The following is a 72,089-nucleotide window of genomic DNA, read 5'->3' as shown; positions in this document are numbered from 1 at the left end:
TATCTTAGTTATCAGATTAGTATATATAGGAGGAGATCACCCTTGTTTAAGAACTTTTAACTTTTGATATTCTTCCTCCCCCATTCGAATACTTTACTACTTTTGTACAGTATGAGTCACTAACCTCCTAAGATTAAGGTTAGGAGCTCTGCTGAGTTTCATGGATTAAAAATATTACTGTTCTATTTTAATATGTGATTCTATTCTCTTATGCATTCTCGTTCTTCATCTTATGAATTGAGGGTGACCCGTGACAATCAACTTTGTTCTACATGGGTTCTGTGCGAGTCCTGACCTGGATAACATTGAACCAAAGCTAGAGATTGCATTGCAGATTCCAATAGAGTACCTGGGCAACTTTGGATATGTGACATGAAATCCCGTTGATCGTGGGCAAGTGAGGTCTCTGTGGTGCTAAGGCTAGAGTCTGAGAAGCAGTGTTCCCTGATCCAGAAGATCTGTATTATTTGTGGCACCTTGAGTAGGATTATAAAGGGGAGTGGATTGTTTAGAGCTTCATCTTCTGCTATAGTGAGAAACCTAGAGGTGGCTTGATGAGAGGACATAAGTCACTTACAACATAGTGGATTGCTACAAGTGGAGGAGGTTAACCTGATGAGAGAACACGAGTTAATCACTTAGGGCTGCCATGGAAGGAATCAGAAAGTTATTAATGTAGACAGTAAGAAAAGTTAATCCGGAAAGACAAAGCATCTCTGATGCCTCAATCGTTCTCCTACCATCGATTTCACACCTATCTAGTAACGTTTTATTTATTTATTCTGTTTTATGTGATTTCTTGTGACAACTATGTTTTCTATTTGCCTGAGCAAGATCTACAAGGTATCCATTTCTTGCTTAAACTGCAATCCTCGTGGGATCGACCTTCACTCATATGAGGTATTACTTGGACGACCCGTTATACTTGCTGGTCTATTTGTACGAAACGTGCGAAGTCAGTTTTGTGCACCAAGTTTTTGGTGCCGTTGCCTGGGATTGTTTAGATTTTACAAACTACCGGATTATCTTATTGCTTATATTAGGTACTAGAAACTAGTCCGAAGTGACTGTTGACAGAGCCATCATGATTCATTGCATCATGATTGGAACTGAGGTGGAAGTTCATGAGGTGATTCCTCAAGAACTTTACAAGGTAGTTGAGAAGCCTCACACCAATGCAAGGTTAGCATTCTCACACCTTATCTGTCACCTATGCAATTCAACTAGAATTGTGATAAATGGAGATGTCTCCATTGGAGAGGATAAGCCCATCACCAAGAAGAGGATGGAGCAAACCAGAGAGCATGCACAAGAACTTGTGCATCTTCCTCATCATGAGATCCCTGGATGCCTTAAGGGATGTATTTTTCTCCCTAAAGCTACTGGGATCAATGGCAAACTTCTCTTGGAGAATTGAGCACCAACATAGAGCAATTACGAATGGAGCATCAAGAGCATGCTACCACCCTCAACGAAATAAGAGAAGATCAAAGAGCCGTAAGGGAAGACCAAAGGGCTATGAGGGAAGAGCAACAAAGGCAAAGGGATGACATAGAAGAGATTAAGCAGCACATTGGATCCTCAATGAGGAGCACTAGATGCCACCATTAAAGGTGGACTCGTTCTCTTTTATTCCTTTCCTTTATTATTTTTTTGTTTTCTGTCTATTTATTTATTTGTTTTCTTGTTCTAAGACTGAGCAGTTAAAGTTGTGGTCCAAAGCAAAAAGACTGTGATTAAGAACTCTGGACACCTCTATCTACGGACACTAGCAAAGTTGAGTCACAATTTGAAAAGGTTCATGATGACAAGTCATCTTATGCTAGCTTTTCAAGCATTTTACACTTGTTTCATTAGGTTTTGTGCACTTTCTTGAGTCATAAATAAGCCATTTGGGTAGAAATTCATGCATACCTAGATTCATCCAATTATGATGAATATGATGCAATTTCATGAGAATTATGCTATAATTACTTGTGTATTAAGAATGATAAGAATTCTCATGACTTTAGCAAGGCTTTGATGCATGTATTGGTTGATGATAGGTGAAGAAAAGCATGGAGGAAGATTGACGACCGAGCATATAAAGATGGAGAAGAAGCAACGTTGGTGGCCAAGTTGGACCACCAATGTTGACTCAAACTTGGGAGAGAAACAGAGCACTCCTTTGTAAACAATGCTAATGCTCACGTTTGAGGTAGCGTTGGACATCCAACGTTATGCCCAACATGGTGATGAAAAGTTTCAATTCTGGAGCCAAATGATTTTTAAGCGACGCGTATGCGTCTACGACGCGTACGCGTGAAAAAAGAAAAATTTGTTATCCACGCGAAAGCGTGCGTCACGCGTGGAATGGCAAACATGACCATCCACGCGTACACGTGGATCACGCGTGCGCATCAAAAATAGAACGTTGGAGGTCTAACGTTAACTCAAACGTAGCCTCTAGTTTGCGATGCTCAGCCCAGAATTGAGATTTGAAAAATATGCATCGACGCGTACCGTCAGTGACGCGTACGCGTCGATGGGAAAAACATCAATGCATGCGAAAGTGTGAAGCACGCGTACGCATGAAAATGCCAACGTTGGAGGGAACGTTTGGGGTCCAACACTGAGGCCAACATCCCCTGAAGCTATAAAATGAAAATCTTGCATCCACGCGCACGCGTGACCCATGCATACGCGTGAATAAGCAATTTTGATCAGAATGCCCGGACGCGCAAAGCACGCGTATGCGTGGATTCGCTGACGTTGGCCCTCCAACGTTGAGTCAAACGCCAATGACAGCAAGCCTTTCTGGTTTTTGCTAATCTGATTCAAAGTGGCATTTGAGTCAACGTTGACCCTCAAATGTTGACACAAACTTGAAGCATCAGTATTCAAATTTTACACAGATCTCTTCTCAACAAAAGGACAACCAATTGGAACGATCCTCAACCCAATTCCATCAAAGCCAAAAGCCCAATTCAAGGCTTGAAGATCAAAAATAGGAAGTGTATAAATAGGAGTTAGTTTAATTTGTAGGGGGCTTCGGCGGATTGGGAGCCTAATTTTTCATTTTGAGTTTCATTAAGAGCTCTGTACCTGAGATTGGATCGGAGTCTGGCTCTCTATTTTTCATTTTACTTTCCTCTGCAACCTTTACTTTTCTGTGTTTAAATTTTGGATCGAGATTGAAGGAATTCTGTTTTAAATCTTGATCTGAAATCTTTTTGTTCTTCTTCTGCATAATTTTAGTGAATTGACAATTGAATAAAAAAAGGGCAACCAATTGGAACGATCCTCAACCCAATTCCATCAAGGCCAAAATCCCAATTCAAGGCTTGAAGATCAATAATAGAAAGTGTATAAATAGGAGTTAGTTTAATTTGTAGGGGGCTTCGGCGGATTGGGAGCCTAATTTTTCATTTTGAGTTTCATTGAGAGCTCTGTACCTATGATTAGATCGGAGTCTAGCTCTCTATTTTTCATTTTACTTTCCTCTGTAGCCTTTACTTTTCTGTGTTTAAATTTTGGATCGAGATTAAAGGAATTCTGTTTCAAATCTTGATATGAAATCTCTTTGTTCTTCTTCTGCATAATCTTAGTGAATTGACAATTGAATCTGAGTTTTCTTTATGGCTTTCATCTTCTTTTCTGCTGCAAATTGCTCTTTGTTGGATCAAGAAAGGAATTGAAATCTAGACCTGTTTTTTAGTCTCATTGATCCCCTGAGATCTTCACTTGTCTTTTTAGATTTTGCAATTAAGCTGACTTTCATTTCTGTTTTGCTTCTTCAAGAAATTTTTCTTTTCTGTTTAAGATCTGCTGCATCCCATTTCATAGTCTAATTCTCTGTTTGATTGCTCTTTAAATTTTCTTGCTTAATTTTGAACCCTAGCTCCCCAAACTCCCTTTAATCTTTCAGCAATTTAAGTTTCACAGCAATTTAGATTCTGTAGTTTACATTTCTTGCACTTTAAGTTTCAGCCATTTACATTTCTTGCAATCTAAGTTTCAGTCATTTATATTTCTTGCACTTTAAGATTCAGCTCTTTTATTTCGTCTGCTCTTTAATTTTTACTGTCAATTTCCCCTCTCCCCTTCATTTTCATGTTATTTAGCTTTTGTTAATCACAATTCACTCAAATCATCAACTATTTGCTTAACTAAATTTATCACCTAACTAAAATTGCTCAATCCATCAATCCCTGTGGGATCGACCTCACTCTTGTGAGTAATTACTACTTGATGCGACCCGGTACACTTGCCAGTGAGTTTTGTGTTGGAATCTAATTTCCAACCCATCAAGTTTTTGGCGCCGTTGCCGGGGATTGACTAGATTGACAATGATTAAGTAAGGTGGTGGTCTAGATTAAGCACTTTTTCTTTTTATTTTTACTAAACACATTAATTGTTTGACACATTATGTCACCTAACCCTTTAACCACATTCTAGCATCAAAATTTCCAGGGTTCATTTAGTTTGTTTGTGATTTTTGCAAGTCATGAAGGCTGAGGTGCGTGAAGAAGGAGTGAGCAACAATGCTCAAACTGCAAGAATGTTGTTAGCCTCTTACACTATCCCCAATGCAAGAAACTACGGCAGTAGTATACTCACTCCCAATGTTCATGCAAATAACTGAGTTGAAGCCTCAACTTATTACTCTGGTGCAGAACAATTGCTCCTATGGAGGAGGTCCACTTGAAGATCCAAACCAACACTTATCCATCTTCCTCAGGATTTGTGAAACTGTTAAAACAAGTGGTGTGCATCCAGACATCTACAAGCTACTACTATTTCCATTCTCTCTGAAGGCTAATGCCTCTAAATGGCTAGAGACATTTCCCAAAGAAAGCATTAATAATTGGGAAGACTTAGTGAGCAAATTCCTAGCCAAATTCTACCCACCCCAAAGGATTAGCAGACTGAAGACAGAGGTCCAAACATTTACTCAGATGGATGGAGAGTCATTGTATGATGCTTGGGAGAGATACAAAGCTCTAATAAAAAAGTGTCCACCGGAAATGTTCAGTGAATGGGATAGACTCCAAAACTTCTATGAAGGATTGACACTGAGAGCTCAAGAAGCACTTGAAAAAAGTTTTGGGACACTCAATTATGAGCAACAAAGCCCTGAGCATGTGTAACATATGAATAACACCTCAAGTTTGTTCCAACACAACTTCCATGTTGATACACACATTCCATCCTGGAGGAATCATTCTAACTTGAGGTGGGGTGAGCACTAGAATCAAGGACAAAGGGTCTTCAACTATAGCAGCCTTAGCAACACAAACAACCAAAGTCATTCATCCAATAATACTAACCAATTTAAAAACCCACAAAACACATACCACCAACCCCATAACAACTCACAAAACCACCAGAATAACTTTTTCACATCCACATTCTACCCACAAAATATCCCCGTGATAATTCAAACAACTTTCAGCAACAACCATCTCATCTCACACAACCACAACCAAATCCAAACTCTCAAAGAATCTCCAACATAGAAATATTAATGGAAAATCTCATCAAAACTCAAGAGATGGCCAGACAAGATTAAGAAGCAGCAAGAAAAGATCAAGCCATAACAAGCAAAAATCAAGAAGCTTCAATCAGAAATCTTGAGAGGCATATGGAGCAAATGGCTAAACAAATTTCAGAAATGGGTGAGAAGAGAGTAAATACCTACCTCAATGCCATTGAAGAACACCCAAGGGACAAAGGAAAAGCTACAAAATGGGAGGAGTGCAAGGCAATCACAGTGGGAAGTGAGAAAACTATGAAGAAGGAAGCCATCAATAAGGAAAAATACAACAGAGAAGTTCCACAAAAAGAGATAGAGGGGAGAAGCGAATAGGATTAGAAAACCAAGAAGGCACAAATCTCAAAGGGAGACAATAACATCCTTGAACCACAGCCACAAGAGAAGAAGGAAGGGGTGAGGCCATATGTCCCCAAACTTCCATACTCTCAGAAGTTCAAAAAAGAAAACGAGGATAAACAATACTCAAAATTCCTGGACATATTCAAGACACTCAGCATCAATATTCCTTTCTTAGAAGCACTTGAACAGATGCCATTGTATGCCAAATTTATGAAGGAAGTGCTAACAAAGAAAAAGTCCCTAAAAGAAGGACAATTGTCGAGATGACAATGGAATGTAGTGCTATTCTCCAAAGAGAGTTGCCAGAGAAAAAAGATGATCCTGGAAGTTTTTATATACCTTGCACCATAGGAAACATAACAATTGAAAAGTCATTCTGTGATCTTGGTGCAAGCATAAACTTGATGCCTCTGTCTCTAATGAGGAGACTCTAAATTTTTGAGCTGAAATCCACACGAATACTTCTTCAAATGGCTGACAAGTCCATTCAGCAAGTACTTGGAGTTGTAGAGAATGTGCTGGTAAAAGTGGAAAAATTCCTTCTCCTAGCTGATTTTGTCATCCTGGACATGGAGGAGGATCCCGACACTCCCATCATCCTGGGGAGGCCTTTCCTAGCTACGGGCAGAGCATTGATAGATGTTGAAAAAGGAGAATTGTTGCTAAGAGCACATGATGAGCACCTAGCATTCCATGTTTTTAAAACCTTGCATGAGCTTACTCAAGAAGAAGATTGTATGAAGGATAAGACCAGAGATCAAAGCTTGAAGGAGGTAGTCAATGAGTTAACTCCAAGACTTCCAAATCCATGCTTGAAAGAAGTAGAGATGGTGCAACAAACCAAAGAAATCAAAGAGGAACTAGACCTAAAACCCCCAGATGAGAAACTCAATACCCCAAATAAAGAACCACCAAGGTATGGATTATCTTCTGAAAAAGAAAAGAAGAAGAAGCCAAGAGGGTGGAGAAACAAGAAGATCCCTACTGAAGGCTTTTCACCCGGGGATAAAGTGGTGTTAAACACCCAACCAATGAAGGTGTCTCCATAATTATTTGAATACTACACTGTGAACTGGGTCCTTTCACTTGAACACATAGAGATCATCAAAGAGGAGACCAGAAGAAAGTTCACAGTAAGAGGAGAAAAGCTGAGGCACTATGATTTTCAGCCCCCATGATCAAAGGATGAGATGTCAAGCTAATGACAATAAAGGAGCGCTTGTTGGGAGGCAACCCAACCTGAGGTAATCTCTTTTCATAGCTATTTCAATAAAAAGGTTGAGTAGTCTTATCTGTATTACAAGGAGCTAAGTTTGGTGTTGCACACCAAAACAATTTAAGGGAGAATGAAGAATGCTAAGTTTGGTGTTTCACCAAAATTTCATTTAAAAACACATTTTCACCTTCTGCATAAAGAGTTGCTAGCTCCAAGCAATCAGAGAAACTACCTAACCATTGTCTGTTTTCTAGTTTTTAACTTTATGACGTTCAGCAAAGGCAAAAGGTTTCATATGTATACGTGTGGTTGACTTAATGCATAAGAAACATTGGCAAGGGACTAAGTTTGGTGTTCACACACCAAAGTAAGTTCAAAAGTCCACAAACAATTCATGCATGCTAACTGTTTGCCTAAGGGCTTGAGAAACAATCAACTTCTAAGGATTATGCAGGAAAATATTCAACCTGTGGAGGGGATCTGCATCATTGTCCAAGGGAAGTACAACAAAGAGAAATAATGATGACAGAAGAAAAAGCTGAGAGACAGTCCCAACAGGTTGTATTAACACTTAATCCTTGTTGCTGTGAAGTGTTTTAAATTGGGAATCCCTATATGTCTTGATGAAGTGTTCAATTAGGTGTAAGTGGAGATGTTTGCCAAAAATGCTAGCCTACATTATGTTTGTCATTCCTCATTAGCTTGAATTTTGTTTGGTTTCCCCTGCTGCATGAATAAAAGAAAATGTTTGAAATAGAAAGTGAATGTTCAATGTTGTAGAAGTTAGAATGAAATTCAGTGGTGGTATTTGTTTGATTCAATGGTTAGCTCAAATAATAAAAGCTGCATAATAACATGTTCTTTGAAGTGTGAATTAGTTTGCTGCTATAAAGTCTATTATTAATGAAAATCCCTTAAGAATGAAGCAAAACAAAAAGAAAAAGAAAGAAAAGCCAAGAATGGGCAAAGAAACAAACAATAAGGCTGGACACCAATAGCTTGGACCCTTGAACATATGCCTGTGGTGTTTTTGTACTAGGATATGCTTGGACAAGTAGGTTCTGAGGAGTATTTTGAAACTTGGCCACTTAGATCAACTGATCTAGGATTTCTAACCAAAAGTCCACTATCAAGAGCAACCTAACTACAAAGCATTTAGTGATCCAAAGAGATGCTGGGCATCAATGTTCCTAGGAAGAAATTGTGAACCATGTGTCTGTGGTGAGAAAGTGTTGAGCAAAAATTAAGCCAAAAGGCTGCTGCAACACTTGCCACCAAGATTTCATTAATAAACAAGCTTCCTAAAGCAAAAGAAAGAAAGAAAAAGCTAGCAAGGGATCAATCAAAAAGCAAGGCAGTATAGCAGCAACTCTAGTGAATCTTTAAGGAAGCTTTTCTTATCTATCAGCAAACAATAAGTGAGCTACATTTGTCTGCATAAAATCCCATGAACCAAGTTCGATTATCTGCTAAATAAGGACATGCATACTTGGTACACGAAATCGTGATTCACACTTTTCACAACTCCATGCAGCTGAACAGCAAGTGCACTAGGTCGTCCAAGTAATACCTTACGTGAGTAAGGGTCGATCCCACGGAGATTGTCGGCTTGAAGCAAGCTATGGTCATCTTGTAAATCTCAGTCAGGTGAATTCAAATGGTTATGAGGTTTTGATAATTAAAAGAGATATAAAACATAAAATAGGATAGAGATACTTATGTAATTCATTGGTGGGAATTTTAGATAAGCGTATGGAGATGCGTTATTCCTTCTGAATCCATGCTTTCCTACTATCTTCATTCAATCATTCATACTTCTTTTCATGGCAAGCTGTATGTTGGGGATCACCGTTGTCAATGGCTACCTCCCATCCTCTCAGTGAAAATGGTCCTCTACGGTTTATGTACGGCTAATCAACTGTCAGATTTCTCGTCTCGGATGAAAAATACTAGGCACATCTACCGCATGGCAAATCAGCTGTCAGTTCTTGATCGTGTCAGAATAAGATCCAATGATCCTTTTGCGTACTGTCACTATGCCCCACAGTCGTGAGTTTGAAGCTCGTCACAGTCATCCCTTCCTAGATCATACTCGGAATACCACAGACACGGTTTAGACTTTTTGGATCTCAGGAATGCTGTCAATTTATTCTAGCCTCTACCACGAATATTCTAATCTCTGATTCAGATGCTCTATTGTTAGGAGAGATGATGTGAATCGTTGAAGAGAGATCCAAGAGATATGCATTCAAACTTGGTTTCATGTAGAACGGAAGTGTTTGTCAGGCACGTGTTCATAAGTTAGAATGGTGATGAGTGTCACTTGATCATCACATTCATCATGTTCTTGTGTGCGAATAAATATCTTAGAATAAGAATAAGCTTGAATTGAATAGAAGAACAATAGTACTTTGCATTAATACTCGAGGAACAGCAGAGCTCCACACCTTAATCTATGAGGTGTAGAAACTCCACCATTGGAAATACATAAGTGATAATGGTGTTCATTGGTTTTGGCCCTAGAGGGGGAACCAGCATAACCAAGACGTCTAATACAATAAGAAAAGTCCTATTTATACTAAACTAGTTACTAGGGTTTACAGAGATAAGTAAATGATGCAGAAATCCACTTCCAGACCCACTTCGTGTGTGCTTGGGCTGAACATTGAGGCTTTCATGTGTAGAGACTTTTCTTGGAGTTAAACGCCAGCTTTGGTGCCAGTTTGGGCGTTTAACTCCAGCTTGTAACTCAGTTCTGGCGTTTAAGGCCAGAATAGGGCAGGAAGTTGGCGTTTAAACACCAGTTTGCATCGTCAAAACTCAGGCAAAGTATGGACTATTATATATTGCTGGAAAGCCCAGGATGTCTACGTTCCAACGAAATTGAGAACGCACCAATTGGATTTTTGTAGCTCCAGAAAACCCATTTTGAGTGCAAAGAGGTCAGAATCCAACAGCATCTGCAGTCCTTTTTCAGCCTCTGAATAAGATTTTTGCTCAGGTCTCTCAATTTCAGCCAAAAAATACCTGAAATCATAGAAAAACACACAAACTCATAGTAAAGTCCAGAAATATGATTTTTGCATAAAAACTAATAATTATATACTAAAAACTAACTAAATCATACTAAAAACTACCTATAAATAATGCCAAAAAGCGTATAAATTATCCGCTCATCACAACACCAAACTTAAATTGTTGCTTGTCCCCAAGCAACTGAAAACAAAATAGAATAAAAAGAAGATAATATACAATGAATCTCACAATATCAGTGAAACTTAGTCCCAATTAGATGAACGGGGTTAGTAGCTTTTTGCTTCTGAACAGTTTTGGCATCTCACTTTATCCTTTGAAATTCAGAATGATTGGCATCTATGGAAATTCAGAATTTAGATAGTGTTATTGATTCTCCTAGTTCAGTATGTTGATTCTTGAACACAGCTACTTTATGAGTCTTGGACGTGACCCTAAGCATCTTGTTTTCCAGTATTACCACCGGATACATAAATGCCACAGACACATAATTGGGTGAACCTTTTCAGATTGTGACTCAACATGGTTAGGGACAGCTTGATTTAGCTGCTTAGGCCAGGATTTTATTCCTTTAGGCCCTCCTTTCCATTAATGCTCAAAGCCTTGGATCCTCTTTATCCTTGATTTTTGGTTTAAAGGTCTATTGGCTTTTTCTGCTTGCTCTTTCTTTTTCTTTCTTTTTCTTTTTTGCCATTTTTTTCTCTTTTTTTCGCAAGCTTTGTTATTCACTGCTTTTTCTTGCTTCAAGAATCAATTTCATGATTTTTCAGATAATCAATAATATTTTTCTTTGTTCGTCATTCTTTCAAGAGCCAACAATTTTAACATTCATGAACTTCACTATAAAAAATATGCACTGTTCAAGCATTCATTCAGAAAATAAAAAGTATTGCCACTACATCAAAATAATTAAACTAATTTCAAGATAAAATTTGAAATTCATGTACCTCTTATTCTTTTGTAATTAGGAACATTTTTCATTTAAGAAAGGTGAAGGATTTATGGAATTATTCATAGCTTTAAGACATAGACACTAGACACTAATGATCATGTAATGAAGACACAAACATAGATAACACAAAAAGCATAAAATTGAAAAACAAAAAGATAAGAACAAGGAAATCAAGGAACGGGTCCACCTTAGTGATGATGGCTAGTTCTTCCTCTTAAAGATCTAATGGAACGTCTGAGCTCCTCTATGTCTCTTTCTTGCCTTTGTTGCTCTTCCCTCATGGCTCTTTGATCTGCAGTCAAATGCTCTACCACTGAACTATGGACCCTTGAGATGAACGTCTCAATCTCTCATGACTCGGAGGTGGAAGCAACTGCCTTCCTTTTCCTCTTTCTAGAGATTTCTCCGGCCTTAGATGCCATAAATGATTATGGAAAAACAAAAAACAACACTTTTTTTCACACCAAACTTCAAAGGTTTGCTCGTCCTCGAGCAAAATAAGAAAGAAGGGAGTAGAAGGAGAAGTGGAGAAGATGGAGGTGTGTAAATGGGTGGGTTTGGGAGGAAAATGGTTTGAATTTGAATGGTGAGGTAGGTGGGGATCCTGTGTGGTCCATAGATCCTGAGGTGTCAAGGATTTCCCATCCCTACACCTTTCTTGCATTGTTATTAGGTTCGGCCATGTCTCCTTCTTTTTCGAAAATTTCTGTAAAGTTTTCTCTGAAGTGTTGTGCTTTAGTTTCTCTTAGTCTCTTCTTTAGAGTCCTTTCAAGTTCAGGATTAGCTTCAACAAGAATGTCCTTATCCTTGCTCCTGCTCATATGAAAAAGAAGAGAACAAGAAATAATAGGGATCCTCTTTGTCACAGTACAGAGAGTCCTTTATGTGAGTAGAAGAGAAGAAGAATAAGAATAAGGAAAGAAAGAGAAAAATTCGAACTCAGAGAGAGGGAGAGGGTTCGAATTTTTTATGAGTGGAGGAGAAGTGTTAGTAAATAAATAAAATAAATAGAAGGAGAAGAAGGGGGAGAGAGAATTCGAAAATTAGTTAAAAGAAAGGAAAAATATTTTTGTTTTTATTTTAATTTAGAATTCAAAATTATTAAAAGAAATAAGATAAAATTGAAAACAATTAGTTAATTAAAAAGAGTTTTGAAAAAGAGGGAGGTGATTTTCGAAAATTAGAGAGAGAAATAATTAGGTGGTTTTGAAAAAGATAAGAAATAGTAAACTTTTAAAATCAAACAAAAAAAAAAGATCAAGTAGTTAATTGAAAAAGATTTGAAAATCAATTTTGAAAAGATAAGAAGTTAGAAAAAGATTTTGAAATCATATTTTGAAAAGATATGATTGAAATGTTTGAAAAAGATATGATTGAACTTTATTTTGAAAAAGATTTGAAAGATAAATTAAAAAGATTTGATTTTTCAAATTAAAGTTGATGACTTGATTAACAAGAAACTAAAAGATATGATTCTAGAATTTAAAAATTGAATTTTTCTTGATAGGAAAGTCGCAAACTTGAAATTTTTGAATAAAAACATGAAATGTTAGTATTAATTTTGAAAATATAAGATAAAATTAAGAAAAAGATTTTGAAAAATTAATTTTTAAAATTTTCAAAAAAAATAAGAAGAAAAATGAAAAAGATTTGATTTTTGAAAAAAATTTGAAAAGATAATTTTTTTTAAATTGAAATTTTGCTTGACTAAAAAAAAGATACAATTTTAAAAATCTTTGACTAATTCAATGCAAAATTTCGAAAATTTTGAGTAAAATAAGGAAAAGTTAATTTTTTGATTTTTGAATTTTAATGAGGAAAGAGAAAAATAACTAAATGACTCAAGACATAAAAATTTTAGATCAAAACAAAGATTGCGTGCAAGAACACTTTGAATGCAAAGATGAATACCAAAAACACTTTGAAGATCATGATGACCATCAAAAACATATTTTTGAAAAAATTTTAGAAAAAGAAAGATATGCAAGACACCAAACTTAGAAATTTTTAATATTTAGACACTAAGAATTCAAAAATGCATATGGAAAACAAGAAAAGACACAAAACAATAAAATTTAAAGATTAAACAAGAAGACTTACCAAGAACAACTTGAAGATCATGAAGAATACCATGCATGAGTTCTCGAAAAAAAGTTTTTAGAAAAATTAAAAATATGCAATTGACACCAAACTTAAAATTTGACTCTAGACTCAAATAAGAAACATAAAATATTTTTGGTTTTTATGATTTTACTAATTTTTTTGTATTTTTTTTAATTAATTTGGAAAAAGAAAAATAAGAAATTCAAAAATTTTTAATAAGAATTCCAGGAATTGTGCCAGGTTAGTCTAAAGCTTGATGGCCAGCCAAGCTTCAACATATCAATATGAAATTCTAGAATTCATTCTTAAAAAATCTGAAGGATTTTTTGAAAGCTAAAAGAAAAAAAAATTATTTATTTATTTATTTATTTGAAATATTTTTGAAAATAAAATGAAAAGAAAATTACCTAATCTAAGCAACAAGATGAACCGTTAGTTGTCCAAACTCGAACAATCCCCAGCAACGGCACCAAAAACTTGGTACACGAAATCGTGATTCACACTTTTCACAACTCCGTGCAGCTGACCAGCAAGTGCACTGGGTCGTCCAAGTAATACCTTACGTGAGTAAGGGTCAATCCCATGGAGATTGTCAGCTTGAAGCAAGCTATGGTCATCTTATAAATCTCAGTCAGGCGGATTCAAATGGTTATGAGGTTTTGATAATTAAAAGAGAAATAAAACATAAAATAGGATAGAGATATTTATGTAATTCATTGGTAGAAATTTCAAATAAGCGTATGGAGATGCGTTATTCCTTCTGAATCTCTGCTTTCCTACTGTCTTCATTCAATCATTCATACTCCTTTCCATGGCAAGCTATATGTTGGGGATCACCTTTGTCAATGGCTACCTTCCGTCCTCTCAGTGAAAATGGTCTTCTACGGTTTCTGTACGGCTAATCAACTGTCAGATTTCTCGTCTCGAATGAAAAATACCAGGCACAGCTACCGCATGGCTAATCAGCTGTCGGTCCTCGATCGTGTCGGAATAAGATCCAATGATCCTTTTGTGCATTGTCACTACGCCCCACAGTCGCGAGTTTGAAGCTTGTCACAGTCATCCCTTCCCAGATCTTACTCGGAATACCACAGACAAGGTTTAGACTTTCCGGATCTCAGGAATGCTGCCAATTGATTTTAGCCTCTATCATGAAGATTCTAATCTCGGATTCAGATTCTCTGTTGTCATGAGAGACGATGTGAATCGTTGAAGAGAGATCCAAGAGATATGCATTCAAGCTTGTTTTTATGTAGAACGGAAGTGTTTGTCAGGTATGCATTCATAAGTGAGAATGGTGATGAGTGTCACTTGATCATCACATTCATCATGTTCTTGTGTGTGAATGAATATCTTAGAATAAGAATAAGCTTAAATTGAATAGAAGAACAATAGTACTTTGCATTAATACTCGAGGAACAGCAGAGCTCCACACCTTAATCTATGAGGAGTAGAAACTCCACCGTTGGAAATACATAAGTGATTATGGTGTTCATTGGTTTTGGCCCCAGAGGGGGAACCAGAATAACCAAGACGTCTAATACAATGAGAAAAAGTCCTATTTATACTAAACTAGTTACTAGGGTTTACAGAGATAAGTAAATGATGCAGAAATCCACTTTCGGGCCCACTTGGTGTGTGCTTGGGCTAAGCATTGAGACTTTCATGTGTAGAAACTTTTCTTGGAGTTAAACGCCAGCTTTGGTGCCAGTATTGGGCGTTTAACTCCAGCTTGTAACTCAGTTCTGGCGTTTAACGCCAGAATAGGGCAGGAAGTTAGCGTTTAAACACCATTTTGCATCGTCAAAAATCGAGCAAAGTATGGACTATTATATATTGCTGGAAAGCGCAGGATGTCTAATTTCCAAAGCAATTGATATCGCACCAATTGGGTTTCTGTAGCTCTAGAAAATTCATTTCGAGTGCAAGGAGGTCAGAATCTAACAGCATCTGTAGTCCTTTTCAGCCTCTGAATCAGATTTTTGCTCAGGTCTCTCAATTTCAGCCAAAAAATACCTGAAATCATAGAAAAATACACAAACTCATAGTAAAGTCTAGAAATGTGATTTTTGCATAAAAAACTAATAATTATATACTAAAAACTAACTAAATCATACTAAAACCTACCTAAAAATAATGCCAAAAAGCGTATAAATTATCCGCTCATCAATACTTCTCTGTTTCATTTCATTCTCTCTTATTTTTAGTGCTTGCTTGGGGACAAGCAAGGTTTAAGTTTGGTGTTGTGATGACAAGTCATCTTATGCTAGCTTTTCAAGTATTTTTCACTTGTTTCATTACGTTTTGTGCACTTTCTTGAGTCATAAGTAAGCCATTTGGGTAGAAATTCATGCATACCTAGATTCATCCAATTATAATGAATATGATGTAATTTCATGAGAATTATGCTATAATTACTTGTGTATTAAGAATGATAAGAATTCTCATGACTTTAGCAAGGCTTTGATGCATGTATTGGTTGATGATAGGTGAAGGAAAGCATGGAAGAAGGTTCAAGACAGAGTATACAAAAATGGAGAAGAAGCAACGTTGGTGGCCAAGTTGGACCACCAATGTTGACTCAAACTTGGAAGAGAAACAGAGCACTCCTTTGTAAACAATGCTGATGCTCACGTTTGAGGTAGCGTTGGACATCTAACGTTACCCCCAACGTGGTGATGAAAAGTTTCAATTATGGAGCCAAATGATTTTTAAGCGATTCGTACGCGTCTACGACGCGTACGCGTGAAAAAAGAAAAATTTGTTATCCGCGCAAAACCGTGCGTCACGCGCACGCGTGGAATGGCAAAAATGATCATCTACGCATACGCGTGGATCACACGTGCACGTCAAAAATAGAACGTTGGAGGTCCAACGTTAACTCAAACGTAGCCTCTAACGTCCGCGATGCTCGGCTCAGAATTGAGATTTGAAAAATATGCATCAATGCACATGAAAGCGTGAAGCACGCGTGGATGGGAAAAAACATGAATGCACGCAAAAGTATGAATCATGCATACGCGTGAAAATGCAACGTTGGAGGGAACATTTGGGGTCCAACGCTGAGGCCAACGTCTCCTGAAGCTATAAAATGAAAATCTTGCATCCACGCGAACGCGTGACCCATGCGTACGCGTGGATAAGCAATTTTGATCAGAATGCGCGGACGCGCAAAGCACGCGTACGCGTGGATTCTCTGACATTGGCCTTCCAACGTTGAATCAAACGCCAATGACAGCAAGCCTTTCTGGTTTTTGCTGATCTGATTCAAAGTGGCGCTTGAGTCAACGTTGACCCTCAAACATTGACACAAACTTGAAGCATCAGTATTCAAATTTTGCACATATCCCTTCTCAACAAAACGACAACCAATTGGAACGATACTCAACCCAATTCCATCAAGGCCAAAATCCCAATTCATGGCTTGAAGATCAAAAATAGAAAGTGTATAAATAGTTTAATTTGTAGGGGGCTTCGGTGGATTGGGAGCCTAATTTTTCATTTTGAGTTTCATTGAGAGCTCTGTACCTGAGATTGGATCGGAGTCTGGCTCTCTATTTTTCATTTTACTTTCCTCTGCAACCTTTACTTTTCGGTGTTTAAATTTTGGATCGAGATTGAAGGAATACTATTTCAAATCTTGATCTGAAATCTCTTTGTTCTTCTTCTGCATAATCTTAGTGAATTGACAATTGAATTTGAATTTTCTTTACTGCCTTCATCTTCTTTTCTACTGCAAATTGCTCTCTGTTGGATCAAGGAAGGAATTGAGATCTAGACCTATTTTGTAGTCTCATTGATCCCCTAAGATCTTTACTTGTTTTTTTAGATTTTGCAATTAAGCTGAGTTTCATTTCTGTTTTGCTTCTTCAAGCAATTTTTCTTTTCTGATTAAGATCTGTTGCATCCCATTTCATAGTCTAGTTCTCTGTTTGATTGCTCTTTAAATTTTCTTGCTTAATTTTGAACCCCAGCTCCCCAAACTCCCTTTAATATTTCAGCAATTTAAGTTTCACAGCAATTTAGATTCAATAGTTTACATTTCTTGCACTTTAAGTTTCAGGCATTTACATTTCTTGTAATCTAAGTTTCAGTCATTTACATTACTTGGACTTTAAGATTCAGCTCTTTTATTTTCTCTGCTCTTTAATTTACTGTCGATTTCTCCTCACCCCTTCATTTTCATGCTATTTAGCTTCTGTTAATCACAATTCACTCAAATCATCAATTGTTTGCTTAACTAAATTCGTCACCTGACTAAAATTGCTCAATCTATCAATCCCTATGGGATTGACCTCACTCTTGTGAGTAATTACTACTTGATGCGACCAAGTACACTTACCGGTGAGTTTTGTGTTGGAATCCAATTCCAACCCATCAGTTCACCCAGTCAAAGTGTTTATGGCATGAATGTATCCGGTAGTAATACTGGAAAATAGAGTGCTTAGGGTCACGACCAAGACTCAAAAAGCTATGTTCAAGAATAAAAAGAACTTAACTAGGAGAGTTAATAATATCAGCTGGATTCTAAGTTCCTAAGGATATCAACATCTCTGAGTTTCAATGGATAGTGAGATGCCAAAACTATTTAGAAGCAAAACGCTATTAAGTCCCGCTCATCTGAATTTAACTAAGCTTTATTTGAAACTTAGAAACTTATTGTATCTTAATTTTCTTTTTATCCTACTGTGTTTTTAGTTGCTTGGGGACAAGCCACAGTTTAAGTTTGGTGTTGTAATGAGCAAATATTTTATATGTTTTTTGGCATTATTTTCATATAATTTTTAGTAGTTTTTATTTAGTTTTTATTAAGTTTTTATAGGTTTTAGTGTTAAATTCACATTTTTGGATTTTACTATGAGTTTTTGTGTTTTTAGATAATTTCAGGTATTTTCTGGCTGAAATTGAGGAGTTGGAGCAGAAGCCTGATTCAGAGACAGAGAAAGCATTGTAAAAGCTATCTGGATCTAACCTGCCTACATTCGGAAGAGCTTTTCTAGAGCTACAGAAGTCTAAATGGAGTGCTCTCAACGGCTATAGAAAGTAGATATCCAGAGCTTTCCATCAATATATAATAGTCCATACTTTGCTTCGGATTAGAAGGACCAAATTGGCGTCCAACACCAGCTACCTGCCCTCTTCCAAGCATCCAGCGCCCAAAGAGCAGAGACCAATGTACAAACGCCTAGAGAAGACCCCCTAGCTAGTGTTCTACACCCAAGGAGCCTCATAGCACGTGGATCTCATCAAAGCTCAGCCCAAACACTCACTAAGTGGGCTCCAGAAGTTGATTTTAGCACTAAATAGATTGTTTTACCCTTACTAGTCATCTGTTTAGTATTTAAGGGATTTAATTTATGTAATTTAAAGCTTTTCGAACACATTCGCATATTATACACGTTTTTACTTCAATATAAGTTTCTAAACCTCCTAGGTTTAGAGGAGGAGCCCTGCTGAGTCCTATGAATCAATAAAAGTATTACTGTTTCTTCTTCGATCAGTATTTGATTTATCTCTAAGATGTATATCCAATCTTTATCGTGATGACTAGGATGATCTGACAAATTAGCTCTGTTCATCACATTAAGACGAACGTACCAGACAAACACCCACGTCTACTTGGATTTGTGTGAATACTTGGCAGGAAAGCACGAGCCAACAGCTATTTTTATTCATCTCTCAGACGGTTAATCCACGACTTCGTTGAGACTTCTCAAGACACCAGTCCGCCGATTTTTTGGGAGATTAGGGTCTCCGTGGCATAGGCTAGAATCCAAAGAAGAAGCATTCTCTGATCTGGAAGATTTTACCTTGTCTGTGGTGTTTTGAGTAGGATCGCCAAGAGAATGAACTGCTAAAGTTTCACCCTCTGTCAGATTAAATGATCACGGGCAATGGCGTTCATCTGTAGTAGAGGAGATCAATAACCAAGGGTAATGGCTTAGATCACATACAGCCTGTCATAGAAGAAGATCATTCACAAGCAAAGAAGACTGTAGTACCAGAGTTAATTCAGAAAGACAGAGCAACTCCAACTCTCAACTTTATTCCTATCAGTATTTTCTACCCCTTTTGCTTTCATAGTTTCATGATCATTATAGTTCAAACAACTCCTTCTGATTTTGCTTGACTAAGACCTGCAAGATAACCATAGCTTGCTTCAAACCACAATCCTGGTGGGATCGACCCTGACTCGCTCAGGTTTTACTTGGACGACCCAATGCACTTGCTGGTACTGCCATACGGAAGCGTACAGTTTGCATACGCGCACCAAAATTTTGGCACCGTTATCAGGGATTGTTGAGTTTGGACAAACTAAAGGATTGTCTTGCTCCCTAGATTAGGTACTTTATTTCTTGATTTTTTTCAATTGTGCTTTTTATTTTTATTTGTCTCTTTAATTTTTTCAAAAAATTTAAAAAGCTTTTCAAAAAAAAATTCTTTTCTTTGTTTGATCGTGGTTTTTTATTTGAGTTCTTTAATTTTTGTTTTTCTTCTTTTTCAATTATCGAAAAATCAAAAACCTTTTCCAAAAATATTTTTATTTTCTTTGTTTAATTTTTGTTCTTAGTTTGAGTCTTTTGTTTTGTTCTTGCGTTTTTCATTTTCTTCAAGTCCTATTTTCTAAAAATTTTTAAAAAATAGTTTCTTTGGTTAAAACTTGTGTCAAATCTTTAAAGTTTGGTGTCTTCCTGTTTATTTTTTTTAATTTTCGAAAATTGTGTCTTGGTTTTCTAAAAATTTTAAGTTTGGTGTTCTTTTTATGTTCTTGTGTTCTTTGAGTTTTTAAATTTTGTTCTTTGTGTTCTTGTTTGTCTTCAAAGTGTTCTTGAATTTTATTTGTGTTTTGATCTTAAAATCTTTAAGTTTGGTGTTCCCTTGTGTTTCCCTCTAAATTTTCGAAAATTGGGTGCACTAAATCTAAAAATTTTAAGTTTTGTGTCTTTTACTTATTTTTCTCTCTCCTCATAAATTCAAAAAATAAAAAATCTTTTCTATCTTATTCTAACAATAATTTTTGAAAATCTTTTTAAAAATTCAGATTTTGATTAAAATTTGTATCTTATCATATCTTAGTTGTCAAGTTTTCAAAAATCAAATCTTTTAAAAAAAATAAAAAATCATATCTTTTTTCATAAATCTTATCTTTTTCAAAATTTAAAAATCTTATCTTATCTTTTTCAAATTTCAATTTTAAAATTAAATCTTTTTCAAAATCAAATTTCAAAATCTTATCTTTTTAAAATATTTTTCAAATCTTTTAAATTTCTTATCTTATCTTTTTCTAATTTCAAATCTTTTCTTATCTTATCTTTTATTTTATTTTACTTTCAAATATTTTTTTAATTAATATCTTATCTTCTCTCTCTTTTTTTCAAAACTACCTAACTAACTCTTCTCTTCCTTAATTTTGGAAAAAATATCTCCTTCTCTCTTTTCTTTTTTAAAACTACCTAACTAACTCTCTTCTCTCTCCATTTTCGAAAACTTCTTCTCCTTGTCTCTCCTCTATTTTCGAAAATTTAACAATTAAAATTCAATTCTTTTTAAATTAATTTAACTTAATTTTTGAAAATCAATTAAATAAATAAAATAAAAACAAAAATATTTTGATTCTTATTTTCTTTTTCTATTTATACTTCTTCTCTTCTCCATCTATATCATTCGAATTCTTCTTCTTCCCTTTCTTCTACCTACATTTCTTTATCTTCTTTCCTTTCTTCTTCACATCTCACTCTAAGGAGGAGCTTCTTGCCTATTGGCATAGAGAGTCCTCTTCTTTTCTTTCTTTTTCTTTTCTTCTTGTTTATGACTAGGAACAGGGATAAAGAACCCCTCTTGACTCCTAATTCTGAGCCTGAGAAGACTCTAAGGAGGCGTTTACAACAAGCTAAAGCACAACACTCCGAAAAAGACCTTTCTGAAAGTTTTGAACAAGAAAATGAGGACATGGCCAAACCTCAAGTGGAGCCTAGAAAGTTCCTTGGTGATTTCACCATGCCTACCTCTGATTTTTATGGCAAAAGCATTGTTGTACCTGCCATTGGAGCTAACAATTTTGGGCTTAAGCCTCAGTTAGTCTCTCTTTTGTAGCAGAACTGCAAATTTTGTGGACTTCTAATGGAAGATCTACATCAGTTTTTGGCAGAATTCTTACAGTTCTGTGATACTGTAAAGACTAATGGAGTTAATCCTGAAGTCTACAAGCTTATGCTCTTTCCCTTTGCTTTAAGAGACAAAGCTAGGTTTTGGTTGGATGCCCAACCAAGAGAAAGTCTTGACTCTTGGTAAAAGCTGGTTAATGCTTTTTTAGCTAAGTTCTTTCCTCTTCAAAGGATGAACAAGATTAGAGTGGAAGTTCAAACCTTCAGACAAAGAGAAGGTAAATCCTTCTATGAAGCTTAGGAAAGATACAAGCACCTGATCAGGAGATGTCCTCCTGACATGCTCTCAGAGTGGTCCATCATAGGCGTGTTCTACAATGGCTTGTCTGAGATATCCAAGATTTCATTGGATAGCTCTGTAGGTGAATCCCTCCACTTGAAGAAAACACGTGCAAAAGCAAGAGAACTCATTGAAATGGTTGCTAGCAACCAATTCATGTACATCTCTGAGAGGAATCCTATAAACCATAGTACCTCTCAAAAGAAATGAGTTCATAAAGTTGAGACTCTGAATGCCATCCTGGTTCAGAATAAGATCTTGACCCAACAGATCAACATGATCTCTCAACATCTAACTGGGATGCAAACTGTAGGTGGCAGTAATCAAGAAACTTCTTGGTGCACGAAATTTACACTCACACTATGTAATTCCGCACAACTAACCAGCAAGTGCACTGGGTAGTCCAAGTAATACCTTACGTGAGTAAGGGTCGATCCCACAGAGATTGTTGGCATGAAGCAAGCTATGGTTATCTTATTATTCTTAGTTAGGATACCGATATGGTTCTTTAGTTTCAATTGTAAAAAGTGAAAGAGCATGAAATTAATAATTGTGACGCAGTAATGGAGAATGTGTTGGAGTTTTGGAGATGCTTTGTCTTCTAAATCTCTGCTTTCCTACTGTCATCTTCTTCACGCATGCAAGGTTCCTTATATGGCAAGCTGTGTGTTGGTGGATCACCGTTGTCAATGGCTACCATCCGTCCTCTCAGTGAAAATGGTCCAGGTGCGCTGTCAAGGTTCCTACTCGAAATACCACGACAAGGTTTAGACTTTCCGGATTCTCAAGGATGCTACCAATGGATTCTAGCTTATACCACGAAGACTCTGATTAAGGAATTCAAGAGATATTCATTCAATCGAAGGTAGAACGGAGGTGGTTGTCAGGCACGCGTTCATAGATTGAGAAGGGTGATGAGTGTTACGGATCATCACCTTCATCATGGTTAAGAATGAATGAACATCTTAGAGAGAAACAAGCATGTTTGAATAGAAAATAGATATAGTTGCATTAATTCATTGAGTCGTAGCAGAGCTCCTCAACCCCAACAATAGAGTTTAGAGACTCATGCCGTCAAAAAGTACAAAGTTCAGATCTAAAATGTCATGAGATACAAAATAACTCTCTAAAAGTTGTTTAAATACTAAACTAGTAACCTAGGTTTACAGAAAATGAGTAAACTTAGATAGATAGTGCAGAAATCTACTTTTGGGGCCCACTTGGTGTGTGCTGGGGCTGAGACTTAAGCTTCTCACATGCCTGGGCTGTTTCTGGAGTTAAACGTCAGGTTGTAACCTGTTTTTGGCATTTAACTCCAACTTGCAACCTGTTTCTGGCGTTCAACGCCAGAATGCAACATGGAACTGGCGTTAAATGCCAGTTTACGTCGTTTATCTTCGAGCAAAGTATGAACTATTATATATTGCTGGAAAGCCCTATATGTCTACTTTCCAATTCAATTGAGAGCGCACCAATTTAACTTCTGTAGCTCCAAAAATTCCATTCCGAGTGCATGGATGTCAGAATCCAATAGCATCAGCAGTCCTTTTTCAGCCTGAATCAGATTTTTGCTCAGCTCCCTCAATTTCAGCCAGAAAATACCTAAAATCACATAAAAACACAAAAACTCATAGTAAAGTCCAAAAATATGAATTTTTCCTAAAACTAATAAAAATATACTAAAAACTAACTAAAACATATTAAAAACTATATGAAATTACCCCTAAAAAGCGTATAAAATATCCGCTCATCACAACACCAAACTTAAAATGTTGCTTGTCCTTAAGCAACTAGATAAATAAAATAGGATAAAAAGAAATGAAGAAGCAATAATATCTCAGAGTTTTAAGTGAAGCTCAGATTCTAATTAGATGAGCGGGACTAGTAACTTTTTGCTTCCGAACAGTTTTGGCATCTCACTTTATCCTTTGAAATTCAGAATGATTGGCATCTATAGGAACTCAGAATTCAGATAGTATTATTGATTCTCCTCGTTTAGTATGTTGATTCTTGAACACAGCTACTTTATGAGTCTTGGCCGTGGCCCTAAGCACTTTGTTTTCTAGTATTACCACTGGATACATAAATGCCACAGACACATAACTGGGTGAACCTTTTTGGATTGTGACTCAGCTTTGCTAATGTCCCCAATTAGAGGTGTCCAGAGTTCTTAAGTACACTCTTTTGCTTTGGATCACAACTTTAACTACTCAGTCTCAAGCTTTTCGCTTGGACCTGCATGCTACAAGCACATGGTTAGGGACAGCTTGATCTAGCCGCTTAGGCCTGGATTTACTTCCTTGGGCCCTCCTATCCATTGATGCTCAAAGCCTTGGATCCTTTTCACCCTTGCCTTTTGGTTTAAAGGGCTATTGGCTTTTTCTACCTCTTTTGCTTCTCTCTTTTTTTTTCCACTGTTTTTTCTTGCTTCAAGAATCAATTTCATGATTTTTCAGATCAGCAATAATATTTCTCTTGCTCATCATTCTTTCAGGAGCCAACAATTTTAACATTCATAAAATTCAATATAAAAAATATGCACTGTTCAAGCATTTATTCAGAAGACAAAAAATATTGCCACCACATATAAATAATTAGAATTTTCCTTATTAAGAACTCGAAAAAATATTGCCTTTTTATTCTAAAAATCTACTATTTTATTCATGTTTGATGATGATGAGAAAAATAAATTATAGCTTAATTGGAAATAAAATCAAAATAGAGATACTAATTACTATTACTTCATATATGACTTTTAAGGTAAATTCCTAATAAGAACAATTATCACAGAGTTAAAGCTAAGATTAGGACTCAACAACCTTTATTTTGGGAGGTGGATGCTCCCTTAGTCTGTGGAGTGTGTGGTCCTTCAAGAGACAGCTTCTGACGCTTCAATTCCCTCAGTTCATGCCTCTGCTCCTCTTGTTCCCCAAGTAGTTTGCAAAGCATGCTATGTTGATTTTTCTGTTCTTCCTTTAGTTGGGCCATAGCTTCTTGAAACTTGGTGACAGATGCTTCAAGACGCTCCTAATATTTAATTTGAGGGATTTCCGGGAGGAACTCCTGTGCTCTCCTCTTGATGGGGTCGTCCTGCACTGTTGTCCTTCCATTGACTTTTTGGTGATTGGTCGGTCAACTGAGATATAGTCAGTCACTCCCATCTTCACCCCAGCATCTTTACATAGCATAGAGATTAAGCTTGGATAGGCCAATTTGGCATCTTTGGAGTTCTTGTTCGCAATTGTGTAAAGTTCACAAGAAATCAGCTGATGAACTTCCACTTCTTTTCCCAACATAATGCAATGGATCTTCTTTTCGAATTGTGGAGGAGAGGAGGGAGTCCGAACTAGGATTTAAAGGGAAGGGGGTGGGTTTTTCGAAAATTTTGAAGGAGATATGATAGAAGATATGATTTGTAAAAGATAAGTATGATAGGAAAAAGATGCAATTTAAAATTGAAAAGATATGAAAGATATTTTTAAAAAAGATAAATCTGAATTTTGAAAAGAGGATATGATGAATTTAAAAGAAAAGATTTGAGAAGAATTCAAAAAGATAATTGAGTTTTGAAAAAGATTTGAAAAGAAGTTGGAGAGGATTTGAAAAGGATTTGTGTTTATGAATTAAGATACATTTGATATCTTTGAAAAAGGATTTGAAAAATTAGGATTAAAAATTTTTGGAATTGAAGTTTGGAATATGAGAGTTTGTAACATGTTTATGCAAGAAATCATGAATTGAAACATAAAAAATGGAAAAAGTTTGAATTGAAAACGAATTTACCTCCTCCCCATAATCCTGGCATTAAACGCCCAAACGCTGCATGTTTTGGGCGTTTAACGCTCATTTGTAGCTTCTCCTGGGCGTTTAATGCTCAGCTGTAGCTTCTAGCTGGCGTTAAACGCCAGGAACTCCTTTGTCACTGGGCGTTTTTCTGAACGCCCAAGATGCTGTAAATCTGGCGTTAAACGCCCAGAAGATGCTTCTTTCGGGCGTTTAACGCCCAGATGGCTATCTCTACTGGCGTTAAACGCCCAGTAGATGCTTCTTTTGGGTGTTTAACGCCCAAAACAACTCTTACTAGCTTTTTCGCACCAGTGAGCTTCTTTTTGCTGTTTTATCCTCTGAATCCTTCTGTAAATCTGTGAACTCATGCAATTGCTATTTTACCTTGAAGATAATTAACATGAACCTATAAAATTCAATTAATTAACAAATAAGCTTTGTTAATGGCTGGGTTGCCTCCCAGCAAGCGCTTCTTTATTGTCTTTAGCTGGACTATTACTGAGCTTTAATCAAGTCTCAGTTTTGAGCATTCTTGCTCAAAATTGCTTTCAAGATAATATTTGACTCTCTGTCCATTAACAATGAACTTTTTGTCAGAGTCATTATCCTGAAGCTCTACGTATCCATATGGTGACACACTTGTAATCACATATGGACCTCTCCACCGGGATTTCAATTTCCCGGGGAATAATCTGAGCCTAGAATTAAACAGCAGAACTTTTTGTCCTGGCTCAAAGACTTTAGAGGACAGCTTCTTATCATGCCATCTTTTTGCTTTCTCTTTGTAAATTTTTGCATTTTTGAAAGCATTGAGTCTGAATTCCTCTAGCTCATTTAACTGGAGTAATCGTTTTTCTCCAGCTAACTTGGCATCAAGGTTTAGGAATCTGGTTGCCCATAGGCCTTATGTTCCAGTTCCACTGGCAAGTGACAGGCTATTCCATACAAAAGCTGGTATGGAGAGGTCCCTATAGGAGTCTTGAATGCTTTTCTGTATGCCCACAGAGCATCATCCAAGCTTCTTGCCCAATCCTTTCTACGGTTAATCACATTTCGTTCCGTCCGTTCCAGGATTCTTTTAAGTTCTCTATTAGAGACTTCAGCTTGCCCATTTGTTTGTGGATGATATGGAGTTGCCACCTTGTGGCTAACTTCATATCGGACCATAGCAGAGTAAAGCTGTTTATTGCAGAAATAAGTGCCTCCATCACTAATTAGTACTCTAGGGACACCAAATCTGCTGAAGATGTGTTTCTGGAGGAATTTCAGCACTGTCTTAGTATCATTAGTGGGTGTTGCAATAGCTTCCACCCACTTGGATACATAATCCACCGCCACCAGAATATAAGTATTTGAGTATGATGGTGGGAAAGGCCCCATGAAGTCAATACCTCATACATCAAATAACTTAATCTCCAAGATTCCTTATTGAGGCATGGCATAACTGTGAGGCAGATTGTCAGATCTTTGGCAACTGTCACAATTAAGTACAAACACTCGGAAGTCTTTATAGAGAGTAGGCCAGTAGAAGCCACTTTGGAGGACTCTTGTGGCTGTTCGCTCACTTCCAAAATGTCATCCATATTACGATCCATGGCAATGCCATAGGATCTTCTGTGCTTCTTCTTTAGGTACACATCTACGGATTACGCCGTCTGCACATCTCTTGAAGAGATATGGTTCATCCCAAAGATAGTACTTTGCATCTGTGATCAATTTCTTTGATTGCTGTCTACTATACTCTTTGGGTATGAATCTCACAACCTTGTAGTTTACAATGTCTACAAACCATGGTACTTCTTGGATGGCAAAGAGTTACTCATCCAGAAAGTTTTCAGAGATCTCAGTAAGAGGGAAGGACGCCCCTTCTACTGGTTCTATTCGGGACAGGTGATCTGCTACTTGGTTCTTTGTCCCTTTTCTATCTCCTATTTCTATATCAAACTCTTGCAGAAGCAACACCCATCTAATGAGTCTGGGTTTTGAATCCTGCTTTGTGAGTAGATATTTAAGAGCAGCATGGTCAGTATATACAATCGCTTTTGATCCTACTAAATAAGATCTGAACTTGTCAATGGCGTAAACCACTGCAAGTAACTCTTTTTCTGTGGTTGTATAGTCTTCTGTGCGTCATTTAAAACACGATTGGCATAGTAAATGACTTGCAGAAGCTTGTCATGCCTTTGTCCCAACACTGCACCAATGGCATGGTCACTGGCATCACACATTAGTTCAAATGGTAATGTCTAGTCTGGTGCAGAGATGACTGGTGTTGTGACCAGCTTAGCTTTCAGAGTCTCAAATGCCTGCAGACACTCCTTATCAAAGATAAATGGCATGTCAGCAGCTAGCAGATTACTCAGAGGTTTGGCAATTTTTGAAAACTCTTTTATAAACCTTCTATAGAATCCTACATGCCCCAGAAAGCTTCTGATTGCCTTAATATTGGCAGGTGGTGGTAATTTTTCAATTACCTCTACCTTAGCTTGATCTACCTCTATTCCCTTGTTCGAAATTTTGTGCCCAAGGACAATTTCTTCAGTAATCATAAAGTGACATTTCTCCCAGTTTAAAACTAGGTTAGTCTCTTGGCACCTCTTTAGAACAAGTGCTAGATGGTCAAGGCAGGAGCTAAATGAGTCTCCAAATACTGAAAAGTCATCCATGAAGACTTCCAGAAATTTTTCCACCATATCAGAGAAAATAGATAGCATGCACCTTTGAAAGGTTGCAGGTGCATTACACAGACCAAATGGCATCCTTCTGTATGCAAATACTCCGGATGGACATGTGAATGCTGTTTTCTCTTGATCCTAGGGATCTACTGCAATTTGATTATAACCTGAATATCCATCCAAGAAGCAGTAGTATTCATGACCTACTAGTCTCTCTAGCATCTAGTCTATGAATGGTAAAGGAAAATGATCCTTTCTGGTAGCTGTATTGAGCCTTCTATAATCAATACACATACGCCACCCTATAACTATTCTTGTAGGAACCAGTTCATTTTTTTCATTATGAATCACTGTCGTGCCACCCTTCTTAGGGACGACTTGGACATGGCTTACCCAGGGGCTATCAGAAATAGGATAAATAATCCCAGCCTCTAATAATTTAGTGACCTCCTTCTGCACCACCTCCTTCATGGCTGGATTCAGCCGCATCTGTGGTTGAACCACTGGCTTAGTGTCATCCTCTAATAGGATCTTATGCATGCATCTGGCTGGGCTAATGCCCTTAAGATCACTGATGGACCACCCAAGAGCTGTCTTGTGTGTCCTTAGCACTTGAATTAGTGCTTCCTCCTCCTGTGCCTCTAAGGTAGAGCTTATGATTACAGGAAAGGTATCATCTTCTCCCAAAAATGCATATTTCAGGGATGGTGGTAATGGCTTGAGCTCGGGTTTGGGAGGTTTCTCCTCTTCCTGATGGATTTTCAGAGGTTTTATTATTCTCTCTGGTTCCTCCAGATCAGGCTGAGCATCTTTAAAGATATTTTCTAGCTCTGATTCGAGACTCTCAGTCATATTGACCTCTTTTACCAGAGAGTCAATAATATCAATGCTCATGCAGTCGTTTGGGGTGTCTGGATGCTGCATAGCTTTGACAACATTCAGCTTAAACTCGTCCTTATTGACTCTCAGGGTTACTTCCCCTTTTTGGACGTCAATGAGGGTTCGTCCATTTGCTAGGAAAGGTCTTCCTAGAATGAGATTTGCACTCTTATGCTCCTCCATTTCCAGCACCACAAAGTCAGTGGAAAAGGCAAATGGCCCAACCTTGACAATCATGTCTTTAATCACGCCTGATGAGTATTTAATGGAGCTATCAGCAAGTTGGAGACATATCCGGGTTGGTTTGACTTCTTCAGTCAAACCAAGCTTTCTGATGGTAGATGCAGGTATTAGGTTGATACTTGCCCCAAGATCACATAAAGCTTGCTTGGTACAAGTACCCTCTAATGTGCATGGTATCATGAAGCTTCCGGGATCTTTAAGCTTCTCAGGTAAGCTTTTCAGAATGACTGCACTGCATTCTTCAATGAGGTAAACTTTTTTAGTTTCTCTCCAATCCTTCTTATGACTTAAGATCTCTTTCATGAACTTAGCATAAGAGGGTATTTGCTCAAGTGCTTCTGCAAACGAAATCTTTATTTCAAGAGTTCTGAAATAGTCTGCAAAGCGGGAAAATTGCTTATCCTATTCCGCTTGGCAGAGTTTCTGAGGATAAGGCATTTTGGCTTTGTATTCCTCAACCTTAGTTGCTGCAGGTTTATTTCCTACAGATGTGGTTGGATAAGCCTTTTTAGAGGGGTTGCTATCAGCATTTGTATGTGTCTGATCCCCCCACTGGCGTTTGAATACCAGGGGTGGAAGCTGGAGTGGCGTTAGACGCCAACTCCTTACTTGTTTCTGGCGTCTGAATGCCAGAACTGAGCTTCTTTTGGGTGTTCAACGCTAATTCTTTACTTGTTTCTGGCATTTGAACGCCAGAATTGAGCATGGGTTGGGCGTTCAACGCCAGTTCTCCACCCTTTTCTGGCGTTTGAGTGCCAGAATTATTCCTCTCTAGGCTCTTACTGTCCTCAGTAGAATTTTGGGTAGCGATTTGTTTATTTCATGGCTTCTTGCTGCCTTGAAGTGAGGTATTTAATGTTTTCCCACTTCTTAATTGAACTGCTTGGCACTCTTCTGTTATTTGTTTTTATAATTACTGTTCTATTTACACTTCCATATTCATATTAGCTATTCTTGTTTCTTGCAATATCTCCTTGAATTTGGCTAGCTGTTTTGTCAGAAATTCTAATTGCTGATTGATTTCAGTAACTTGTTCTGCAGGACTGAGTTCAGCAGTTACTGTTTTAGCCTCTTCTTTCATGGAAGATTCACTGCTTAGGTACAGATGCTGATTTCTGGCAACTGTATCAATGAGCTCTTGAGCTTCCTCAATTGTCTTTCTCATGTGTATAGATCCACCAGCTGAGTGGTCTAGAGAAATTTGAGCTTTCTTTGTAAGCCCATAATAGAAGATGTCTAACTGCACCCGCTCTGAAAACATTTCAGAGGGGCATTTTCTTAGCATCTCTCTGTATCTCTCCCAGGCATCATAAAAGGGATTCATTATCTCCTTGTTTAAAGCCTTGGATGCTCAGCCTTAGCTGTGTCATCCTTTTTGGAGGGAAATATTGATTCAGGAATTTTTCTGACAGCTGTTTCCATGTCGTTATGCTAGCCTTAGGTTGGTTATTTAACCACCTCTTAGCTTGGTCTTTTACAGCAAATGGAAATAGTAATAATCTGTAGACATCCTGATCTACTTCTTTATCATGTACTGTGTCAGCAATTTGTAAAAACTGTGCCAGAAACTCTGTAGGTTCTTCCTGTGGAAGACCGGAATATTGGCAACTTTGCTGCACCATGATAATGAGCTGATGATTCAACTTAAAACTACTGACTCCGATGGAGGGTATACAGATACTACTCCCATATGAAGCAGTAGTAGGGTTAGCATATGACCCCAAAGTCCTTCTGGACTGTTCATTTCCACTTAGCTCCATGATGGAGAAAGGGAGATGATGTGGATTTATTTTATTTATTTTATTATATAAGAAAAATAATTTTCGAAATAATAAAATGAAATAAAATAAAAACTAAAATAAAAAAATTAAAAATAAAAATAAAAATTAAAAAATTTGAAAAATATTTTATGAAGATTTTTGAAAAAGTGAGGAGAGAGAAATTGGTTAGGATATTTTTGAAAAAGATGTGATTTTTTTTAAATCTTAAAAGGATAAGATTTTGAAAAATTTTGAAATTGAAATCTGAATTTTGATGAAAAGTTTCGAAAAAATTGTTTAAAATAGTTAAAAAAAATAAATTTTTTATTTTTGAATTTTATTATGAAAGAGAAAAACACACAAAAGACACAAGACTTAAAATTTTTAAATCCAATGCTCCTTGTTTTCAAAAATTTTGGAGGGAAAACACCAAGACACACTAAACTTAAAAATTTTAAGATCAAAACACAAAGAAGACTCAAGAACACCTTGAAGACTCACAAGAACAAGAACAAAAGAAAGAACACCAAATTTAAAATTTTTAGAAAACCAAAAATAAATTTTCGAAAATTAAAGAAAATTAACAAGAGAACACCAAACTTAAAGTTTGGCACAAGATTTAATCAAAGAAAAATTATTTTTGAAAAAAGTTTTAAAACGAAGATACCCAATTGCCAAGAACATAAGCCAACGCTCTAGCCAACTGAGCTATAAATTTAACGTGTTTTAAAAAGGTATTTAATAAATAAAAAGTGAAAGAGCATGAAATTAGTAATTGTTATGCAGTAATGGAGAATGTGTTGGAGTTTCGGAGATGCTTTGTCTTCTAAATCTCTGCTTTCTTACTGTCATCTTCTTCACACACGGAAGGTTCCTTCTATGGCAAGCTGTGTGTTGGTGGATCACCGTTGTCAATGGCTACCATCCGTCCTCTCAGTGAAAATGGTCCAGGTGTGCTGTCACCGCACGGCTAATCATCTGTCGGTTCTCACTCATGCTGGAATAGGATCCATTGATCCTTTTGCATCTGTCACTACGCCCAACACTCGCGAGTTTGAAGCTCGTCACAGTCATCCAATCCCTGAATCCTACTCGAAATACCACAGACAAGGTTTAGACTTTCTAGATTCTCAAGGATGCTGCCAATGGATTCTAGCTTATACCACAAAGACTCTAATTAAGGAATCCAAGAGATATTCATTCAATTGAAGGTAGAACGGAGGTGGTTGTCAGGCACGCGTTCATAGATTGAGAAGGGTGATGAGTGTCACGGATCATCACCTTCATCATGGTTAAGAACGAATGAACATCTTAGAGAGAAACAAGCGTGTTTGAATAGAAAACAGAAATAGTTGCATTAATTCATCGAGACGCTGCAGAGCTCCTCAACCCCAACAATGGAGTTTAGAGACTCATGCCATCAAAAAGTACAAAGTTCGGATCTAAAATGTCATGAGATACAAAATAACACTCTAAAAGTTGTTTAAATACTAAACTAGTAACCTAGGTTTACAGAAAATGAGTAAACTAAGATAGACAGTGCAGAAATCCACTTTTGGGGTCCACTTGGTGTACGCTGGGGCTGAGAATTAAGCTTCTCACGTTCCTGGGCTGTTTCTGGAGTTAAACATCAAGTTGTAACCTGTTTCTGGCGTTTAACTCCAACTTGCAACCTGTTTTTGGCGTTCAACGCCAGAATGCAACATAGAACTGGCGTTAAACGCCAGTTTACATCATTTATCTTCGAGCAAAGAATGGACTATTATATATTTCTGGAAAGCCTTGAATGTCTACTTTCTAACCCAATTGGGAGCGCGCCAATTGGACTTCTGTAGCTCCAAAAAATCCATTTTGAGTGCAGGGAGGTCAGAATCCAACAACATCAGCAGTCCTTTTTCAGCCTGAAACAGATTTTTGCTCAGCTTCTTCAATTTCAGCCAGAAAATACCTGAATTCACAGAAAAACACACAAACTCATAGTAAAATCCAGAAATATGAATTTTGCCTAAAAACTAAAAAAATATACTAAAAACTAAGTAAAACATACTAAAAACTATATGAAATTACCCCCAAAAAGCGTATAAAATATCCGCTCATCACTTCTTTTGAGACAGAAGCTTATGATCTTGATCAAACCACCATGGAGGAGGTGAATTACATGGGAGAACCCTATGGAAACACTTACAACCCTTCATGGAGGAATTGGTGCGGAATTTATAACCCACAAACTAACCGGCAAGTGCACCGGGTCGTACCAAGTAATACCTCAAGCGAGTGAGGATCGATCCCATGAGGATTGATGGACTAAACAACAATGGTTGATTAATTTACTTAGTTAGACAAATAGAAAAGAGTGTTTAAGTGTTCAAAAGCATTAAACAATAATCCATAATATCAGAAAACAGCAGTAATAAGTTGGGAAAAACAATATGAAGAAGGCAGTTAAGGCTTCAGAGTTATCTATTTTTCAGATTAACTTTTCTTATTAATTTATTTTAATCATGCAAGATTTAATTCATGGCAAACTATATGTGACTAGACCCTAATTCCTTAGACCTTTCTAGTCTCCTCTAAAATTCATCAACTGCCAATTCCTTGGTCAATTAATTCCAATTAGGGGGTGAAGTTTAATTCTAGTTATTATGCCACAAAAATCCTAATTATCCAAATATAAGAGGATTATATGTCACGTATCCTGTTAAGTCTAGATAATTAGAATTTAAGAGAAATTGTTTTCAAGCTGTTGTTCAAGTAAAGAGCTTTTCCAAGTTATACAAGAACTCAATTAGAAAGAGGGTCATACTTCCGTTGCACCCAAATTCATAAGATAAAGAACGAAAACAAATCTTGAAATATAAATCAAAAGATGAATAAAAATAGAAAAATAATAGTATCAATCCATACAATAGACAGAGCGCCTAACCTTAACAGTGGAGGTTTAGTTGCTCATGGTTCAGAGAGAAAATAACGATTCTGGTAAACTGTAAATTGGGCTGAAGTGGAATGAAAAGTGGAATCCCCCCCGAAGAGAAGTTTCTTTTCTCTTTTATATATAATCCTAATTAATTTAAAAATCTAATTTCTAAAATTAAAATAATATCTTTTCCTATTTTAAAATAAAATTTAAATTTAATTCAGAATTAATTATAGCAATTAGCGTTTTTCTACACGTGGCACATATCACGCGTACACATTGATGGTCTTTTTTGCGTGTCACGTGTACGCGTCAGGTACGCACACGCGTCGTTGTGCAAGTCTCCAAATCATGTGCACGCGTCAGGTACGCGCACACGTCACTCCTCACTGGTCATCTTCTTCAGCCTTGGCCAAATTGGTGGGAGAGGGAGAGAAGTGTGGACTATTATATATCGTTGGAAAGTTCTAAAAGTTAACCCTTCAACGCCACTAGAATTACATCCATTAAACCTCTGTAGCTCGAGTTATTCAGGTTTGAGTGCAGAGAGGTCAGGGTTGATAGCATCATTTGCCTTTATCTCTTCTTCTGCAGAAACTCCATCAAATCCAGCCGAATGCTACCTAAAATAAACAAAATTGCACAAGACTCAAAGTAACATCCATAGTGGCTAAAAGATAATTAATTCTTGATTAAACTCAATAATTTAAATGCAAATTCACTAGGAAAAGTTAGGAAAGATGCTCACGCATCACAACACCAAACTTGAATTGTTGCTTGTCCTCAAGCAACCAAAATAAGTGCATTATTAAGATGTGAATTTGCATGAGAAGTGAGAGTTTAGTCATGCCCAAGTCTATTCTTAAAATGGGGTTTATTCATTGTAACTTTGAACAGTTTTGGCATCTCACTCTCCTTTTAATCAAAGGAACGTCAGTGTCATTCGGAATTAGAATCCGGATCATATTATGAATTCCTTGATCTTTATACTCTAGTTTAATCCTTGAACATAGCAAAATTTACTTTAATTCTCTTTTCTTCGGTGCTTTGCACCTTGAGCCTAGCCGTGACTTTAAATGTTTTGTCTAGGGTTACTTGACACAAGAACACCACAAGCACTTAACTGGGAAACTCTCTTTATGTTCTAATTTTTCTTTCAGTTACTCCCAGACAGTGGTGCTCAAAGCCTTTGGCATACTCTGTTAAATGTATTTGATCTCGACTCTTAGTGTTCTGTCTCAAGGATTATTTGACACAAAAACACCCACAAGCATATGACTAGGTAAACAACTCTTTGAGCTTTTAATCATGTCTGACCTCCCTAGTCATTGATGCTCAGAGCCTTGGACCTTGCTTTTATAGTTTTTTTTGCTGTTTCTTTTGCTTCAAGGATTAAGCTTTTGTTTATTTCAGAGAAGTCATAATAATTCTCTAAATTTCTGTTCCTTATACATCAACATCCTTTGATTGAAATTCAAATATACATTGTTCATGTCATGCATTCAAAATCACAAATAATACCACCACATTTAAGTAAATAAGACTACTCTAAAATATAAACTCAATTTCTCATGCAATACATCACTTCTTTTTCTTTTGAATTCAAGCTCAGTGAGCAATACATGAGACAAATTTTTTTTAACTAAAAGTACTAAAGATCATGCAAGCAATCAAAGCAACAGAAAATAGAAGACAACAAAATAAGAATGGAAGAGAAATAGAATGAAAGGAACTCAACCACCTCAGTTATGCTGGTGGTCATATCATTCCTTCATGAAGAACATTCATCTCCCTTTGGGGCTAAACAGAAAAGCCATAAGCGAAGCATCAATACCAAACATAAATGTTTGCTTGTCCTCAAGCAAAGAAGAACTAAAAATGGAGAGGGATATAAAAAAATTAGTATGATAAAATAAGTATAAAAGGATAAAAGAACAAGAGAGAATTAGAATTTGGGAGAGAGAGAGAATAATTAAAATTTGGGCGGCGCGCTGGGTAAGTGATGCGGCGCGATCGATGCGTGCGCATCAGGCACGCGCACGCGTGGTTGGCCACATGGTGCGGGTCACGCGTACGCGTCAGGGACGTAGACGCGTGGGTTTAGCTGCGCGGCTAGCACGGTACCAGCGCGAGACCAGCATAACTTTTGGCCATGCACCCATTTACGTCGATTTTTCAAGACACGCGTGCGCGTGCCTCCGTGAACAGAGGGACGCGTACGCGTCTGGTACGCGTACGCGTGGGTGAGCTAGTGTGCGATGCATGGTTCCTGCACAACTCCAGCGTAACTTATGGTCTATTTTCTCTTCTCTTTTTTTTCGAAGTGTTCGGTTCCTGTTCTAAAATAGCTGCATGATCAGAACACATGTAAAACGGAAGAAAAACAGTACAAACTCAATAAAAATCAATTAAATAAGAAAACCACTACTACGAAAAATAACTAAGGAGACGAAATTATCGGGTTGCCTCCCGACAAGCGCTTCTTTAATGTCACTAGCTTGACACTTGATTGTTGAATTTTCTTCCTCTTTTTCCAGTTGGTTAAAAGAAATGTCTCCAAGGGGGGAGAGGTGAAAATTAGTACACCCTGATATAAATTTCTCCTAACAAGCTTTCTTTTATGGTGATTAGCTTGATTCACCTTTCTTGTTGGGGTAGAGGTTGGATTATGTTTTTGTTGACCTTCTCTTTTTCATAGATATTTTCTTCTATTTCTTGGTCACAATCCCCCTTTCAGTGCTTTCCTTGGTTGCCTTCACTTCTTTGATTTCAAAATTTGGGTGTTGTGTGATGGTTAGAGTGTACCCTTCATCAAGAACTTCTTGAATTGGTGGTTTAATAAACTCACCCTCTATGCCATTCTCTGCTTTATTGGAGTGTAGATTCCCATAATTGTTTTTATCCCTTACAACCTCCTTTGTTTGTGTATCTTCCTTCCTTGTTGGTGCATCTTCCTCCTTTGTTTTTGCATCTTCCACTTCTTCCATGTGTGAGGGTGGCAAGTTCTCTAATTCATTGGAGTATGAACTCCTTTGATTGATTTCCTCACTTTCTTCTATAGGATCTTGCATTATATCTCTTGGGAAGGAATTTGCTTGTTCCTCTTCCTGGGACCTGATAATCAACTGCACATATTTCTCTATATTTTTGACACTTGTTTTTATATCATGTATGAATTCTTTCATGAGAAGCTCAATATATGATGGTTCTTGATATGAATAAGAAGGAGATGATGGTTCTTGATAAGAGTAAATAGAGGATGGTTCTTGGTATGAATAGGGAGATGGTAGCTCTTGATATGAGTAAAAAGATGATGGTTCTTGATATGGATAGAGAGGTAGTGGTTCTTGGTATAGATAGGGAGATGGTGGCTCTTGGTATGAATATGGAGATGGTGGCTCTTGGTATGAATATGAGATGGTGGCTCTTGGTATGAATATAGAGATGGTGGTTCTTGATGGATAAGATATGGGACATTGAAATCTTTTTGCTCTTGACCTTGCCAACCAAAATCCAGGTAGTTCCTCCATCCACAATAATATGAATCACTCCTTGGGTGTGAGTAGTAACCCATGTGATCTCTCTCCATTATTTTTCTTAGCACAAAACACTAAAAAAGATTAAACGCACCATGTGGTAAATAGGAAAGCAAAGAAGAAATAACATATTTTTTTTGAAAAAGAAATAAAATAAAGAATAATAAAATAAAAAAATCCGAAAATAAATGAAAAGAGGTGAACTAATAATTTAAAAATTAAAAAAACAAAATTACTAGTATTTTTTTAAAAAAAATATTTTTAAAAGAAAAATTCTTACAGGACACCAAACTTAATTTCATAAATTAAGAAAAATATTAGTGCTAATTTTTTTCTCATTTCTTTTTTTTTTTCGAAAATACTAAGCAGAATTTAAATAAAATTAAAACAAAAACGCCTAATCTAAGCAATCAAACAACCAATAGTTGTCAATCACAGTCAATCCCCGGCAACGGTGCCAAAAACTTGGTGCAAAATTTATAACCCACAAACTAACCGACAAGTGCACCGGGTCGTACCAAGTAATACCTCAGGTGAGTGAGGGTCGATCCCACGAGGTTTAATGGACTAAAAAACAATGGTTAATTAATTTACTTAGTTACACAAATAGAAACGAGTGTTTGAGTGTTCAAAAGTATTAAACAATAATTCAGAATATCAGAAAGCAGCAGTAAATAAGTTGGGAAAAATAATATGAAGAAGGCAGTTAAGGCTTCAGAGTTATCTATTTTACGGATTGACTTTTCTTATTAATTTATTTTAATCATGCAAGATTTAATTCATGGCAAACTATATGTGACTAGACCCTAATTCCTTAGACCTTTCTAGTCTCCTCTAAAATTCATCAACTGCCAATTCCTTGGTCAATTAATTCCAATTAGGGGATGAAGTTTAATTCTAGTTATTATGCCACAAAAATCCTAATTATCCAAATATAAGAGGATTATATGTCACGTATCCCGTTAAGTCCAGATAATTAGAATTTAAGAGAAATTATTTTCAAGCTGTTGTTCAAGTAAAGAGCTTTTCCAAGTTATACAAGAACTCAATTAGAAAGAGGGTCATACTTCCGTTACACCCAAATTCATAAGATAATGAACGAAAATAATTATTGAAATATAAATCAAAATATGAATAAAAATAGAAAAATAATAGTATCAATCCATACAATAGACAGAGTTTCTAACCTTAACAATGGAGGTTTAGTTGCTCATGGTTCAGAGAGAAAATAAGAATTTTGGTAAATTGTAAATTTGGCTGAGGTGGAATGAAAAGTGGAATCCCCCCCCCCCCGAAGAGAAGTTTTTTTCCCTTTTATATCTAATCCTAATTAATTTAAAAATCTAATTTCTAAAATTAAAATTATATCTTTCCCTATTTTAAAATAAAATTTAAATTTAATTCAGAATTAATTATAGCAATCAGCATTTTTCTGCACGTGGTGCATGTCACGCGTACGCGTCGATGGTTTTCTTCGCGTGTCACGTGTATGCGTCAGGTACGCACACAAGTCGTTGTGCAACTCTCGAAATCACGCGCACGCGTCAGGTACATGGACGCGTCGCTCCTCGCTGGTCATCTCCTTTAGCCTTGACAAAATTGGTGGGAGAGGGAGAGAAGTGTGGACTATTATATATCATTGGAAAGCTCTGAAAGTTAGCTTTCCAATGCCATTAGAATCACGTCCATTGGACTTTTGTAGCTCGAGTTATTTAGGTTTAAGTGCAGAGAGGTCAGGGTTGACAGCATCATTTGCCTTTATCTCTTCTTTTGCAGAAACTCCATCAAATCCAGCCGAATGCTACCTAAAATAATCTAAATTGCATAAGACTCAAAGTAGCATCTATAGTGGCTAAAAGATAATTGATTCTTGATTAAAATCAACAATTTAAATGAAATTCACTAGGAAAAGTTAGGAAAGATGCTCACGCATCAGGAATCATCCTAATCTTTCATGGAAGGATCAACAGAAACCTCAACAAGGTTTCAATCAAGGTGGTAGGAACCATAATAGGTTCAACAATAGACCACCATTCCCATTTTTTCAAGGGAATGTGGAGACCTCTAAGCAGAGCCTTTCTAACTTAGCCACTCTAGTCTCGAGCCTCACTAAGACCACTCATAGTTTTATTAATGAAACAAGGTCCTCCATTAGAAACTTGGAGGTACAAGTTGGTCAACTAAGCAAGAGGATCTCTAAGACTCCTCTTGACACTCTTCCTAGTAACACTGAGGTGAATCCAAGAGAAGAGTGCAAGGCCATAACCATGGAGGTGGAGGCCGAATTAGAGGAGAATGGGAAGGTGTTGAATGCCAGTGAAGAAGCCTTCACTGGGCATTCAACATCGACAATGGCAGTGAGCCTGGCATCAAACGCCAGTGAGAAACTCCTCACTTGGCGTTTAACACACATCCTGGCAAAAAAGCTGGCATTAAACGCCACCCAGGGAGCACTAGCTGGGCATTCAATGCCCAACAATGCAGCCATTCTAGCGCTGAACGCCAGTGAACAGCAAGGGCGTTCAATGCCCAACAGTCAGGGTGGACAGCAAGGGCGTTCAATGCCCAGTAAGCTGACAAAGCTGGCGTTGAATGCCAGTGAAAGCACACCCCTTGAGTGCTTAAAACCCCGTCAAGGACCCTCTAGCCCAGAACCGAAAGAAACCATAAAGACTATTAAGGTTCCTTTGAATGAACCTTTGCAGTGTATGAGTTCTGATGACTACTCATCCTCAAGTGAGGATAAAGACACTTGGGAAGAGCAAGTTGCTCGATACCTAGGAGCTCTGATGAAGCTGAATGCCAAACTATTTGGTACAAATCCTCTAAAGGAAGAACCTCCACTGCTCACCAAAGAACTCCATGCTTTGGTTCATCAAGAGCTACCTCAAAAGCTTCCAAACCCTATTCCCTTTCTGATTCCTTGCACCATAGGCACTATGACCTTTGAAAAGGCTCTATGTGACCTAAGCTCAAGCATAAATCTCATGCCACTCTCTGTAATGGAGAAGTTGGAAATCCTTGAGGTACAAGCTGCATACATCTCACTAGATATGGCAGACAAGACCATGAAGAAGATATATGGCTTAGTGGAGGATGTCTTGGTTCAAGTTGAAAACCACTACATCCATGCAAACTTCATTGTCTTGGACATAGGAGAGGATGAGGATGACTGTGTCATCCTTGGAAGACCCTTCTTAGCTACTGCAAAAGCCTTGATTAATGTAGCTAAACGAGAAATGGTTTTCTAATTAGGAGAGGACTATATCTTATTCAAGATGTCCAATCCTAATTCTCCCTTAGATAAGAAAGAGACGATTGTGCAACACCTAGTGTGCCAACCCTCTTTTTCTGTGTAGAGCTTTGCAGAGTTCCCAGACATCAATTCTAAGTTTGGTGTTGGGCAGCCACCAACAAGCTCTAAGCATAAAGATACTAAAAAGAAATTACCTAAAGGCTGGAGGGACAAGAAAGCCCCAACTAAAGGCATCTCCCTGGCATGAGAGTTGTCTTGGCTAAGAAGCCAGTCTTACCACACACAGTGAGTCGTGTCAAATCTCTAGAGCATGTAGAGCTTATTCATGAGAGGACATGAAGAAGATTCACTGCAAGGGGCAAAAATCTGAACCCATACTCACCTCCGTAAGGGGCTAAAGGTCAAGCTAATGACGTTAAAAGAGTACTTGTTGGGAGGCAACCCAACTTTACTCAACTTTATTTATTTTTATTGTTTTTCTTTCAGTTGTTAGAGTCATGATCATGTATATCAGACAAGAGACAGATTTTATAGCAGTAAAAACAGAACATTCTGGATGGAGTGTGAAAGTTGAGCGCTAGTGAGGAATCCCTCACTGGGCGTTCAACGCCCTAAGAGGAGAGCATTGCTGGCGTTGAACGCCTACCAGGGAGCAGCCATTGAGAATTCAAATGCCAGTGTAGAGAAACGGAGAATCTGGATTTTCTAACCTACTTTCACACTTTCCCACACACACTTCCCTAAAAACCCTACCCCAATCACATCCATCCCACTTCCCCAAACCATCATAACTCCCACCTACCCCCACCCACTTCAAAATCAATTTTCCACCCAAAATCCACCCTATGGCCGAAACCTAACCATTCCCCACTCCTATAAATACCCCTCACCATAACTCTTCATACACACACCTCTCATACACTAATTCACCCACAAGGTCGAGCCCTCTCTCTCCCTCTCCCTCCTTCTATTTTCTTCTTCTTCTCCTACTTTCTTCTTTTCGTTAATTTTGCTCGAGGACGAGCAAAGTTTTAAGTTTGGTGTTGGAAAAGCATAGCTTTTTTTCTATTACCATTTATGGCACCCAAGGTTGGAGATTCCTCTAGGAAGAGGAAAGGAAAGGCAGTAGCCAATCCCTCTGAATCTTGGGAGATGGAGAGATTAATCACCAGAGCCCATCAAGATCACTTCTATGAAGTAGTGGCTGAGAAGAAAGTGATCCCTGAGGTCCTTTTCAATCTCAAGAAGAATGAGTATCCGGAAATTCGAAGAGAGATTCGAAGAAGAGGTTGGAAAGTCCTAACCAATCCCATTCAAGATGTTTGGATTCTCATGGTGCAAGAGTTCTATACTAATGCATGGGTTACTAAAAACCATGGCACTAGTCTGAACCTAAATCCAAGGAATTGGATCACCATGGTCCAAGGAAGAATCTTAGATTTCAGCCCAAAAAGTGTGAGGTTGGTGTTCAACTTTCCTCTATTGCAAGGAGATCATCATCCTTACACTAGGAGAGTCAACTTTGATAAGAGATTGGATCAAGTGCTCTCAGATATCTGTGTAGAAGGTGCACAGTGGAAAAAGGATTCCCAAGGCAAGCCCATTCAGTTAAGAAGGGTTGACCTAAAGCCCATAGCTAGAGGATTGTTAGAGTTCATTCAAAGATCCATCATCCCTACTAGCAACCGGTCTAAAGTGACTATTAACAGAGCCATCATGATTCATTGCATCATGATTTGAACTGAGGTAGAAGTTCATGAGGTGATTCCTCAAGAACTGTATCCTCAAGAACTGTACAAGGTAGTTGAGAAGCCTCACACCAATGCAAGGTTAGCATTCCCACACCTCATCTGTCACCTATGCAATTCAGTTGCAATTGTCAGAAATGGAGATGTCTCTATTGGGGAGGATAAGCCCATCAGTAAGAAGCAGATGGAGAAAACCAGAGGGTATGCACAAGAGCCTATGTATTCGCCTTATCATGAGATCCCTGAGATGCCTCAAGGGATGTATTTTCCTCCCCAAAGCTAATGGGATCAATGGCAAACTTCTCTTAGAGAACTGAGCACCAACCTGGAGCAATTGCGAATGGAGCCTCAAAAGCATGCTACCACCCTCAATGAAATAAGAGAAGATCAGAGTCATAAGGGAAGGCCAAAGGGCTATGAGGGAAGAGCAACAAAGGCATAGAGATAACATAGAAGAGATCAAGTAGCACATTGAATCCTCCAGGAGGAGCACTAGACACCACCATTAAAGGTGGACTCGTTCTCTTTTATTCATTTCCTTTATTATTTTTCTGTTTTCTATCTGTTTACTTATTTGTTTTCTTGTTCTAAGTTGCATGATCATTTGTATTGATGTCTTTAAGTTGTAAAATGTCCCATATATCTCTCACCTTGCTTAAAAGAAAATTTTTATTGAAAAGAATTGAGAGATGTGTGAATTTCAAGTTTAAAATAAGAATAGTTTAATTATGTTGATATGGTGTCATTTGCTTTTGTTTTATGAATGTATGAAATAAACAGTGCATATTTGAAGTTGTAACTTTAGAATGTTGGCTCTTGAAAGAATAAGAAAAAAGGAAAATTATTATTGGTGATCTGAAAAATTTTAAAATTGATTCTTGAAGTAAGAAAAAGTAGCAAAAAGAAAAAGAAAAAGCTTGCATGCAAAAAAAAAAGTGGCAAAACATAAAAAGAAAGAAAAAAAATAAAAAGCAAGCAGAAAAAAGCCAAAAGCTCTTTAAACTAAAAGGCAAGAGAAAAAAGCCAGTAACCCTTTAAACAAAAAGTCAAGGGTAAAAGGACCCAAGGCTTTGAGTATCAGTGGTTAGAAGGGCCCAAAGGAATAAAATCCTGGCCTAAGCGGCTAAACTAAGCTGTCCCTAACCATGTGCTTGTGGCGTGAAGGTGTCAAGTGAAAAGCTTGAGACTGAGCGGTTAAAGTCGTGGTCTAAAGAAAAAAGAGTGTGCTTAAGAACTCTGGACACCACTATTTGGGGACTCTAGCAAAGCTGAGTCACAATTTGAAAAGGTTCACCCAATTAAAGTGTCTGTGGCATGAATGTATCCGGTGGTAATACTGGAAAATATAGTGCTTAGGATCACGGCCAAAACTCAAAAAGCTGTGTTCAAGAATAAAAAGAACTTAACTAGGAGATTCAATAATATCATCTGGATTATAAGTTCCTAAAGATACCAACATCTCTAAGTTTCAATGGATAGCGAGATGCCAAAACTATTCAGAAGCAAAAAGCTACTAAGTCCCGCTCCTCTGATTTTAACTAAGCTTTATTTGAAACTTAGAAACTTATTGTATCTTAATTTTATTTTTATCCTACTGTGTTTTCAGTTATTTAGGGACAAGAAACAGTTTATATTTGGTGTTGTGATGAGCAGATATTTTATACGCTTTTTGGCATCATTGTCATATAATTTTCAGTTGTTTTTATTTAGTTTTTATTAAGTTTTTATAGGTTTTTTAGTGTTAAATTCATATTTTTGGATTTTACTATGGTTTTTTGTGTTTTTGGACAATTTCAGGTATTTTCTGGCTGAAATTGAGGAGCCGGAGCAGAAGTCTGATTCAGAGACAGAGAAAGCACTACAGAAGCTGTCCAGATCTGACCTACCTGCATTTGGAAGAGCTTTTTTAGAGCTACAGAACTCCAAATGGAGCGATCTTAATGGCTATGGAAAGCGGATATCTAGATCTTTGCAGAAATATATAATAGTCCATACTTTGCTTTGGATTAGAAGGCCCAAAACTGGTGTCTAACGCCAACTACATGCCCCCTTCCAGGCGTCCAACGCCCAAAGAACAGAGACCAATGTACAAACGCCCAGAGAGGACCCCCTAGCTAGCATTCCACACCCAAGGAGCCTCATAGCACGTGGATCTCATCAGAGCCCAGCCCAAACACTCACCAAGTGGGATGCAGAAGTTGATTTTAGCACTAAATAGACTGTTTTACCCTTACTAGTCATTGTTTAGTATTTAAGGGATTTAATTTATGTAATTTAAAGCTTTTCAAGCACATTCGCATATCATACACATTTTTACTTCAGTAAGAGTTTCTAAACCTCCTAGGTTTAAGGGAGGAGCCCTGCTAAGTCCTATGAATCAATAAAAGTATTACTATTTCTTCTTCGATCAGTGCTTGATCTATCTCTAAGATATATATCTGATCTTCATCGTGGTGAATAGGATGATCTAAAAAATTAGCTCTATTCCTCACATTAAGACGAATGTTCTTGATAAATACCCACGTCTACTTGGGTTCGTGTGAATACTTGGCAGGAAAGTACGAGCCAACAACTATGTTTATACATCTCTCAGACGGTTAATCCACGACTTCGTTGGGGACTTCTCGAGACACCAGTTCAGCAAATTTTCAGGGAGATTATGGTCTCTGTGCCATAGGCTAGAATCCAAAGAAGTAGCATTCTCTGATCCGGAAGATTTGACTTTGTCTGTGGCATTTTGAGTAGGATCGCCAAGAGAATGAACTGCTAGAGTTTCACCCTCCGTCAGATTGAATGACCACAGGCAAAGGCATTTATTCTATAGCAGAGGAGATCAATGACCACAGGCAATGGCTTTGATCACATACAGCCTTCCATAGAAGAAGATAATTTCCAAGCAAAGAAGACAGTAGTACCAGAGTTAATTCAGAAAAACAGAGCAACTCCAACTCTCAACTCTCTTCCTATCAGTATTTCCTACCCCTTTTGCTTTCATAGTTTCATGATCATCATAGTTTAACCAACTTCTTCTGATTCCGCCTGACTAAGACCTGCAAGATAACCATAGCTTGCTTCAAGCCACAATCCTCGTGGGATCGACCCTGAATCGCTCAGGTATTACTTGGATGACCCAGTGCTCTTACTGGTACTGTCGTGCGAAAGTGTGGGGTATGTGTACGGGCACCTGTCAGCTGAGCAAGAGAATCCCTGAGACCCCTCCTAACACTCTTCCTACTGAGGAAGCATCATTTCTGGCGTTGAACACCAATGATAGGGTAGCTGGGTGTTCAATGCCCACTCACGACTTCCCTATTGAAGAATTGAAGGAAGCTAAGGCTTATGAGGAGACCATAGAGGTTCCCTTGAATGCCTTGTTGCAAATCATGGATTATGAGGATCACTCCTCCTCTGATGAGGAAGTGGAAACTAGAGAAGAGGAAGTTGCTCGGTACCTAAGAATTCTCAGGAAGCTGAATGCCAAGCTATTTGGCACAGAGCCATTGAAGGAAGAACCTCCAATGCTCACCAAGGAACTCAATGACTTGGTTCAGCAGAAGCTACCTTAGAAGCTGCCAGATCCCAGACGCTTCCTGATTCCTTGCACCATAGGCACCATTACCTTTGAGAAGGCTCTGTGTGACCTAGGATCAAGTACAAACCTTATGTCACTCTCTGTAATGGAAAGACTGGGAATCATTGAGGTACAAACTACAAGAATTCCATGAGAGATTGCAGACAAGTCAATGAAAAAGGCTTATGGTCTAGTAGAGGATGTCATAGTAAAAGTTGAAAATCTTTACATCCCTGCAGATTTTATAATCTTGGATACTGGGAGGAAGAGGATGAATCCATCATCCTTGGAAGATCCTTCCTTGCCGCTGCCAATGCCATCATTGATGTAGCAAAGGGAGAACTAATTTTACAGTTATGGGAGGACCACATATTGTTCAAGATGCCTAATACCAACTCTCCCTTTGACAGAAAAGAGACAGTTGTGCAACACTTAGTATTCCAACCCTCTCTCTTAGTGCAGAGTTATACAGAGCCCCCCAGACACCAACTCTAAGTTTGGTGTTGGGTAGCCATTATCAAGCACTGAATACACTGGTACTAAGAAAAAACTACCTAAAGGCTAGAGGGACAAGAAGATCCGCATTGAAGGCCTCTCACCTGGCATGAGAGTATCCTTCACTGACAACCCAGTCATTCTACACACAGTGAACAAGATCCTATATTTAGAGCATCTGGAAGGAAATTCTAAGCCCCTATCCATCTCCGTAAGGAGCTAACCGTCAAGCTAGTGAAGTCAAAGAAGTGCTTGTTGGGAGGCAACTCAACCATAATTAAAGTTATTTCTATTTTTCATTAAGTTTATTTTAGTTTATCAGTTTAATTTTCATGTTTTCTTTAAGTTTATGTTCATGTGCAGTAGTTAGAACAGAAACAGAAACAGTTAGAGCTGGAAACAGAACACCCTGGAGTAGGTGCCTTGCTGGCGTTAAACGCTAGACAAGGGGCCAGAATGGGCGTTCAACGCCCATGAGAAGCAGCATTGCTAGCGTTGAACACCAGCCAGGGAACATATAGCCGGTGTCAAATGCCAACCACGGGGCAGAGACTGGGCGTTCAACGCCCCAACAGAGGCACAGACCTGGCATTGAACGCCAGGAAGGAGCACCCTAATGGGCGTTCAATGCCCCAAGAGGAGCATCAAGCTGGCGTTGAACGCCAGCCAGGAGCAGGAGCTGGGTGTTGAACGCCCACAAGGGGACAGGAAAACTCAAATTCCCTAGCCCCTCAGAATCAGTGGGTCCCACAGAATCTCCATCTATCCCACCTTCTTTTCTCTCTTACTTTCCCTTTCCCCCACATACTCTTCCCTATAAACCCTAACCCAATCACGTTCATATCTCTTTCCAAAACCATCATAACTCCTACCAACCCCACCCACTGCAAATTCAACATTTTCCCACCCAATTCCCACCCATTCATTCGAACCCCAACCTATCCCACTCCTATAAATACCCCTTCTTCCTACCCTTCTTACACACACCATTCATACACTAAATCCCCACTTGGCTGAATTCTCCTCTCCCTCCATCTCATCTATTCTCTTCTTTTACTCTTTTCTTCATATTTTGCATGAGGACGAGCAAAGCTTTTAAGTTTTGTGTTGGAAAAGCCTTGCTTTTTGCTTTCCATTCACACTTATGGCACCCAAAGTCGGAGAATCCTCTAGAAAGATGAAAGGAAAAGCAGTTGCTTCCACCTCTGAACCTTGGAAGATGGAAAAATTCATCACCAAAGCCCACCAAGACTACTTCTATGAAGTAGTGACAAAGAAGAGGGTGATTCCTGAAGTCCCCTTTAGGCTAAAAAGGAATGAGTATCGGGAGATCCGAAGAGAAATCCGTAGGAGAGGTTGGGATGTCCTAACCAATCCTATCCTGGAAGTTGGGATCTTGATGGTGCAAGAGCTCTATGCTAATGCATGGGTTACTAAAAACCATGACACTAGTGTGAACCCACATCCCAAAAATTGTAGCACCATGGTTTGAGGGCGACTCTTAGATTTCGGCCCAAAGAGTGTAAGGTTGGCACTCCAATTGCCAATGATGCAAGGAGACCTACATCCTTACACTAGGAGAGTCAACTTTGATCAAAGGCTGGACCAAGTCCTTTCAGACATTTGTGTGGAGGGAGCTCAACGGAAGAGGGATACACAAGGCAAGCCTATTCAACTGGGAAGGCTTGACCTCAAGCCCGTAGCTAAAGAATGGTTGGAATTCATCCAATGCTCTATCATCCCTACTAGCAATCGGTCAGAAGTGACCATTGACAGAGCCATGATGATTCATTGCATCATGATTGGGAGTGAGGTGGAGGTACATGATGTAATATACCTCAAGAGTTGTACAAGAAAGCTGAAAAGCCTTCCACCTTAGCAAGGTTAGCATTCTTCCACCTTATCTGTCATCTGTGCAATTCAGCTAGAATTGTCATAGAAGGAGACATCCCCATTAAGGAGGACAAGTCCATCACTAAAAGAAGGATGGAGCAAACTAGAGAGCCTATACATGCACCTCAACAAGAGCCTGTGGAGCAGCCTCAACAAGAAATCCCTGAGATGCCTCAAGGGATGCATTTTCCTCCCCAATGCTATTGGGACCAATTGTACACTTCTCTAGGAGAGTTAAGCTCCAACACGGACCAACTAAGGATGGGACATAAAGAACACTCCACCATCCTCTATGAAATAAGAGAAGATCAAAGGGCCATAAGAGAAGATCAAAGAGTTATGAGGGAAGAACAACAGAGGCACGGACGTGACATAGAAGAAACTAAGCACTCCATTGGATCCTCCAAAAGGAGTAGTAGCCACCATCACTAAGGTGGATTCGTTCCCTTAATTCCCTATTTTCCATGTATTTGGTTTTATTGTCTGTTTCTAGTGCATGATCATCTTTATGTCTTAAAGCTATGAAATATTCCACATATCTCTCACCTTGCTTAAAAGAAATTTTTAATTGAAAAAGAAAAGTGAGATACTTGAACTTCAAGTTATATATTAAGAATAGTTCAATTATTTGATGTGGTATCATTGCTTTTGCTTTCTGAATGCATAAATGAACAGTGCATATTTGATGTCAGAGTTAAGAATGTTGGCTCTTGAAATAATGATGATAAAAGTGAAGTATTATTGGTAATCTGAAAAATCCAAAAATTGATTCTTTGAAGTAAGAAAAAGCAACAAAAAGCAAATATATATATATATATATATATATATATATATGCGAAAAAAAAGGAAGCGGAAAAAGAAAGAAACAGAAAAAGCCAATAGCTCTTTAAACCAAAAGGTAAGAGCAAAAAGCCATTAGCTCTTTAAACTAAAAGGCAAGGGCAAGGATCCAAGGGTTCGAGCATCAATAGTTAAGAGGGACTAAAAGAAATATCTTAGCCTAAACAGTTCAAGTGAGCTGCTTCCATAACTATATGCTTATGGTGTGAAGGTGTCAAGTGAAAATCTTGAGACTGAGCAGTTAAAGTCGTGATCCAAAACAAAGAGTGTGCTTAAGAGCTCTGGACACCACTGGCTAGGGATTCTAGCAAAGCTAAATCACAATCCTAAAGGATTCACCCAGTTAAGTGTCTGTGGCGTTTATGTATCCGGTGGTAATACTAGAAAACAAAGCGCTTAGGGTCATGGCCAAGACTCTAAAGAAGCTGTGTTCAAGAATAAAAAAGAACTGAATTAGGTGAGTCAATAATATCATCTGGATTATGAGTTTCTAAAGATGCCAATCATTCTGAGCTTAAATGAAAAGTGAGATACCAAAACTATTCAGAAGCAAAAAGCTACTAGTTCCGCTCATCTAATTGAAACTGAGCTTCATTGAAAACCCTAAGATTTATTGTATCCTTCTCTTCTTTTTATCCTACTTCGTTTTTGGTTCCTTGGAGACAAGCAACAGTTTAAGTTTGGTGTTCTGATGAGCGGATATTTTTTAAGCTTTTTGCCATCATTTTTCATGTAGTTTTTGTTATGTTCTGTTTAAGTTTTACTATATTTTCATAGGTTTTAGTACAAAATTCACATTTTTGGATTCTACTTTCAGTTTGTGTGATTTATGGTGATTTCAGGTATTTTCTGGCTGAAATTGAGGAGCTTGAGCAAAAGTCTGATTCAGAGACAAAGAAAAGGACTACAGATGCTGCCAGGATCTGACTTCCATGCAGTCGAAAGACTTTTCTAGAGCTACAGAAGTCAAATTGTGCGCTTTTAACGGCTATGGAAAGCTAACATTTAGGGATTTCCAGAATATATAATAGTCCATACTTTGCTTTGGAAATGAAGACCTAAAACTGGCATTCAACACCAGCCATCTACCCTATTCCTAGCATTGGACGCCCAAAAGGGAGTCCCAAGTCAGCGTTCAACGCCTCTAAAGAGTCCTAGCATGTGGAGACACCTTTAGCTCAGCCCAAACACTCACCAAGTGGGATTGGAAAGTGGATTTTTGCACTATAAGACTAGTTTATCTTATTTCTGTAATTTCTAGTTAGCAGATTAGTATATATAGGAGGAGATCACCCTTGTTTAAGAACTTTTAACTTTTGATCTTCTTCCTCCCCCATTCGAATACTTTACTACTTTTGTACAGTATGAGTCACTAACCTCCTAAGGTTAAGGTTAGGAGCTCTGCTGAGTTTTATGGATTAATAATATTACTGTTCTTTTTCAATAAGTCTGATTCTACTCTCTTATGCATTCTTGTTCTTCATCTTATGAATTGAGGGTGACCCGTGACAATCCCCCTTATTCTACATGGGTTTCATGTGATTCCTGACCCGGATAGCATTAAACCAAAGCTAGAGATTGTATTGTGGATTCCAATAGAGTACCTGGGCAACTTTGGATACGTGACATGAAATCCCGTTGACCATGAATAAGTGAGGTCTCTGTGGCGCTAAGGCTAGAGTCTGAGAAGTAACATTTCCTGATCTGGAAAATCTGCCTTGTCTGTGGCACCTTGAGTAGGATCATGAAGGAGAGTGGATTGCTTAGAGCTTCATCTTCTGCTATAGTGGGAAACCTAGAGGTGGCTTGATGAGAGGACGTGAGTCACTTACAACATGGTAGATTGCTGTAGTAGAGGAGGTTAACTTGATGAGAGGACATGAGTTAATCACTTACGGCTGTCATTGAAGGAATCAGAAAGTTATTGAAGTAGACAGTAAGAAAAGTTAATCTAGAAAGATAAAGCATCTCCGAAGCCTGAACCGTTCTCCTACCATCGATTTTACACCTATCAAGTAACGTCTTATTTATTTTTATTCTGTTTTATGTGTTTTCTCGTGACAACTATATTTTCTATTTGCCTATCTAAGATCTGCAAGGTATCCATTGCTTGCTCAAACCACAATCCTTGTGGGATTCACCCTCACTTACCTGAGGTATTACTTGGACGACCCGGTATACTTGCCGGTCTATCTGTGCGAAACGTGTGGAGTCAGTTTCCTGCACCACCTTCTGACTTTTTTTGTGAACCTAAGTCTAAAAGAAGAAAACAAAAAATCGAAAACAACACAAAAAAGACAATAACAAGTAATCGAAGTATGAATAACAAGGACAAAACTCTTAAGCTATATCATCCAAAAGCAATTGAAGTATGAGAGGTGATGGTTGCAGCCAGTCTTCTTTTTTGTAATTACTCTATACCCTAAATTTTGCCAACCAGACAGCCACCATATTTGCATTTCCCTGGATAAGCACAAAATGCAAATATCATCTTTTGTTATTTTTGAGCTTGAAAATCTTTTGTATCTAATTCTTCTCTTAATGTTTGACAAGGAAGCACCAATGACTATCAAGAAAGAATGCATCTATTGAGTCTATTTCACATATAACTTGTTAGACACCAACTTCTGAAGCCAACAACAATCCGCACAAAATCACTCAAATTTTCGCATGAAGGACACTCACCCCAGGCACCTTACCGAACCTATTGTGAACACAAATGCCATCTTGACCATGGAGAACACATCCAAATCCTGCCAGCCTTTCTTCCTTGAATACACTTTTGATGCAGTTCAGTTTTAGAAAATGAAGCTTCGGACGAGTCCAAGAGTAGTGAGGAAGTTGAATTAGTTTATGAGTGTTGAAAACCTCTAGTGTTCTAAAGGTTTCTGCCATGGCACGCACCTTGAAACTGACTGAGGAAACTAAGAAGTCCTTATTTGAAATGAGCTCTTCATTTCTGTCCATACAAATGTACCATAGTCCTACCGCAAAAGTATAAAAGTTGTCACTCTCAAAATTCCATAAAATCCAATTTTTGAAAGAAAGATCATTGAAAAAGTTGGATTGGCAAATCCTAAAAGAGTCCAAATAGCTTTAGTCTTTGAACAACCTCTTAAGCAATGTAGAGTAGTCTAAGGGTGGATTCGTCATCTAGGACAGAGATTTGGTGCAGTAGATGATATCGAAGAGCAGTGGTAGGAAAAGCATTGTGAAACCCCAACCAGGGAGTAAGTCTGAGTTTCTCCAGAATATGCAACTTTCATATTTACCTTGAATCCTCTCTAGAATCCTAACTAACAAGTATATTCAAAGCATTAGATAACCATTTTTTACAGAGTATGTCCCTTTGATCTATCTCCAACTGGACTCATATTCAGTATTCAAAGGTGCCTGGTGATTTAGAATCTCATTTCTTAGCTATTCTAACATCTTAAAAAATAAACGATTTAGGAGCTTGGAGTTGATCACAAACACATCTTTTATCTTGTAGTCAAATTCACTTATTTTAATAACTCCCATGTTGTTACCAACTGTCTCAAATTTCACCTAAGGAAAGTCACATGAGCTACATCAATCCAAGTTCATAAGTTCTAGCTCTCCACTAATTAATTAGTGAGAACTAGTGTTAATGGCTCCAATCATCAATTACTTGGACATTAGTAACTCAAGAGTTCCTAAGTTACCATCCCAAGCCAAGAACATAAAAGTCTAAATTAAAATCCTCCCAAGCAATTCATCAAACACTTGGAAGGCACAACATAAAAAATATAGAAAATTAATAAGAGAATATTAAATCTAAGCAACCAATTGCAAACATCAATGAAAACAAATGAAGGAAGAAGCAATAACATAAAATACCTCAAATTGCATTAATAAGGAAATTGAATCAAACATGGAGAATCCATAAACTAAATTCAACAAGAGAAATAGATAAACCAAAGCACTAGAATAAATGAGAGTATAAGAGAACCAAATTAAAGGAACATTAAACCTGGAATTGAACCTAGAATTAAGAAGAAATAAATCTAAAAGTAAGATAAACCCTAAAACCTAGAGAGATGAGAGAGCCTTTCTCTCTAGAAACTACATCCAAAACCTAAAATTATGGAAAGTGAATAATGAGAAGTGTCCCCTGATTCCTCAACTCTGTAGCCTCTAATCTGTGTTTTCTGAGCTAAAAACTGGGTCAAAAACAGTCCAGAAATCACCCCCAGTGATTTCTGATACGTACAGTAGCCCGAAAATTGCACTATCCATGCGTACACATGAATCACACGTACGCATCTCTAAACACTAGGAAACTATAAAAATTTTATACCATTTCGAAGTCCCAGATGTTAGCTTTCTAACGCAACTAAAATCGCCTCATTTGGACTTTTGTAGCTCAAGTTATGATCGATTGAATACGAAGAGGTCAGGGCTGACAGTTTAGCAATTTTTTCAATTTCTTGTATTCTTTCTACTTTTGCATGCTTCTTTTCCATCCTTTAAGCCATTCCTGTCTTATAAACCCTGAAAACACTCACCAAACATATCACGGCATCGAATGGTAATAAGAGAGGATTAAACATAGCAAATTTAAGGCCAAAGAAGCATGTTTTCAATCATAGCACAAAATTAGGAAGGAAAGTGTAAAACACGCGAATTCTGTGAATAAATGTGAGAATAGTTGATAAAATCCACTCAATTAAGCACAAGATGTACCACGAATTAGTGGTGCATCAAATCTTCCCACACTTAAACATTAGCATGTGCTCATGCTAAGCTCAAGAGAAGCTATAAGAGTGAAGAGGAATGGTAGAAAGTATGAGATGCAACCTATCTGTATGAATGCAGCTAAATGCAAAATGCTTTTACCTACTTAGTGAAAAGTAAATAAACCTTTCGAGAACAAATATGAACTAGATTTCACTAATTCAAATCATAAAAATGAAGCACAAATAGATTTGCAGAAGAAAATAGCTCATGAAAGCCGGGAACAAAGAATCGAGATCGAACCCTCACTGGAAGTGTATACTCTCTAATCGCTCAAGTGTTTAAGGGTCGATTTTCTCAATTCTCTACTAATCTTGCTTTCTAAGGCTTGCTCTTCTTCTACCAATCAACATAAATTCAATGCATGACTATACACATTAAGAGGTCTTTTAAGGTTGTAATGGGGTTAGGGTCGAGGTAGGATTGTATTTGGTCAAGTGGACTAAACTCTGAATCCTTAATTAACCCAAACTTCGCACCTAACTTTAGACAATCCATGTAATCAGAATATAAAATCTAATTGCCCATTAAATATGTTTTCCACATATTCATGCATCCCAAATTGATTACAACTCATATGCGTTGCTACCAACATTTACTTTGGGGCATTTTGTCCCCTTTTTATTATTTGCTTCTCTTTTTTTCTTTTTCTTTTTTTTTTCTTTTATTTTTCTCAATGCATATGATTAAGGTATTGAATGCAAGAATATGTGCTTAACTATCTCTTTCACAGAAATATACAATACTCAATTCCCAAACCAAATATTTCCAAACCCAATTTTCCCACACTTAAATCATGAACACTCTCACTAGTCTAAGCTAGCCAAGGATTCAAATTAAGGATATTATTGTTTTCCACTTAGAGTTAGTGATGTGCTAAAATAGAGAACAAAAGGGGTGAAATAGGCTCAAAATTGGTTTGCAAAGGATAATGAAGGGTTAAGGCCATATGGGTATGTAAGCTTTGTGAAACAAGGCCTCAATCATATAAGTGCATGCATACATCGAACAATGGAAATATAGAATTAAGCAAGACAAAGATCACAATTTTAGAGAGAACAACACACCAAAAATAAAATATTGGTTGATAAGATGTAACCAATCAAATAGGCTCAAAATCTCACAAGGCTGTGTGTTTGAGCTCTAAACCATGTTCCAAAATACATTTCTTCAAACAAGTTCAATAAAAAATTTTAATTCAGATTAGTGAAATGCTATAACAAGGTTTCTTGAAAAAGAAATTATTACTTCAACCAAGCAGTAGTAGAATATGCACAAAATCTAACAAACATGCAATCAGTCATGCAAATGCAATAATGAACTAACAAAGGAAATTAAACATTGGTGTTGAGAAGGAACTAACTAACCCACGGAAGTCGGTATCGACCTCCCCACACTTAAAGGTTGCACCGTCCTCGGTGCATGCAAAGACATGCAAGAGGACGGGGGTTGTGAGTGTAACACCCTAATATTCAAATCCTTATGCTCGAGTCATAAGTCAATGATATTACGATGGTACGACTCTCAGGTGGATTTTTAATATATAAATATAGGTAATTTCGAAAGGAATATTAATCGAGAAGCCTGAAAAGAGTAGAAATAAAATCGCGTAGACGTATCACTCACGTTTCGACAACGAAAAGATAAAACGTGAAGCCGAAAGCGATGTACGGACAAGGCATAAAGGAGATTAAGAGATAGATAACAGATAGATATATATAACATAGGTAAATAGCCACTAGTCGCGACCCGCGAAGTTTAGGCCGGCTAGGGTACAGTATGAAAGTAGTTGACAACAGTACATCCTAATCTCTCCCAAAGGAAACATAAGAGCCTCTATAGGCAAGTTCCAAAAGAGTTCAATACATAATATAATCTTTCAAATCAAAGGTGGAGAGATTCTAAGCAAAACACAAAGTAGAGAAAATAAATATCTTCACCGTCTCTCAGACGAACCGCAGCTCACTTCTGAGCACCTGAACCTGTATCTGAAAAACAAGAGATATATACGGAATGAGAACCCCGGGCCCATGGGTTCCCAATACGGTAAAAGTGCCAAATAAATACAATGCACTGCAATAAAAACTCACTAAGCATCCTAAACTCCTTTTCACCAAGTATCCAGCCTAGATTCTCACTAATCCATAAATAGGCATCTATCGTAAGGGGATACTAAATCTGGTTCATGTTACACATGTTTCCCAACTTGCTGATTCTTCCACGAATAAGACTCAGAATCATAAGCAAAACCATCACCAGTTGTTCTGCCTCAGCAACTCTATATCAATACATCATACCCTCGCCTGGAGCTAGTGAAATCACATCACTGCGTATACCCAGGGGGCTCAAATTAACTCATTCAAAAATCATTATCATCATGCAATCGCATTATCAATTCATCTCATCAAGAATAGCCCCCAACATCCACCGACACCAACATGAGGGATCTCTCAGTTGTACAAACACAAGCAATACAGACAAGTAATACACAAATAAGGTACAAGTAGAACAAGTAGCACGTAATCAGGTAACATAGCATATATGATATAGAAATCCAAAACAAATAGGCAAACCCAAACAATTCAAACATATGCAAATGATGTATGCCTGTCCTATGGCTGATGATATCATCTGTCGGTTATATAGCCAACCCGACATGTCCTGGTAGCTAACCATTGGACAGAAACACCCCTTGCGGAGCAAGTAGGTTTGAGCTACAACCCCCTTGCTACTACCCGCTCAACCCAGAGCCAGTGGAACAACCACTACTGCGGCTACTACCCAGGCGGGTGAATAAAAGCTCAACCTGGAGCGAGTGGATTAACCACTACTGCCGCTACTACCCAGGCGTCACAATCTCTGACCTGGAGCAAGTGGGACGAACCACAACCCTTACTACTGCCCAGGTATCTTAAGCATTAACCCTGAGCAAGCGGGACGAACCACAACCCTTGCTACTGCCCGGGTATCTCAAACATATATTCATTCAATCTCAATTCATATTATCAATCCTCATTGTTATCAAATCTCAAACATTAACCTGGAGCAAGTGGGACGGACCCCAACCCTTACTACTACCCAGGTATCAGAGTTACATTCATTCAAAACTCCATAATCAACTCATTTATCATAAACATCATTTTCCGTCTCATACCCGAAGCAAGTGGACAACGCCACTGCCTACTACCCGGGGTTACACATCACATTTCAACATTTTCCATTATTATCCATTTAACACATTCATTTATTAATCATATATGCATTTATACTCAGCCATAATCAATAATAGCTTTGCCGTGACCCGGCAATAACTCAGCCATCCGGCTCATGGTCCAATCAAGAACCAGCCATTTATCAATAAATATAGCCCTTCGGCTCATGGCATACACGGTACTCCCACCGTCATCCTCCATATCTCATATAATCATCGTTGATCATCATTGATCATAACTTTTCCCCTTGCTTCACTCTCAAGTTACCACATCCCCTAGCTCCTTTATCATTGCTAGGCATATCATAATGATTTAATACATAAGGGGTGAGATCGGAGGCTTAAAAGTATGAGATTTGGCTTTTAATACTCAAAAATCAACTTTGGGATGAAAACAGGGCCACGCGTACGCGTACTCCACGCGCACGCGTAGATGGCCACAAAGCTCATCGACGCGTATGCGTCATACACGCGGATGCGCGGATTTGAAACACAGCCAGACGACGCGTACGCGTCAGCCACGCGTATGCGTGGGTGCATTTGCGGCCCAGGCACAAAACTGGCACAACTCTGGCACAGCTCTCGGGAAAATGGCTGGGCATTGGGTGCAGCGCATCGACGCGCACGCGCACACCACGCGCACATGTGGATGGTGCCTTCTCGAAGAACGATGCGTACGCGCCAAGTGCGCCTACGCGTGGAGGGTCATTCTGCTAAAAAGTTTCTAAGTTAAAAGCTGCAGAATTCACAGATTCAACCCCAATCTTCCGACGGACATAACTTTCTCATTTTAAATCGTTTTTCACCCGTTCTTCGAACAGCATGGACATCCCGGATCCAATTTCATTTCTAAACAGATTTGGCACAAAACAGAGATCCGTAGTCCAAGTTATGTCCCATCAAAGCATGCCCAAAAACCATGTTTTTCATATAAAACCACAAAGTGCCATTTTCAAAACAAGCCATTTTCAACTCTTTTCAAAATTAACCAAAACATGCCAATTTCAACCCTTTTTGAAACCAATCAAAATATACCAAAATCAACATCAAGCCTCCTCAACTCATACATTAACACTTTACCACGATTCACAAAACCGCCATATAACCATCTTTACCCATTTCAAGCAAATTGCTAAATTACAAATATATCAACATGTCATACACCCTTCCTCATCTCAATTTCCAACAATACTATTTCCAATCAACCATCATTATACATAATCAATATCATAATCACTATCACGTGGTTTCACCCACAAATCAACCTTAATCATTCCTCAAGCATATATCACAATATATATACCTCTCATGCATCATCATACCATCAAGACATCAATAATCATAATCACATATATGACCACATAATATTTCTCAACCCAAAACCAAACATACCTCATCTACATAATTTCACCTTTCAACTCCTCAAACCTTATTATTCAACAATCAACCCAATCATTCGCATATTCATTATATGAAATTCATCCAATCACTTGTGTCATCATACAATGCACACATCAACTTACCTCCCTTACCTCTTTCTGGCCTCCGGCCCAAAATTTACGGCCTCCAGCCCAATTTCACAATTTAAATGCATAAACCACAAATTAATACTCATTGCCCAATACATCAATTTTTTAATACACCAAGCATACAAGGCCACACAATTCTCAACCCAATCATCAGTTCACATTACATACCAACTATGCATATTAGCATCAACCATTTACACAATCCAAACTTAATCCTAGGGGCATTTAGCCTAGGAATTCTCATCACACCACACGGTACTTAAATGAAGCTTAAACCGTACCTCTTGTAGCCAAATCAATTGAGCCTCTTCTTTGGAAGTCTCCACCAACCTTAGCCCCAAGCCTCACCAAAGCTCCTCAAGCAACACCAATCTCCCAATTGTGCACCAAAACCATCAACTACACTAACATAACCAATATCACATACATACATCAACCTATGGCTCATAAAAATAACAAATCACAAGGGTTTGAGCACTTCTTACCTCAGCCCATATGAAGTAAGGATAGAACTCACTTAGAATCCATGTTGGAGTATCCCTAAACACCCAAAATCACAAGATTTCAACACTAACTTCCCAAAAACGTGTAGCAATGGGAAATTTCGAAAACTGGGCAGAGATGAATAGAATACTCACCACAAAACTTAGATAGAAATTTAGAGAATGAGAAGAGTGACGCGTGGCCGCAAACAGCTCGTCAATCGGAGCTCCGTAGCTCAAGTTATGGTGATTTGAAGATCAAAGAGAGTTAGGTTTTCTCTCTTCTCTTCTCTCTTCTCAATTCAGCGCCCAACACTCATTCTTTAGGGCAAAATGAGCTGAAATGCTCATAACTAATGTTTATATATGTTGGGTCTTGGGCCCACTTAGGCCCAGTTCACTTATTTTTGTCCGTTGGCCTAATTTTGGACCAAAACCTTTAAGATTAGCGCTCTAAATCGCACTTCAAATATTTCTACCTCCCCTAATTATAATTCCTCATTTCTTAATCTTATTTACTCATAATCAATTTTCTCAGCTGCAGTACCAGACAGATCTCAGCCAGTACTTCCGGTCAAAATTCCACTGTGCGCTTTTACGCAGAAAACTATGTTTTCTGACTCGGAAAAATTCACTGAATCCAAATATCATATTTAAATCATCAAATTCCAATTGCCAAATCTTCCAACCATATTCGCTCCTATTTAACTTATTATTTAACTAATTTCGGTTAGACCGGGTATTACAGTGAGCGACAACTGCTGCTCTTTCTTTAATGGAATGTACAGATGGACTTGTTGTTCACCCCATTTAAAAGCTCTTCCTTTTTTCTTTCTTGATGGCCATCCTGAAAGAAGAAAGAAGGTAAGAAGAGTAACCTACAAACAAAGATAGGAAAACAAATAGAATATGGGTGGGTTGATGCCAAATAATGAGAATCTCAACTACATGGTAGCTATAACATGCAAGTGAGAAAACAGTAGAAGCAAATGGCATATAAATAGTGCAAAAACTGCAATAATAGGGGAGAGAGTGTGGATAATGAAAGACAATATAAGAGCATATCAATGCAAATGGAATACAAGTATCATAAAAATCAGCATTGACTTATAATTAATAACACCCAACAGTTTAAAACAAGTCACGAAGCACCAAAATAATTCAAGAAAAGATGTAACAGTTGAATAAGAACATTTAACACCAATGGTAAAAGACGAAATTAGAAAAGGAGATAGAAGTATGAATAAACTTAAAATGCAATGAAGGAAAGTATGCAAATGCAGTATGTAAAAGAGGATGAAAGAGAATAAGGATGAGAAGGGAGGAGAAGAAAGAGTTAGAATTGAGAGAGAATTAGGATTTGGGAAGAGGGAATAATTGAAACTGGGCGACGCGCTGGTTTAATGATGCGGCGCATGCGACGCGCATGCGTACCTTACGTGGACGCGTGGGTCGCGCAAAAGTGAAGGCGACAAGTAAGCGTCCGGCACGCGTACGCGTGCCCAAGGGCATCCCAGTTGCGTGAAGCCCACCACGCGCACGCACAACTCTCTGTTCGCATAGCATAGGAATCAAAATTTGCATACGATGCATGCGCGTCAGACACGTTCACGCGTGGGTGGTTTGAGAATGAGAGGGACACGTACGCGTGAGGGACGCGTATGTGTGCGTGGATCTGTGACTCGCGCACGATGCCAGTGCCAGGCCATCACAACTTTCTGTTCAAAACATATTTATGCCGATTCCCTGATGCATGCGTGCGCGTGCTAGGCGCATACGCATGGGGTACCAAAATCGCAAGTGACGCGCAAGTGTGAGATACGCGTACGCGTGGACTTGCCTGTGCGCAAGGTGTGGTTCCTACGCTACTCCTGCGTAACTCTCTGTTCAATACCTAAAATTTTCGCATTCACAGCTGACGTGTATGCGTCCTAGACGCTTGCGCTTCGAAGGATTTTTTTTTTTACAGAAGTAAATATAAAGAACTGAGAAATAACACTAGTAAAAATGAAATGAAACTAATAAAAAGGGAAGATCATACCATGGTGGGTTGCCTCCCACCTAGCACTTTTAGTTATTGTCCTTAAGTTGGACATTTGGTGAGCTCCTTGTCATGGTGGCTTGTGCTTGAACTCATCCAAGAATCCCCACCAATGCTTGCAATTTCAATAGCCTTCGGGATCCCAAACTAGGCGTATAAAGCCTTCAAGCAAGTTGAAACAAGTGACAAGGCCCCAAGAGTGTTGATCGCTAGAATGAATTCCGGGGTCCCAAACGTTGCTTTTGCACCCGTCTTCTTGTTGATCATCATTTTTCCGATCAAGTGGCAAGTAATCTGAATTCTCACTGAGACATCCAAAGAACTTCCTAGACCCATTCAATTGAGCTCTACACCAACCTTAGCATTTAGACTTTGATCTTCCAACCATAATGAACCTAGGATTATGTTGCCAACCACTAACCATCTCTCTTTTACTCTTAAAGCCACAAAGAGCTTTGAGTTGCCCATCCGTCTCAAAAAAACCATATTCAAGTAGGATTATAAAGTTTAGAGATAAGAGCTTTACCCACTTGAATTCAAGGATGGATGGCGATGGCTTGGGGAGAGGTGTTTCCAATGGCCTTACAAGCTCCACTCCCTTGTGTTCTTCTTTGAATTCTTCCACCTCCTTGCAAGCCTCTTCAACTTCAACCGCGCCGTGATCAAATTCTTCTAATTCTTCCCCCTCACTCAAGTCATAAGTTGGAGGTTGAGAAAAGTCTACCTCAACATCATTTTCAGATTCACTTGGGGAAGGTTCTTCAAACTCAAGGGGTTCAATTGCGGATGCAAGTTCATCACTAGGGTGGCTTAATTCATGATCATCATCACCAAGGGAAATTGCCTCTTGATCTATTCCATCCAATTCTTCATAGGGAACATGCCTTGGAGGTTGTGCACTATCCTCCTCAACATCAATTGCAAGCTTATCGGAGGAATACTCTACAACTCTAGATTCCTATGGAGGTTCAGCATCTCCTAGATCTTCAACCACTTCTTCCTCTTCAATAATTACGGCTTCCTCCGGTTATTCTAGTACAAAATCGAACCCCTCCTTGATGACTTCCACCTTTTTACAACTTTCTTCAAGGGTCTCTACTACTTTCGCCTTTTGGGCTTCCTCGTGCTTCTTTTATTCCGTGTCAATAGCATAATTGTGATCATGTTACTCTTGTATTGGTGCATCCACACGGGATATAAGAGCTTGGAGAGTAGAGGTGAGACTAGTGAGAGTAGAGGTAAGTGTGGTTTGAAGCTTTATTTGCCCTTGGTGAATAACACTAAGGGTGTTGCCATCCAGTGGAGGTTGGGGTGGATGGGAAGGTTTATTATTTTGGAGAAAGGGTTCATAATAGGAAGGTGATTCTTCTTGGTAAGGGCATGGAGATGGTAAATATTGAGGTGGTGGTTCATGAGAGTAATCATGTTGGAATGGGGGTAGTTCTAAGTATGGTTCATATGGTTCGTATGGTGGTTGGTATAGTAGATATGGGTTAGGATCATATGGAGGTGTTTGGTGGTAAGGGACTTGTGAGTATGGTGGTTCAAAATTATGTTGATGAGGGGGTTCATAGGTATGTAGTGGTGGTTGTTAACACATACAAGAAGGACTACCACATCCATTGGATTGGTATGCATTAGGATTGGAGTTATACCTATATGAGACCGGAGAAGGTTGTTGCCAAGAAGGTTGAGCATATGCTTGTGGCTCCTCCCATCTTTGATTGTCCCATCCTTGATGCATGTTCTCATTGTAGCTTCCATTTTCTGCAATATAGTTTGAACCAAACTCATAGCCAAAGGGGTGAGAATTCATAGTAGCAAATAAAAGCAAAAACTAATAAAAATAAGCAACTAAGTCCGAAAACTAACAAAGACTAACAAACAAGCAAAAAGCAAATATTTACAGTAACCAATAATAAGGCACCCGTTTGCAACTCCCCGGCAACGGCCCCATTTTGATGAACGGATTTGTGTGTGGTCTAGAATTTTACAATAGATTCATGTTGCAAGTATAGTTTCTAAACCAACAATAATCCTTTCATACAAAAGTTTGGTGTAACCGAAGTATTCAAACCTCGAGTGGTCTCTCAAGGAATTGCAGGGAAGTATATTTATTATTGGTTATGAGATTGTATCTTTTTGGTGTTTTCAATTAATGAGAACTAGATTTAATGGCTCCAATCATTAATTACTTGGACATTAGTAACTCAAGAGTTTTTAAGTTACCATCCCAAGCCAAGAACATAAAAGTCTAAATTAAAATCCTCTCAAGCAATTCATCAAACACTTGGAAGGCACAAAATAAAAGCATAGAAAATTAATAAGAGAATATTAAATCTAAACAACTAATTGCAAACATCAATGAAAACAAATGAAGGAAGAAGCAATAACATAAAATACCTCAAATTGCATTAATAAGGAAACTGAATCCAACACGGAGAATCGATAAAGTAAATTCAACAAGAGGAATAGATAAACTAAAGCACTAGAATAAATGAGAGTATAAGAGAACTAAATTAAAGGAACATTGAACCTAGAATTGAACCTGGAATTAAGAAGAAATAAATCTAAAACTAAGATAAACCCTAATACCTAGAGAGAGGAGAGAGCCTCTCTCTCTCTAGAAACTACATCTAAAACCTAAAATTATGGAAAGTGAATAATGAGAAGTGTCTCCTGATTCCTCCACTCTGTTGCCTCTAATATGAGTTTTTTGGGCCGAAAACTGGGTCAAAACCAGCCCAGAAATCGCCCCCAGCGATTTCTGATACGTACAGCAGCCCAAAAATCGCACTATCCATGCGTACGTGTACACATCTTTAAACGCCAGGAAACTATGGTAAATTTTATATCATTTTGAAGACCCGGATGTTAGCTTTCCAACACAACTGAAACTGCCTCATTTGGATCTCTATAGCTCAAGTTATGATTGATCGAATACAAAGAAGTTAGGGCTGACAGTTTAGCGATTTCTTCAATTTCTTGTATTCCTTCCACTTTTGCATGCTTCCTTTCTATCCTTTATGCCATTCCTGTCTTATAAACCTTGAAAACACTCAGAAAACATATCACGGCATCGAATGGTAATAAGAGAGGATTAAACATAGCAAATTTAAGGCCAAAGAAACATGTTTTCAATCACAGCACAAAATTAGGAAGGAAAGTGTAGAACATGCGAATTCTGTGAATAAATGTGAGAATAGTGGATAAAATTCACTCAATTAAGCACAGAATGTACCATGAATTAGTGGTGCATCACCAAGAAAATCCATCCTTTAGTGCAGTGATTGCTTTAATAATAGCTTTCCAGATCGGGGATGATTGATTCCCTACTTGCATATCAAAGATGTTTCTATTTGATAGATACTTACATATCAAAAGTTAAACCTAAAATTTTTCTTGATTGTGAATTAGTTGCCAAACTAATTTTTTCAATGTTGCTAAATTTACAAGATAAGTACAATACCACCAAATCTCTTAGGAGTGGTGAGAGCTTTCCATGAAGTTAGATGTAGATCCTGAGTGTTGGCTGCACCACTCCATACAAATTGTCGCACCAATTTATTAATCCCACTATAGGTAGTGTTCATACCCTGGGTCGTGCTGTCCGACCCGGGATGTTCTACCGACAAAGCGACCAGCCTCTTCAGGTCAGACAATTCGACCTCTTCCTAAAGAGCTCGGCCAAACTACCAGGAAAGCCCAATAAAGGGCCCAAACAGAGGAACACGACCCGAACCCAAGGGCAGCCCAAGCCTACAGAGAGAAGGGCAGTTTCCTTGAAGATAAGATGACCTCACTCGAAGATAAGATAAAGATAAGATAAGATAACTAACTTATCTTATCTTTGAAGGTCACTCTACACTATTATAAATACACTGGAGCACCCAGGTATAACTCATACTCTGATTCTACTCAATACCTGCTTAATACCCTTGCTAACTTAAGCATCGAAGTCCCTTGCAGGTATCCCCCACCCTCCAAGGACAAATGATCAGCACCATCACCAAGTCCCACAAGTCAGACAATAACAGCTCTGACCCACACAGAAGATCTCGACCGAGATCGACCTACAGTTTCAGGTAACCCTCGGAATATTGGTGCCATTACCGGGGAACCTGGAAGTCATTCCAGCACCATGGTGGACGACCATGACAACAACCACGGCTCAGATCTAGAGGATAGAACGCCGCACAAAAACGCGGACACTACACCAAAAGACACTCCCCAAATGAGGAAGCCCTGGAGGCATTTCAAGACCGGTTAAAACAACTTGAGGAAGATGCTCTATGTCAACGAGAGGCCGAGAAGGATCTACAAAGAGAAATAAGGCGACGCCGGGAATTGGAGAACAAACTCCTAAAACTTGAAGCTGATGTCAAAACTAAAGCCAGCCAATCCACTCCCGAAGATAGCTCCCGCAAGGACCAAGATCCATTCACCAAGGAGATCATGAAGATAAGAATCCCAAAAGACTTTAAACTCCCAGACATGACCTTGTACGACGGCACAACGGATCCCAGCCATCATCTCAGCAACTTCAGAAGCAGAATGTACCTCACCGATGCCTCAAATGCAGTTCGTTGCAAAGCCTTTCCAACTACTTTAACAAAAATGGCAATTAAATGGTTCGATAACCTCCCTCCAAGATCCATCTCGAGTTTCGACGACATGGCCAAAAAGTTCCTGGCCAGATTCTCCATCCAAAAGAACAAAGCAAAACATGCGCTGAGCTTACTGGGAATTAGACAAGGAGAGCGGGAAACCCTGCGTAACTACATGGAGAGATTCAACAAAACATGCATGGATATACAAAACCTTCCAACAGAAGCTGCCATCATGGGTCTCATTAATGGCCTGCGAGAAGGGCCTTTTAGTCAATCCATATCAAAGAAGTACCCCACATCCCTGAACAAGGTACAGGAGCGAGTGGAAAAATACATCAACATGGAGGAAAACTCCCGATTAGGAGAGACCTCAAAAGCAGGGTTCACCCCTCGGGATAAAGACAAAGATTCCAGAAAAAAGGAAGACCGACATGGAGAGAAAATAAAAAAATGCCACATTTACACCCCTCTTCGGGTGTCTCTCGTGGATGTCTACAGAGAGGTTTGCAACACAGAAAAAATACCACCAGCTCGACCACTCAAAGGCAAAAAAAGAGGAGGAAACCGGGCTGAATATTATGAATACCATCAGATCCGCGGGCACTCCACCAATGAGTGTTTTGACTTAAAAAATGTCATAGAAAATCTTGTACGAGAAGGAAAGCTAGATCGATACCTGGCCACCCATGAGGATGAAGAAAGGAAAAGAAGAAGAGCAGAAGATGTCGGACCAACTACGCGATCATCCCCGACGCCAGAAAGACACATCCACATGATACACGGCGGATTTGCCGGGGGAGAAATCTCCAAATCATCCCGCAAAAGACATCTCAAAGACGTATATCATGTCGCAAAAAGGAAGGAAGCACCCGACATCCCAGCAATCACTATTACCAAGGAAGACGCATCCGGCATCGCGACAGGGCATGACGATCCCATGGTCATCACTATTATACTGGCAAACAAAAATCTTCATCGCACACTGATAGACCAGGGGAGCTCTGCCGATATCTTATTCAAAACCGCCTTCGACAAACTCGGCTTAGAAGAAAAAGAACTCAGAGCATATCTGGACAGCCTGTTCGGGTTAGGTGATACCCCGGTTCAACCAATGGGATACATCACACTCCACACAACTTTTGGAAAGGGAAGTCAGTCAAGAACACCCAAAATAGATTACATCGTCGTTGACGTAAGCTCAGCCTACAATACCCTAATAGGTCGGGCAATGTTAAATTAACTCGGTGCAATAGTCTCGACTCCGCATCTATGTATCAAATTCCCAACCGCCGAAGGAATAGCCACAGTAAAGGCAAATCAGAAGATGGCGCGCCGCTGTTACAACGAAAGTCTAAACCTCAGAGGCAGGGGAGAAGAATTCCACACAATCGAGCTCGGTGGAGTTCGGAGGCGGGAGGAGCTCCGTCCACAACCTAAAGGAGAAATAGAGAAAATCCAGATCCGGAACACCCCAGACCAAATAACTAACATCGGCACACTCCTAAAAGGGGACATAAAAGAATCACTCATACTGTTCCTACGCGACAACGCCGACCTCTTTGCATGGAAAGCCACAGACATGCCAGGCATAGATCCCAAACTAATGTGCCATAAGCTAGCAGTCTACCCAGGATCTCGGCCGGTACAACAAAGGCGCAAAAAGCTAGGACCAGAACGCTCTCAAGCAGTGGAAGAACAGGTACGAGCTCTACTGGAGGCAGGCTTCATAAGAGAAGTAAAATACCCGTTATGGCTTGCTAATGTCGTTTTGGTAAAAAAGTTAAATGGGAAGTGGAGAATGTGCACCGACTATACCGATCTCAACAAAGCTTGCCTGAAAGATCCTTATCCACTCCCAAACATCGACGCACTAGTAGATGCCTCCTCCGGATACAAATACCTCTCCTCTATGGACGCATACTCGGGATATAACCAAATCCCAATGTACCCACCCGACCAAGAAAAAACCTCTTTCTTAACCCCAAAGGCAAATTACTGCTACATTGTTATGCCCTTCGGTCTAAAAAATGCGGGAGCCACTTACCAAAGATTAATGAACAAAGTTTTTTTGGATCACATCGGAAAGATCATGGAGGTCTACGTAGACGACATGCTAGTGAAGACGCAAAACAAAGAGATGTTATTATCCGACCTGACACAAGTATTCAACACCATAAGACGACACAGCATGCGACTCAATCCCACAAAATGTACCTTCGCAGTAGAAGCTGGTAAATTCTTGGGTTTTATGATCACACAGAGAGGAATCGAGGCAAACCCGGACAAGTGCAGGGCCGTACTCGACATGAAAAGCCCGACTTGTATCAAAGAGGTACAACAACTCAACGGGCGGTTGGCAGCCTTGTCCAGATTCTTGGCGGGATCCGTAATAAGATCTCTCCCCTTCTACGCCACTCTAAGGAAAAGGAGTTGAATGTGAGCAAGCCTTCTAAGACTTCAAAAAATTTCTGGGACAGCCACCAATATTAAGTCGGCCACGGGAAGGAGAACCACTCTTCTTGTACCTCGCAGTAGGAAATCGGGCAATAGCCTCAGCACTGGTCCGAGAAGACAACAGTGGGCAACAACCCATATACTTCATCAGCAAAGCATTACAAGGGTCCGAGCAGAACTACCAGAAAATAAAAAAGTTCGCTTACGCTCTCATAATAACATCTCGACGACTTCGCCCATATTTCCAGTCTCACACCATTAAAATTCGAACCAACCAGCCCATAAAAGAAATCTTACAGAAAATAGACTTGGCAGGTAGAATCTTGCAATGGGCAGTCAAGTTGTCCAAATTTGACCTTCAATACGAAGCTCGGACGGCCATCAAATCTCAATATCTGGCCGACTTTATTGCGGAATTCACGGACACACCAGAAATCCCCACAGAATGGAATCTATATGTGAACGGCTCCTCAAATAAAACGGGAAGTGACACAGGCGTAATAATTGAAAGCGATCAGGGTACCCAAATCGAACTCTCCCTCAAATTTGGGTTCCCTACCTCAAACAATCAAGCGGAATATGAGGCACTACTAGCTGGTTTGAAGCTGGCTAGGGAGGTTGGAGCTCAAAAACTTATCATCTTCAGCGACTCACAGGTAGTCACTTCACAAATAACAGGCAGCTACCAAGCCAAAGATCCCACTATGAAAAAATATCTGTACAAAACCAGGGAACAGCTCGGATAACTCGGAGAGTATGAGATTCAACACATACCCCGAGAACAAAATGCCCGGGCCGATGCACTCTCAAAACTAGCCAGCACCAAACTAGGAGGCAACAATAGAAGCCTTATCCAAGAAATTCTACAGAAGCCATCAATCTCAGAAGAAGAAAAGGTCTTAGCCATAACAGATCGCGATCAGGGATGGATGACCCCTATAATTAATTACCTCACCACAGAGGCCCTCCCTACAGAGGAAAAAAAGGCAAAGAGGTTAAAACGGGAAGCACAATATTATACCATCATAAATAATACTTTATACAAAAGAGGGATTTCAACACCATTGCTAAAATGCGTGCCGACTCCCAACACTAAGGATATCTTAGAAGAAGTACACAATGGCATTTGTAGCAATCATCTCAGAGCGCAAGCACTCGCCAAAAAGTACTACGGGCAGGATTCTATTGGCCAACCCTACAAAAAGAAGCCACAGAATTCGTAAAGACATGTTCGCCATGTCAAAAGCATGCCAACTTCCACACCGCTCCGCCAGAGGAACTCATCAGCGTAACCTCACCTTGACCATTCGCAAAATGGGGACTCGATCTCCTCGGATCTTTTCCTCAAGGATTAGGACAAGTCAAATTCCTCATAGTAGGAATAGACTACTTCACAAAATGGATCGAGGCAGAACCCCTAGCTAATGCCACAGCTCAAAGAAGTCGGAAATTTCTGTATAGAAACATCGTCACAAGGTTCGGAGTTCCATACTCCATCACTACAGACAATGGTACCCAGTTCACAGACGCAGGCTTCAAAAAACTAGCAGCCGACCTGAATATAAAACAACAATTCACCTCTGTCGAGAACTCCCAAGCCAATGGGCAAGCCGAAGCTGCTAACAAAGTTATATTAGCAGGGATAAAACGGAGATTACATGATGCAAAGGGAGCCTAGGCTGAGGAGCTCCCACAAGTCCTGTGGGCATATCGAACGACTCCACATTCCACGACAAAGGAGTCACCTTTCCGATTAGCTTACGGAATGGAGGCGATGATCCCAGTGGAGGTCGAAGAAGGAACGCCCAGAGTAATCCATTATAGTGAAAAAGCCAATTCCCAACTCCAAAGAGAAGAGCTCGATTTACTTCCGGAAATCCGAGAAAGAGCTCGGATAAGGGAAGAAGCGTTGAAACGATGAATGGCCTCCAGATACAACCGAAAAGTAATACAGCGAGCCTTTGTTGAAAATGACCTTATCCTAATCCGAAACGATATAGGAACAACTCGACCTGGAGAAGGAAAGCTAGCTGCAAACTAAAAAGGACCCTTCCGAGTCATAGAAATCTTGGGAAAGGGCTACTACAAACTTTCCGAACTCGACGGGCGAGAGCTTCCTAAATCATGGCACGCCTGCAACCTAAGAAGGTACTATAGCTAGGGATGATAAAAGATCTTGGACAAGGCGCACTCTTTTTCTTGAAAAAAGTTTTTTAACGAGGCGCCCTGCCAAGACCTACAAATCACCCGACTTAGGAAATTAATTCCTCATGTATATTTGCATTTTCCTTTAATAAAATTTGTTCAGATTCTCTACAAATGCTCAAGTTGTATTATTCTGAAAACATTCATCGCCCGATTATAAAGCTATAGATCGACAAAAAGTGAAAAACGAATTCACTGCGCGATCACGATAAAAACGAGGGCTAAAAACCCAAATTCTACAAAATCGGCAAAGATGAAAACAAAATAATGCAAGAAGTTATAGAAAGTGATCCATAGAAAGGACCTGACGAGGACCTAATAAAATGGATTGCTATAAAATAACTTAAAGACTGGCCGACACAAAAAGTCAGACCAGCCATAAAAACCCAAGTTACAAGTAAAGCCATGGAAAGAGGTCTGGCCAACCCTATAAAAGTGGATTACTATAACTTCGAAGAGCCCGACATGAGGAAGTCGGACTCCTACAAAAAAGTTACAAAAGATAATCCCTGAAAGAGACCTAAAACGAGGTCCAAAAAAGAGGATTATCAAGTAACTCGACAGGGCCCAACGTGACAAAGTCGGCTCGGAAAGAAAAAAGTTACAAAAGATAATCCCTGAAAGAGACCTAAAACGAGGTCCAAAAAAGAGGATTATCAAGTAACTCGACAGGGTCCGACGTGACAAAGTCGGCCTGGAAAGAAAAAGCTACAAAGGTAATCCCCAAAAAGAGACCTGAACGAAGTCCAAAAAAGAGGATTACCAAGCAAACTCGATAGGATCTGACATGATGAAGTCAAGCCCAGGACACAGAAATTACAAACGAAATCAAACCAAATAATCAAGATGATTATGTTGGACAAAATCTCAGCCTACTAAGGTACCAAGATAAGTGCAAGCAGACATGATATAAAAGCTACTAAGTTATGATAATAAACTCCAGAGGCCATCAAAGACCAGCCCAGGAAGCTCGAGAACTACTTTGTTTTTCAAAATAAAGTTGCTAAACGAGCAACCAAAGGAAGTATCAAACAAGTCACAAAAACACCAGTTACAAAGATAAAGAGTTCAAAAGCCCACAAATGGGCTATACACAAACATGATAGAGAAATCATAGAGGATCCAAAGGCTTCCCAGTAGCAGCATCTTGGGGAGAAGGAGGGCGAGTCTGGAGAGGCACCGCATCCACTGTTCCGTCGCCTCGATTCAAGATCTGACAATCAAGATCTGGCTCAACCACGGTCGAGGGGACTGAAGAAACTGCCATAGCAGAAGCTTTAAGAGAAGGCACATGAGGAGGTTCGATGTCATCATCGGGATCATCCGGGACAATCTTGCCATCCTTTACTACGTTATCAAGACTAACAAGAGTCAAATCGGTATCAGGGGCAACAATCCGGAACTGCTCCATCAGATTCTCATAAGCAGCAGTTACACTGCCTACAAGACGACCTTGGAGCTTGGCATAATCAGCTCGGGCAGACTCAAACTCCTCCCTAAGACCCATCAGCTCCTTATAAGTGGTAACATAGCTATCCTTATGTTTTAGTGCCGTATCTTCGGCCAGTTGCGCAGCAGC

The sequence above is a fragment of the Arachis hypogaea genome, chromosome 9 (assembly GCF_003086295.3).
Source record: "Arachis hypogaea cultivar Tifrunner chromosome 9, arahy.Tifrunner.gnm2.J5K5, whole genome shotgun sequence".
Lineage (NCBI taxonomy): Eukaryota > Viridiplantae > Streptophyta > Magnoliopsida > Fabales > Fabaceae > Arachis > Arachis hypogaea.
The sequence above is the reverse complement of the archived record's forward strand: the minus strand, read 5'-3'. Positions refer to the sequence as shown.